Raw genomic sequence first — 71,740 nt, forward strand, 5'->3', positions numbered from 1 at the left:
GGCGGACCACGTAATCGGTCTCTCTCATAACATGACAAAAGATCCGCGTATGAAATGCGTCGATGTGCGCGTCGCCCAGCCAACAATGTCTCGATTGTGTTCATCGAGTACTGCGGCGACTTTGAACATACCCCTAAAGCAACATAGGTAGGCTCCACCTCCTCCATTTTATATGCCACCACAGGTGCAGAAACCCAGCGCTGCGTTCGCAGTCACAGCTTCTGCGAAGGCTGCGCGTCGGGCATTGCAACGGGGGCGGCTCTGAAGAACCCAGCCGAGAATGTGTTACTCAGACGCGTGCGTCCATAAAGCGCCCCGGCTCAACTGTGACTAAAGGAGCACCGCTCGGCTCTGTTATAAGCCACACCGGCCGGCTGCGATGAGCCACGATGGCTCATCTCCGCCGCGGGACTGGATCGGATATTAGCTGTATATGGCTCGAAACAATATTGTAATATTTCCCTGAGGTCTCGAAACAATAGTTTAATATTGCCCGGTAACTTCACTCGGTTGTGTGGTGTTGTCCTTTTCGAAAAGAACTTCGGTGTCAGAAGGGGCGTCGGAAAAATGCGAATATCTCTGTTGTTCGGCTTCCGTAGTAGCAGGCACTGCGTATTTTCAACGGCGGAAGTGACGATGATGTCAAGGACAGATGACGCGACTAATATGGCGACCACTTGGATGTCGAGGGACACTCAATTGCGCAACTTTGTGCATGGATGACGCGCTCTCCGCTCACTTTTTTTTTTCTGTATAGACATTGAAGTGAATACTGTTATATGTATTTTTCATTACAATATCTATTTTAGAATGTTTATAGGGATGACACACGAGCCTTAAGTGTGGCTTGTGAAATTTAATTCACACTTCCCAAATTTGTGGTTAGTAACAGTGACTTTGTGATTTAACATGGCGGGGAAAAGACTTTTTCAGAGAAGGTCAGAAAGGTTTGCATTTGTTTCTGCCTTAATAAATTGAATTGTCATTTGAAAACTGTATTTTTTTCCTTGGGTTGTCTGAGTGGTTTTAAAATTGTTTTGATCATTTGAAACCGGTGGAGCAGTTGCACAGCTGTAGAGTGTTGGCTTCACAGTTCTAGGAACTGGGGTTCAAATCCCGGCCCTGCCTGTGTGTGTTTTGTATGTTCTCCCCGTGCCTGTGTGGGTTTTTTCCGGGCACTCCACTTTCCTCCCACATCCCAAAAACGTGCATTCATTGGAGACTTGAAATTGCCCTTAGGTGGTATTGTGTGACAGTTGTCTGTCTCCACGTGCAATGCAATTGCCTGGGAATCAGTTCAGGGTGTAACTTGCCCCCTGCCTGATGACAGTTGGGATGACTCCAGCACTCCCGCAACCCTCGTAAGGATAAACAGTTCAGAAAATGGATGGATGGATGGAGGGATGGATGGATGGATGGATGGATGGATGGATGGATGGATGGAGGGATGGATGGATGGATGGATGGATGGATGGATGGATGGATGGATGGATGGATGGATGGCTAGATTGTCTCTGACAATGGACATGGACCGAAAATGAACATTTTAGACCCCTCCATGATCTCAAAGTGGGAGAACTTGAAAAATTGCAGGGTGTTCAATTACTTATTTTCTTTACTGTGTTTCCTTCAAAGGGTATTTTCGTACTTAGTGTCTGGAGAATGCTTTGAAAATGTTTTTCTTTCAATATAGGCTGCACCACTATAACTTTGAATCTGCTGCATCCCTCAGCTCACATGCACATCAGTTGACATTCAGTGAGTCAGACAGGGTCTTACAGCAACTTAAATAATATTAGTCTTAAGAAGTGTAGTATTATTATCATTCAAAGAGGGGAAAATGTATTATTTGGAAGGATTTCAGACACATGCAGTCAAGTATTAAGAAAGTACAACTTTGCCTCCAGCCAATTAGTACAGATTAATAGTGTATTCCTAGAAATTATATAGTTAAAGTATAAATATGTGGTGCCTGCAGACTGGTAGAAAATACAGGTTTCCACCAGTTTGTAGACACCAAATAGTTTTTAGCAATACATCCAACAAACAAATTCAATGAGAGCACCAATGTGAACAGTTTTTCCTCCATCAGGCAACATTGTACAGGAGCTGCAGGATTATAAAACATGTCCTTCAAGGTGAATAATTTAAATATAACATGCGATAGTGCTGTACGTTTATAAAGTGGTGCAAGTCTGCTTCCGAGATTCTGGGTTCACATTTTGGTTTCTGCCTTCGTGTGTAAAATTTTCACATTGCCCCAATGTGTCATATCCTGTTTTGTTTTGCCCTCTGCTGGTTGTTTTTATCCTTGTGCTGCAGTTACTTGGAGGCAGTCGTGAACGGAGTCCTCTGGTCCACCTACCAACAATCATGATCAGACGTGGGGGATTTCGAGGCAGGGGAAGCAGGAAAACGTTGCCGAGTTAGTGTTCATTCCTCATCGCCATCATCAGTTGCATACTTTTGGACTACCTCATCCATTTTAAATGATGTTTGTTATTGCCATTAGTACCTGCCCTCTTCTACATTTCCTATCTACTACTGTCTTTTTGTTTTGTTCTTACTCAGCCTTGTGCAGGTTGTTGAGTAATTTGTATTTCTTCTTGCTGCACAAATTCCTCCTATGGAACACTGTCTACCTCTTAATTTGTTGATCTGGTTACTATTGTTTCACACATACACTTCTTGTCACAACACTTTGTGGTATTTGTACTTTTACACTTGCATGAACCTTTTGTTTCATAAATTCTGCTCATTTTGAAGTCTGCTTTGGAGTTAAACTCATTGTGTTTTCACATTGTCATGACACTGTATTTTCATGGGTTTATTCCAGGTACCTTGGCTTCCTCCCTCGTTCTAAAATGTGCAGCCAAGTTAATTTAAGACTAAATTGGCCTATGTGATGTTGTTTTTGTTTGTTTGTTGTTGCTTCTAGAAGAAAAATTGTCAACTATATAGTTAAAATGCAAATTGTATTGTACATCTCTATGTTACAGACATTACTTCAAGAGAAGACTTTTTCCCCCTGTAACCAGACCACATTTCTCAACTTGAGCCAAGATCAAGTTTTCATATCTCCAAGTCTGTAATAAACTGCCTCTATTTTAAATTAATATTATATATGTATTTTTTTGTATTTTTATTTATTTATTTATTTGTTTGTCTTTAAACCTAGTATGAGATGTTGATTTATTTTTTTATTGTCTGGTATCTGTGTATTACAGTGTATGTATTCTCACTTGTTTTGTTTGATTCAGTTCCAGATCTTCTATAGAAGGTAACTCCTTTTTTCTCTCTTATGGAGGTCTTTGTTTGGCAGCTCTTATGCTTATTTTAATTTTTTATGAAAATCTGAAACTCTTTTGGTTAATCGATTCATTGAAGCTTCACATTATTTCATCTATATTAGCTGTATTAGCTTGCACTACAAGCACTACAGTTCTGGTAGCATTATATAAAATCAATCTTGCCTGTGTTGTGTCAAAATTACAAGAAATATTTATCTTTGCTTTACAGTTTTCCAGAGGTTAAAAGTCTGTGTACGAGGCTTTATAGTGGCTTGGTTATTTAATCCCTTCCTAGGAAATAAGAAATATTTGTAATCAATTATAAATCAGTCAAGCCACATTCTAAACGTCCATTCGTCTTCTAACCGCTTTTTGGGGGTTGGGTTGTGTGCGTGGCAGCTTTAGCAGTGATACCCAGACTTGCCTTTCCAAGGTCACTTCATCCTGTCACGTCCCATCTGAACGAGAGGTAGGACCCAAATGCAGGAACTCGGAAGACGCAAGGTAGTTCAAGAAGAGACACGTTTATTGTATGCAGAGTTCGGGGATCGAGCAGGCAGTCCGGTGCACGGGGAAACAACGCAGGCAGAAGTGTCAAGGAGTCAGGCTTACAAGGTTGGTCAGAGAACGGACGGAGGTCGGTACACACAGGTTCAGTCAGGAATACAAGAGTGCTGGAACGGGACATAAAGCTCAACGAACTGGCGGCGGACCAGTCGTCACCGGGTCCTATATATACGGGGGATGATCAGGCCGCATGAGGCACAGGTGTGTGCCTCCCAATCAGCGCAGCCGCACAGCTCGTGCTGAAGCGGCAGGATCATGACAGTACCCCCCCCCCTCAAAGGCACGGCTCCCAGACGTGCCTAAACGAAAAAAAAACAGACACTAATTAACACAGGCAGGGTGGGCGGAAGGGGCTCCGGAGGAGGGCACGCCCCCCCGAACCCCAGACTGGTGGCCATCCAGGCCACCAAACCCGAGGCGTCCGGGCGGACAGGTCAGGAGGACGACCCGGACGCCAAGCACCAGGGTCCCCACGGGGCGATTCGGGCGGACGACCTCTGTGAGGAACCAAACGGCGAGGCAGGAACCAGAACGAGGCAGGCCACTGCTCCGGACGAAAACCTCCCACGCCGTCGTTGCAAGACGACCAGGGATTGGTCGCCAACGAGGCCAGGTCCTGAAGCGGCTGGGCGAACTCAAGGAGCGAAGAAGATGATGGAGAGCAGGACCAGAGCCATGACTGCCACCCCGAAGTCTCTCCAGCTCCTGGGTGGCTCCACAGAACTCCCCAGCGCCTGCTGGACAGGGACGTGAGAAGGCGGTGGCGCCAGTACCGCCCCCTCCTGGACAGGAACGTGAGAAGGCGGCGCCATCGCCGCCCCCTCCTGGACAGGAACGTGAGAAGGCGGCGCCATCGCCGCCCCCTCCTGGACAGCAACGTGAGAAGGCGGCGCCATCGCCGCCCCCTCCTGGACAGCAACTTGAGAAGGCGGCGCCATCGCCGCCCCCTCCTGGACAGCAACTTGAGAAGGCGGCGCCATCGCCGCCCCCTCCTGGACAGCAACTTGAGAAGGCGGCGGCAGCATCACCAACTCCACCTCCTCCTGGACGGGAGCGTGAGGCGGCTGGGGAACTGTCGCCACCTCCTGGACAGGAACGTGAGGGCGTGCCCGTCGCCGACAGAGCAGGAACGGGGAGCGACCGCGGGCCGGTCGCCGACAGAGCAGGAGTGTGGAGCGTCCGCGGACCAGTCGCCACTGCCACTCCAGAGCACGGATGAGAAGCGGCTGTGGAGACGTCGCCACCTCCTGGACAGCAACGTGAGGCGGCGTCGGGTCGGTCCCCACTGCCACGTGAGCTTGCACTGCATCCGTTGAAACGGCAACGTGGGCGTGGCTCGGCGGCGAATCCGTTTCCAGGGCAACGTGAACCTGAGTAGGCGGAGAGTCAGTCGAAACTGACACGTGGGCGTGTCTCGGGAGCGGGTCAGTTCCAACTGCCGCGTGAGCTCTGCTCGGAACCGCCAACACTGCGACGTGCACTTGAGGTGGCGAGTCTGTTCCCACTGTGGCGTGCACTTGACAAGGGGGCGGGTCGGTTTCCACGGCAACGTGAACCTGAGTCAGCAGCGAGTCCGTCGCCGTTGCGACGTCAGCGTAGCTCGGCTGGATCGCCAATCCTTGCCGGACCTGGGCCGTGAGAGCCGCCAATTCGGCGCTCTGCCTCTCTATCTGCGCCCGCATTTCGCGACAGAACGCCTCGTGGTTTGGCGGCTCCTCCTCCCTCTGGGCTGGAAGCCTCGCCACGAGCTGCGGGTCTGCCGGTCTCGCCGTTGCCGGCGAGGAGTGGGAGGGCGGTGTCTTCGTTGCTGCGCAGCGAGAGACACCAGCAAGCGCCCGGCCGGGGCGTCTCCTCTGGCCGCCCCGCTGAGGTCCCGGGTAGATGGCCAATCGGGTTCCCTCGTACCGATTGGTGTACTTTGATCTACCGGGTGAAGACGTTCGGGTGCTGGAAACGCGGGGAGGTGAAACAAACTGACTGGGATGCAAAGCCGGGCAAAGAGATTCGAAATCAAAATCATCGGAGTCGTACTCAGGCAGCCGGTCATACAAATCACGGTCCTCCTCATATTCCGAAAAGTCAGAGTCCAGAAGAATATGAGGAGCCGGACGGGTCGTGTTCGGGACGTATTCATACCTCGCTGGCGGAGAGTAAGACACGGAAGTGGAGGACGTCAGGGAGCCTACCCGGATTGGGCAGGCTTGGTCCTCCGGCAGACGGTCTACCTTGCGTCGGTCCCGGCGACGCCGGGTCTTTCCTGCTGGGTCCTGTATTGGCCAGTTCGTTCTGTCACGTCCCATCTGAACGAGAGGTAGGACCCAAATGCAGGAACTCGGAAGACGCAAGGTAGTTCAAGAAGAGACACGTTTATTGTATGCAGAGTTCGGGGATCGAGCAGGCAGTCCGGTGCACGGGGAAACAACGCAGGCAGAAGTGTCAAGGAGTCAGGCTTACAAGGTTGGTCAGAGAACGGACGGAAGTCGGTACACACAGGTTCAGTCAGGAGTACGAGAGTGCTGGAACGGGACATAAAGCTCAACGAACTGGCGGCGGACCAGTCGTCACCGGGTCCTATATATATGGGGGATGATCAGGCCGCATGAGGCACAGGTGTGTGCCTCCCAATCAGCGCAGCCGCACAGCTCGTGCTGAAGCGGCAGGATCATGACACATCCAGCTCTTCCGGATGGATACCAAGGGATTCCCAGGCCAGCCGAGAGACATAATCTCCGGTCTAACATGGACTGAACAGCCCGTATCAGGGGGTTCGGTAATCCATACTCCCAAAGAACACAACACAGGACTCCCCAAGGAACACGGTCAAATGCCTTCTACATGTCCACAAAACACCCTTGATGATCCTGCCGAGGGTGTAGAGCTGGTCCACTGTTCCACGGTCAGGACAAAAACCACATTGCTCCTCCTGAATGTGTGATTTGACATCCCAACAGAAGCATTATATTAGAAAATGCCGCAAAACATTGTCATTTATGCAAGGATTTATTTACTGGCCATTTTTTGTATTGTTCATATGCATCTGCAATCTTAACAAACAAATCAGTCATTCATTTATGGCTCCACTGTAAAATAGTTCATTGCTACAAAATACTGAATATTGATACAAGCAGATCAAAATACATTATTCATGCAATTTTACGTGATGACCTGACATACATGTTTGGCCTAAACTATGCTGTATATTCTAGCTGATTTGTGTCTCTGACAATGTGAAGACTCACTGGAATCATCATAAGAATATTTCTATTACATGTTATCACCACAAAACATGTCTTTATAGGCAGTGGTACAAACAACAGGTTGGAATCCTGATTAAGACAAATTCATGGACAGTAAGCAAAAGTCCTCCAAGTTTTCCACAACAGTGTGCAGTTATGCTTTGAGTTCTCTCAGTCAACACTGGAACCTCCGCTAGCTGTAAAATGCACATCCTTTATGCTGTAAAATGAACAGTAAATACTATTGAGGTTTTTGACTTTCTTACCTAATGGTACATCCAATTAAGGCTCTGCATTACTTCAAAATTCCCTCCATCTATCCATTTGCTATTGTGCTTATCCTCACAAGGGTCATGGGTGTGCTGGAGTCATCCCAGCTGTCTCTGAACGAGAGTCAGAGTACACCTTGAACTGAATCACCAGCCAATCGCAGGGGCACATACAGTATAAACAAACAACCACCCACACTCACATTCACACAAATGGGCAATTTCACTTCACCTACTATGCATGTTTTTGGAATGTGGGAGGAAACCAGAGTACCCAGGGAAAACCCATGCAGGCACGGAAAGAACGCCCACAAAAGCGAGACCAGATTTGGACCTGGATTTTCAGAACTGTGAGGCAGACGTGCTAACCAGTCATCTACTGTGTCCCCCTCCACGATTTATAGTAACACTAACAAAAACAAATGCTTTTAATCAGCATTTGCTATAATGCACCTACTATTGCCTACTCTTCAAATTATATTTAGTTTGGCAAGAAAGTGGATAGTTGCAAATAGATATTTTACATATTCATGTATCCATCCATCCATTTTCTTTGCCACTTATCCTCACATGGGTCATGGAAGTGTTAGAGCCTATCCCAGCTGTCAACAGGCAGGAGGCAGGGTACACCCTGAACTAGTTGCCAGCCAATCGCAGGGCACATGGAGACAGACAACAGTCACACTCACAATTACACCTTGGGGCAATTTAGATTGTCCAATTAATGTTGGATGTGTTTAGGATGTGGGGGGAAACCAGAGTGTCCGGAGAAAACCCAAGAAGGGTACGGGGAGAACATGCAAACTCCACACAGATTGAACCCGGATCCTCAGAACTCCGAGGCCAACGCTTTACAGCTGCGCTACTGTGCAGCCCATATTCCTGTACATTGTACTAAATGAAAAAAAGGAAATACGATTCAATGAGTTCAGGTGCAACTTGACCCCAAACAACCTTATAATGCATTCCCATCGTGTTTTATGTTCTGGCTCATGCAATATACTATTATGTAAAGGGGACTACCTGAACTGATGAGTGGATTTCTAATGACTTACTGTACCTTGTGGGAGGACATTTTCCCTGAAGTATTGGCCCATGCTGATGTTGCCAGCTGGTCGATACTGCCCAACAACAAACACCTTGTTGCCATCAGTGGCCATACCCACTCCCAGTTGGGTGCTTGCTTTCTATACAACCTGAGTGAAATGACCTGTTAGACCAAACACATGCATAAATGATAAGGATGCTTGTTGTTCTGTACTGAAGGCCTCATGCCAATACTCTCGTCAGGTGTACCTCAACAATTTGGTAGTGTATAGTACAACAAAGTTATCAAATACTGCTTCATTCATCAGAGTCATGCTCAATCAGGATTACTACACAAACATATACAATACAAACAACACATCAAACCTGCTTCTCATGTAAATCAAGGCAACCAAATTATTAAAACAAGCTCTTGGCCTGCATCACTACAAAATACAACATCAGTAAAGAACGTATTGTTCAAGCAATACTTAGATTAAGTATGAGCCCATGTTTGATTAATGCAGCACATGGAATGGATCTCATTTGTCCATGTTGTGATGGTGCTCCATTGTGACATCCATTTTCTGTTGTTCCAAAGTCTTGACCCCCTTTTATAGAACAATAAAAAACATTTTAACAACTGATTTCAACAAAGCCTCGGAAAATAAAAAATATATATATCATTGACAATGGTGAGAGGAGTGTTAATTAGTGATGTTTCCCATAACCGTTGAATACCCGAATGTATTGTGCAACCATGGTCATATAAGTTGTTTTTCACTCACTTGTTTTTCACTCACTTGTTTTTCTGGTCAAGACGTCTTGACCGTTTCACTATCTTGTTCGCATGCATACACTCACTTGTTTTTCGCATCACTCACTTGTTTTTCACTCACTTGTTTTTCTGGTCAAGACGTCTGGACCGTTTCACTATCTTGTTCGCATGCATACCAAAGACGAACATTGTTGTGGGATGTCTTGACAGTTATGGCTGCGTAAGATGTTTTTCAGAGCCTGAAGGACACACTTAGGTGTCAATAGTAAATCAGGAAACAAACGTTGCAGCGCCAGGTGGGACGGGTAGGCCACCCGCCCTTTCTCTCACACGCAACTGAAAAGTATAATAGAGAGATGCAGAGTACAAACAGGTAGAGTCTGCTGCGGGTTTCGTACGGACGCCCAGCTGGTTGACAAGCAGAGCTCTAACTGGGTGATCGGCTCTCCACCTTCTCGGCATAGGTTAGGGGCTCATATGATTGATTTCACGCAATGTCAACTGTATTTTGAGAACTTGCATTTGGTCGAAATAAATATGCCAGTTATTGAGGCTAAATAGCATTTGGGAACGTTGGTCTTTTGTTGAGTGTCGTCTTTGTCTCCTGAGCACCGATCCTTCCAATAAAACAAATGGTATATTTTCAAATAACATTTCAAATGTGTTTGATGTAAAAACAGAAGAATTTTTGCTCGGCATGATGTTGGCTCACCAGAGGCTGCACTGCACTGCATTTGTTTATAAAGAAAACTAGTGGCTAAGGCTTGAGGCAGATAAACCTTGTGTCACTTCTTTAATGTGTTCCATGTGAAAACTCAGTATGCTTCTGTACTGGAGCCCGAAATCTCAAAATAAGCATACATGTAATTTTTTACTAGATGATCCCGACCCAGAATTTGGCAATCACTGCTGTAGTGCATTGAGTGTTGTCGGCATGTGAGTTTAAATGACCCATCTGTTTTTAAGTGATGCTAACATATTTGAATTGTAAATTACTTCTGGCCATCTTTTGGAGCTTTGTGGAAGTATTGTCTTTACTCAATTTGTGTTGCTGTACCTGTGTTGCTTTGAAATCCGGGGCTCCTCCAGTTGTATTGCTGGACTTCACCATACCATGAATCCACAGCTTCTTTTCCAAGATAAGACATACTATCTCACAAAACAATTCCATGAAACATGTACAAATAAAGTAGAGAAATGGATAAACTCATATAAATGACCCAAATACCAAGATTGTGTAACTGTGTGCATTGTACTCTAGGTTAACATGAACACGATATCCACAAAGACAAGTAGTACATGAATGATAAAATCTCACGTATGACCAATTTACTGTGTTCATAAATGGAAATACTGTACACCTGTTAGTTTAATGGGTGCTGAGCTCCATTTGAAATAAATGTTTTCCCTATCATTGCTGTCACTGTGCTCTGCAGCACCCAAAATCAGCAAGTGATCCGCCCATTTCTGAGCCACCGCATTCAGCTCATTGTTGAGACTCATAGGTGGTGTGTTGTGCTGTGCCCTGTAGGCGTTGTGAGCTTCCAGGAACTCCTGTTGAAAGCTTGCATCTGAATATTAAATTACAAGTTACATTTGTGTTGCAAAACAAAGCTATTTTGCAGAGGACGGCAGGCTGCAGGTATTATTCCTGAAAAAAAGAGTGCACTTACCTGCCACTGTGTTTGATGTTACAAAGGGTGAAAAAACTAAAAATAAAAAACTACCACACAACTTTTTTTTTCCACACTTTTGGAGAAGGAATAATGTTTACCATAATCAGGTGACAAGAGCATAACACTTACATATCAGACAGCAGCAAACTCAAATTTCCTTTGCTATATCAGAGTAGTTTGTCTCGATATTTATATGCTTGAGATGTGAAGGCGGAGACAGACACTGCAAGCTTTGCTTGTTATTACCTCAGTGTCATCATGCAGCAACCTCATGCGCATTATGTTTCCGTTTCAGAACTTCCTCTTTTATCACTCAATGCACCTTGCCTCTGTAAAACATAAATTACAATGGACACCCAAATATAGATATGTATACTCTTTTCCTTTTGCTTTAATGAAAAAGGCAGGGGATGGAAAGAAGGTGCAACTCCATTTTGGGTATTTGATTGGTACAACAGCAACCACAGATAACAAGTCTTGCGGTTGTCTGGGTTCCACCCCTCTTTTACAAGCACAACCAAGTTCTGTGACCACAAAATGACTTCTGCTTTAAGTATAGCAAACAATATTGTGCAAATATGCGAGCAGTTTGCTGACATCTTGCAGCAGACACTTCTACCAAAGGGAAAAAAAACTATTCTTCATGTTACCCCGGAGTAATAGCTGAGTGTTTTACGTGAGTTTAACGAGTGAAGACCTGAATGTAACGTGAATATTGAGCATTCCAAGGCACCTGCATTGCAATCACTTCTTTTAAAATACATTCTACTTTATGCTTGTACTGACAATATACCTTTCATACCTCAGATTAATATGGAAGAATGACCATAGGTAGAAATGTATCATTTAAAGTGATTATTAATCTTTGTCACATTTCTTCCTTCAATGCCTCCATCCTTACATCTTTTATAGTGTTTTCCTCACCAAATCTAATTGCAAGGAGTCCATGTTATGTCAGTGCTGTGAAACCCGTACCAGATGAGTATAAGTTGGTTAACCAGATTGCTGCAGGACGGGAATCCATCTTGTTATGAATAACCCCGAATAAAAATGTTGACAGAATCAACTACCTACATTACAATGTACAGAAACTAGGTAACTATACGGAAGCAGGCTTTATTGCCATAAAAGAGCAACTCGCTGCAGCCTCATGGCGTTCCAGAACCGCATAGCAGTCGACATGCTCCTGGCCGAGAAGGGTAGCGTCTGCGCAATGTTCAGTGACCAGTGTTGTGCGTTTATTCCAAATAACACAGCACCTGATGGGTCACTCACAAGGGCCATTCAAGGCCTCCGCACCCTGAACCACAAGATGAAGAAGCACTCTGGCGTGAGCACATCAGCCTGGTCTGAGTGATGGGAAAAAATGTTTGGCAAATATAAAAACTTGGTGTTCTCTCTCCTAGTTTCTATAGCTGTGTTTGCACCTATTCTTACATTGTGTGGATGTTGCTGCATGCCCTGCTTAAGGTCATCACTTAACCGACTTATAACCACTGCTATTGCCCCGAATTTTCAAAATTGGCAGAAATATATCCACTATTGACACAACAGGTTAATGACAGTGATGTTGTTGATCACGATGGTGATGTTATGACTTCTCTTACAGACCTGTTCTCCGATTCAGAACATTACAAGTAATTAGTACTATATTTTCCTCCGAGTGTAACTATGTTTGTTTTCATAAATATGACTCTGTAGAATAAAGCCGAAAGGATGATCTATTAGATGATGTAAGGATTTGAGCACATGTAGGATAAACAGGAGGATAATGTAAAAATAATTGTAAATATAATTAAATGACTGTTTCTGCCTGCAATGAAGAAATGCTTTGCTCTGCTCCAATTCAGTTACTGTTTCTGCCTGCAATAAAGAAATGCCTTGCTCTGCTCCAATTCAGTTACTGTTTCTGCCTGAAATGAAGAAATGCTTTGCTCTTCTTCAATTCAGTTGCTGTCTCTGCCTGCAATGAAGAACACTTTGCTCTGCTCTAGAAAACATGGTAGCAAATGTATGATAAACAGGGGGGAAATGTAGGAATAATTGTGATCATTATTATCATACATCTGCTTCCAATAATGAAATGCTTTGCTCTGCTCCAGATAACGTGGCAGCCTCCTAGCAGGAGATAGCAAGAACAAAAACATCTAATCATCAGAACTGTTAGAACTGCTGCCTGTTAAAGAAATGATGACCACACATGTATTCAGCAATCTTCCACACATGCACATGGACATGAAAAAAACATGTACAGTTTGTTTCCAACTGTTTTGCTTCTCGTCTCCTTTTTGTAACATCCATGTAAATAAGGGGCGTCTTAAAACTAAATAAATAGAGACGCTGAGGAGAGGATAATCAGAGAGTGCAGTGGTGAATTGTATGAGACAGTTCCTCTTCTCTCTCCTCGCGAGACTTGAACTGGTGTCTTTGCTTCCTTTTTGTCCAGATTAATGAATATCTAATTGGTGAACCTGACAAACATAAACACCCTCCACACAAGATAATCCTTCTTTCAGAGACATTTGATTTGCTGCCTTTGCCAATTTAGATTTCAAGGGAAGGTAAAAATTCAAATTTGCCCCACTTCTGACTATGTGTGTACCCCATCTTACTGGAAAGAAAATTGGTTAAGATGTTAAGTCAATGAGTGTCTAATCCACTTAAATGGTCTGTCAAGAATAGTCTGGCCCTACTTCACTCGATTTACCAATGTCTCAGCAGCTATGTTATGAATTTAAACATCTTTTAAACTGTAACCACTTCTTCACAGGTATTGGGTGTAACCGATATTCATAAGACTGTGGCTGGGTGTGAGGTACAGTGCCGTAAAAATGTATTTGCCTCTTTCCTGATTCCTGCTTTTTTTTTTTTTTGCATATCCATCACAGAGAATGGTTTCAAATCATCAAATAATTTTAATATTACTCTAAGACAACCCAAAGAACTACAAAATGCAGTTTTCAAATGACAATTTAATTTATTAAGGCACAAAGAAATCAAAACTTTTTTGACTCTCTGTGAAAAAGTAATTATCCCCTGAACCTAATAACGGGCTGTGTCAGCCTTGGCAGCAAAAACTGAAATCAATTGTTTGCGTTATTTGGTGATGAATCTTTCACATGGCACTGGAGGAATTTCGTCACACTCTTCTCTGCAGAGGTTATTCAAATCCAGCATAATGGAGGGTTTTCTAGCATGAACTGCCCATTTAAGGTCACACCACAGCATCTCAATCGGATTTAAATCCAGACTTTGACTTGGCTACTCCAAAACCTTAATTTAGATTTTTTTTTTTTTTTTTTGGGCCATTCAGAAGTGGATTGCTGGTGTGTTTCAGATCGTTGCCCAACCGCATGATCCAAGAACGCTTGAGTTTGATGGGACGAACTGATGGCTAGACGTTCTAATTCATAATTTTCTGGTACACAGCAGAATTCATTGTTCATCAATCACAGCATGTTGTCCTGGTTCTGAGGAAGCCAACCAGTCCCAGTCCAACACACTGCCACCACCATGTTTCACTGTTGGCATAATATTCTTTTTATCAAATGCTGTGCCATTTTTTATGCCAGATTTAACGGGCCGCACACCTTCCAAAAAGTTTGAGTTTTGACTCATCAGTCCACAAAATGTTTCTCCAAAAGTCTTGAGGATCATAAAGATGTTTTGTAGCAAATGTGAGACAAGCCTTTGTATTCTTTGCTGACAGCATGGGTTTTCACTTGGGAACTCTCCTATTGGATGCCATTTTTGGCCAATGTCTTTCTTATGGTAGAGTCATGAACACTGACTTGGACTGAGGCCAGCGAGGCCCGCAGGTTTTTAGATGTTATTCAAGGTTCTTTTGTGACCTCCTGGATGTGTAGACATGGCACTCGGAATAATTTTAGTTGGCCGTCCACTTCTGGGAAGGTTTGCCATTATTCCCCATTTTCTCTATTTGTGGATAATAGCTCTGACAGTGGCTCACTGGAGCCCCAAAGACTTGTGGCTTTATAACCTTTTGCACACTGATTGACTTTTTTTCTCATTTTTTTCCTTGAATTTCTTTGGATCATAACATGGTAAATAGATTCTTGAGATCTTGTAGCTTACATCCTGTTCTCTGACGGTTTATATTTAAATTATTTTTTGATTCAGCAACTATCATGGTAATCAGGTTTGAGTGTGGCTTGTGAAATTGAACTCACTGTTCCCAAATTTGTGTTAAGTCACAGAAACGTTGTGATTTAACGTGAGAGGGCAATTACCTTTTCACGGAGGGTCAGGAAGGTTTGGATTTTTTTGGTACCTTAATAAATTTAATTCTCATTTGAAAACTGCATTTTGAATTTCCTTGATTTGTCTCTGAGTGATACTAAAATTGGTTTGATGATTTGAAACCTTTGTTTGTGTGATAGATATGCAAAAAAATAATCGGGAGGGGCTGAATACTTTTTCAGGGCACTATATTTATTATATGTTATTCCTTTTGTGATGCACTTTGTGTTGCCATTACATAAGAAAGTTCCATCCATCCATTTTCTTCGCTGCTTATCATCACCGGGGTCGTGGCAGTGCTGGAGCCTATCCCAGCTGTCAACTGGCAGGAGGCAGGCTACACCCTGAACTAGTTGCTAGCCAATCGCAGGGCACATCGAGAAAAACAGCCGCACTCACAATCACACCGAGGGGCAATTTAGAGTGTCCAATTAATGTTGCATGTTTTGGGGATGAGGGAGGAAACCCACGCAGGCACGGGGAGAACATGCAAACTCCACACAGGCGGGTCCGGGATTGAACCCAAGACCTCAGAACTGTGAGGCCAACACTTTCCAGCTGATTCACCGTGCCGCCTCATAAGAAAGTTGCTATATTTAGATTTGATTGTCTGATTTTGACAGTAAAACCGAATTGGGCAATGAGACCTGCAGCATTTTTCTCCAGCATATTTGCGGATATTCAAATTGGGGTTTTTTTTGTCTTGCAAATTGGGCCACTCAAGACAAAAAAAATGGAATTGTGTCATTTAAACAATACACAGTATATTCAACCCTAGATTATATACAAATATATTACGTGACAGTTTTAAAGTATTAGTTGTCATGATCCTGCCGCTCCAGCACGAGCTGTGCGGGTGGGCTGATTGAGGCGCACACCTGCGTCTCATGCGGGCTGATTAGTCTGTGTATTTATATCACCCCGATGACGATTGGTCCCCGCCAGTTCGTTGAGCTTCATGTCCCGTTCCAGCACTCTCGTATCCCCGATCGACAACCTGTGTTTACCGACCTTCGCCTGTTCTCCGACCAACCTTGTAAGCCTGACTCCTTCGTTACTTCTGCCTGCTTTGATTGTTCTCCTGTGTACCGACTCCTGCCTGCCCGCTCACCTGCTCTCTTCGCCCGACGTCCCAACTACTGCTGCTGCACCGGACTGCCTGCTCAATCCCCGACTCCGGCATAAAATAAACATTTCTCTTTGAACTACCTTGCCTCGTCGAGTCCTGCATTTGGGTCCTACCCCCGTTCCGATGGGACGTGACATTAGTAATGTAAACATGAGCTTCACAATAGATGGTAAATGTGACCCTCAGATAGTATCATGTTTGAGTGTCACTTTTTGTAACATGATATCCTGAGCTTCCTGCTTCCAGACTGATTTCACTGTGGACTTCCTCAGCAACAGGCTGATCCTTTTTACCCTGGGACTGTTTCTACAAAGCTTGGTGACTGTCTTAATAATGTAACAACTACCAGACAAAGATTTTAATGGGAGAATATAAATTACACCTGCAGCACCATGAGAGAAAAATAATAAAAGGAAACCACTTTATAATTAATGCCAAATAGCATTTTGGGATGAAAATGCACAATACAGTATATGTACTTTGTGACCAAATAAATTACTACATATATACAGTATATTTATATGTAATGTAATGTTTATCAAGTTTTTTTATACGAATAAACACAAAGAAATACTGTAGATCAATTTGCTTATGCTTATTTGGGTCGGTTCACTGGGGCAACAGGTTTTCTATCTCAGAAAAGTCATATTTTGAGTCGAAGTCACCAGCTCATCATTCCCGCTATACACAGTTTACGACCTAAACTCTAGGTGGTGCACTGCCTCCCAATCCAGCGGCCGCGGATAATGAGATTCAAGTTGTTCTTCAGGGCATCAGTCTTCCCATGTCCAAGTTTGTGCGTCAATGACCATCAAAACTGCATTTAGTTTGTCCTGGCGGTATCCATCACCTGTCTCCGGAGTCTCACAGGCCACAAAGATGGAAACGCTCCATGCAGGTGTCCCCCAGTGGATTTAGTGATTGCTTTCATTGCAGGGTGGACTCGTCTGTATCGGTCACAGTTAAATTCCGCGTAACGAGGCCGGACTCGTCTGTACATTAAAAGGTAAACGAGGGCAAACTCGTGTGCAGTTAAATTCCGTGGACCGTAACGAGGGCGGACTCGACTGGATAGGTTACAGTTAAATTCCGTGTGATGAGGGTTAGGGTTAGGGTTAGCCGAAGTAAAGTTGTTGCTGTTGACTTCTACTGTGCATGGAATGCATCCGTGAAGCGACATGCATGCGCACAAACTGAACTAAACACCCCCATGTTTTTTTCAGGTTCTCAGCAATTTTCTTTTCATCACTGTTTTCCATCCCTGGTTATTTGTTTTGTCACACAATTGTGATCCTCTTATGCATCACTGTTTTCCATCCCTGGTTATTTGTTTTGTCACACAATTGTGATCCTCTTATGCATTTTTTACGCTTAGGTCAGATGAGGGTGAAGGAAGCATCCAGAATGCAGTTGCCTAGGACACATATTCCAAAGGGTTCTTCTATCTACTTCTTCTATCTACCCTTCTATCCAAATACGAAATAGGCCTGGGTGGGATTGGGAAAAACAGAATTGTACTGTTGAATTGGAATGAAAAAAATTGATACATGTCACATGGGGGGGTGGGGGGGGTGGCTCCATTAAACTGCAGTTTGAACCTAGTTTTATTTTTGGGGGGTTTAACTGGAGAAAACTAAAACATGAACTTCATATTTCAACTGTCCCAGCAGAGAAAACAGCATTCTCGAACAAAACTATACCATGCTGAAACACTCATTGCTGTGTTGGTGGCGTAGCTTTGGGCTTATCTGATCACAATTTAATCCACTTAATTCCAACATGCAAGGACACATTTAAATCTGCAAAGCCGGTGGTGAAAACAGTGTGTAAGTGGACCAATGAAACAAAGCTGTTTGAACAGAACTATTTGGAATGCAGATTGCAGTGTCTTTGAAACTTCAACTGGAAGGTTAGATGAATATATATTGTCACACGCTATTTCAGCTTTTATTAAGACATATTTTCCTGACAGAGACTTGCTGCATGTTCAATAACAACAAGATTTCTTTCACTGCCAAACTTTGCCAACCCCGCCACTATGCATTGTCAGAGTGGTCACTTTTTTTCCCAGTAAAGGCAGGCCAGAAACCAGGAATAGTTCTTGTACTCTAGTCCTTTGCTCTTGTTACTTGTTCTTTGTTCTGAATGTCGTACCAGGACAGGACCGACTGCCGGAAAAAAATCCCTTGTGTTTTTACACACTTGGCCAGTAAAGCTGATTCTGGAAAAGAAAAACGCAAGAGGAACTTCAGACAGAAGATAAAAACTGTTTTCTACTAGCGACCCTGCATCCATGTGGAAAGGATTATTTGCATTCACTAACCAACTTCAGGAGACTAAACCCACAAATGGATATTTGGAACATGCCCTTCTGCAGATTTTAGAAACCCATTTTCACAACCCAAACTCTCCCAGTCCAACCACCATGAATGACCTCTGACTATCACACACCTTATTCCCAGTGATGCAACATCAATCTATCTCACCAAGTAGCAAGTACTGTACTAATTTGAAGCTGGTAATTCAAACAAAGAGCCCTATAGCTGTGAAGAAGCATTCAACTGAGACCTCTTTTTTCCACACACTTGTACTTACTATACTTTGTTAACATGTCTAGTCGACACTAAGTTCATGGATTTTCAACTACACTAATATTAAAAGTTATTGGTTCACATTGATGGCAATTTTGTTACTTGTCCGGTGTACATTACCAACTAATGGGTACGATTAAACTAATGTTTTCATGTACTGTGGATAATGGATATTCTCAACACTTGGCAGCTGCTCAAAGTAAGAAGATTTTATCCAGCTTACTTTTGAAATCAAGTAATCACGAAAGAAATTAGGTTACTTTTAAGCTCCAGTTATCGGTAATGTTAGTTTTGAAAACTGTCAACACTGATGACTCACCCTCCTGCCTTAACCATTATTCACAAAAAGGATATGTGAAAGTGCCTTCAAACAAAAGATCAAAAAAGTGTTAAGGCCCATATGCATATCTCCTTCTGGCTAAAAGTCTGTGTTGACCAACTGGCTCTAATTATCAGATTTTCAGTAGAGCTTTAGAACACTGTGAAGTCCCAAGTTTCTTCAAACTCTCCAATATCCCACTCCCCATAAAATCTGAAATTTCAGGACTGTTGTAGCTTCATCAGGCTTTTATTTGCCTGGCTACTGTTCACTATTACGACACCACTGGACACTAAGTGCTAAAGCACTATTTGCACAATTGTATCAGAATTTACCATACGAATGGTCACTTTACTCGAATCTGCTACAGTTGCATGATTGTTATTGTATGAGGCATCCTAAAATTGCTCAATGATTCTTTACCAATGATGTATTTTTGTTAGTGCCTCATTTGCTGCAACTCTGTACTTGTGATTATTTTTGTCAGAGTGGCTCATTTGCTGTAGAACTAGAGGGGACCATAGACAAATTCCTTGTGTTTTCTCAACATACCTGGCCAATAAAGAGATGTCGATTTCTGATATTTTGATACATGCAGGCAAAAGATCTTTGGTATTTCTATTCCCTGGAGTTTCCGACATTATCAATTGATAATGTCATGTTGATTGAAATGTGTTGTAATGGGTTTCTGTTAAAATACTCTCACCCCAAAATCTTTGAAAAAAGAAGTATTTCATTGGTTAAGCTTTGAGTTGCAAAATGGACGAACAAATTGTCTCATGTCAAGCATTTTGATCCTACCTTACAATATTTATCCTTGTACTTTTTTACATACTTTTTCCAGTAAACCTTTTTTCCTGGACAAATCTTGACTTTTCTAATGAAGGAAAGTGTAAGGCATTGTTTGAAAATGTCATTTGATGGATTTTTCTTCATTTTGTTCTCATAATTATTAATTATTCTGAAAATAACAGAGGCCTCATCTTTTTAAGTGGGAAAACTTGCACAATTGGTGGCTGACTAAATACTGTATTTTCTGTATTGTAAAGGTCAGTTTCCTGAAATACTTTCCAAAAAAGATGCCTCTCAAAGTACATCAACAGGCAAAGATTCCTTGGCCTTTGTCATGGCCCGGTCCCTGTCCTGGCTGTGCCGGTCCCCAACGCGGCGCCTCGTCTCACATAGCAAAGATTCCTTGGCCTTTGTCATGGCCCGGTCCCTGTCCTGGTTGTGCCGGTCCCCAATGCGGCGCCTCGTCTCACATAATCACACCCTATGAAAGTGAAATGACAGAAAAAGGGAGGTTCAACATGGCATGTAAGGCCAAGACAGCACCTAAAACCCAGAGCTGTCTCAAGACCATCACAGTAATTGTTGCAAAACATAACGGTGGCGTTGATTACAGGCACATAGCCACGCTTCTGAATGCTCCAGTGAGCACAACAGAAGCCATAATATATCATAATATATAAGTGGAAACCCAAGTCATGCCACAATGAATTTCCTTCGATCAGGTGCTCCTTGCATTATTTCTGACAGAGGAGTACAAATAATAAAAGTTGTACAAGAGCCAAGCCAAAACAATATAACAAATTGTGCTTCACAATTCACTTTCATGGACAAAAAAAAGATAAAACACAAGAACAAAAGACAAAGCACTAACATTTCACACAAAAACACACAAAAGATAAACAAAAGCCAAAACATAAACATTTCACAAAACACAAAAAAAGACAAAACAATAATATTTCACAAAACTTTCTTGGAAATCCCACGGTCTTTCTCAGCAAGATCCACCACGGTTCAACATGATTGGCTCCTGTATTGTAGGTAAGCTAGGCTATACTACAGTTCAGAAATTATATTGAGAAAAACCAGAACAAATTTTAAGTGACACAACCTGGAGAGGTAATGTACCATAGCGTAGCTGGACAGGAAGACACAGGGGGGGGTAGTGATGGAATGATTTACCGCAACATTCTGCTTGAGCTAAGAGTCAAACAGGACCAAAAAAAGAAAGAAAAAAAACATCATTGAATCCAATATGGTGTGTTGCGAATTCAGTGGTTACTTCTGGAGTTCATAATATTTATAAATGTGTGGACCAGTACACTCAGAAGCATCTGTGGCACTGACTTCTGTGCCATTGTAGGCATGAGGACAGCCAACACCACTCATGCCCAATCAAAAGCAGTGCCTCTTATTTCCTTTTAAGTGTGGCGAGAGTGGAGCACTGACATCTTTTGACATGGTGCAAGACGAAACTGATTTAAATTCGGTAGGTCAAAACATGCAGCATATATTTATATGGTACTGCAAATAGACCTTTTCCAGGCACATAATGTAAAGTTGGCTTAGGACAGGATCATAGATCTGCGCTATGAAGTGGGCCCTTGGAGACTGCCTTATCCCCCCTGGTCGCACGGTCTTGATAGCGCCCCTTCTGTTGCATTATATGTGGATAATTGTGGCCCGACTAGCGACTAAGATTTTTGGGGTAAAAGAAAAAATACATCCAAAGGTATGTGCTCACCTCCCATGATACACATGTGAAATTAAGTGACACCCCATTCCTCATCCAAAGGGTTCACAATGACATTGGTCCACCCTTTGCAATTGACCCCTCCGTACAGGGCACTTAACCACGCCTCCTGAAGTGACGTCACGCCATGTGCGCTAACGTCAGACAAACAATTAGCAAAAATGCCGGCGCAGCAAGAAAAGAATAGAGCAAAACTGTCCGATTTACTGGCTGATTTCTCACTCGCATTCTTAGCTAACAGTGAAATATCGTTGAAAAGCAGACAGCAGGGCTTCAAGTATTTCAGCGAGGGGTATTTCAATGGTATTTACATGTATATCGATGGAGAAACCATTGATATTAGCGCAAGATCTTTCCGGAGTCAGAGGAAGACCGAGAAGCCACATAATATATTATAACCCAAAGACGAATTCGTCATTGACAGTTTCCTATTTTCGTGTTACCTATCACACGTGTGCAGAATCTGTATGTGTATCTGTATAGCAGTTTGTGAACCGCCGTATGAAGGCGAGGCTTGATTTACGAGTTGTTTCTCTCGTTTTCTTTGTGTAACGTCACGCGCTCCCCTCAATAATTATTCTTGAATTAGTGCCGAACCTACGTAAGTCCCGACCGAGTACGACAATCACTACTTTAGTGTCCTCAAACATCTTTCCTTCAGTCTTGGTGTCTCGGTGCACGTCGAAGGCTTTTCGGACTGCTAGTCCGGTTTAGCTTAGCTCACCACCAACAAAGCGACACGTTTGTGCAGTCAGATCATCGCAAAATATCGCTCAACACAGATCAAGTGTGTCAATCATTCACACTTAGCAATGTTATACAAGCGAAGAACTGCCAATTCATTTATATGAGACATGTATTGAAAATCAAATATAGGGCTTACCTTCGTGCAAACATATCTGTTCCGGTTGATGGATTCAGTTGATCATGCGGTCTTCCACAAAGTTTGATCCATCGAAGACATTTTTCGCACTCGGTCTTCTGTTCCGGTTGTGTCACGGACGAGACTCGGGGGTGGACCCAAATGCACGACTCAGGTGAGAGGTAAGCAGTGCGGAATAAGCCTTTATTCATTCCAATGTCGGTTACCAGGGAGTCAGTCCAAACAAGCAGCAAGATCAGTAACGGCAGGCTTACGGGGTAGGTCGGGAGACAGGCGTTGTTCGGTACACGGAAGGTAGACGTCAGGAGTACGGTAGTGCGGGAACGAGGCATGAGAGGCAACGATCTAGCAGAGTAATAGTCGTCCCCCGGGTGCTATATGTACTGGGTCTTAATCAAAGGTCATGAGGCGCAGGTGTGCACCTTCAGATTAGCTGGCCACACCCAGCCCTGGCTGGAATCCAGGAGCATGACAGAACCCAACCCCCCCCCCTCAACGGCCGGCTCTGGACGGCCCAGGAGCATCAGGGTGAGCCGCGTGAAAGTCCCTGATGAGGGAGCGGTCCACGACGAAGCGGGAGGGGATCCAAGAGCGCTCCTCCGGGCCATATCCCTCCCAGTCCACCAGGTACTGGACCCGCCTTCCTCTGCGACGGGAAGACAGCAACCGGCGCACAGTGTACACCAACCCACCGTCGACCATGCGGGGGGTCGGGGGGGAATTGAGCGGAGGAGCCAGCGACGATGTGCGATTCGGGCGAAGTCTGCTGACGTGGAACGTCGGGTGCACCCTCATCGACCTGGGCAGTTTCAACGAGACGGCGACCGGGTTAATAACTTTGGAAACCGGGAACGGGCCAACGAACCTGGGAGCAAGTTTGCGGGATTCCGTCCGCAGCGGGAGATCTTTGTTGGAGAGCCACACTCGCTGTCCCACTCTGAGCTCAGGTGCGGCCCTCCTCTTGCGGTCTGCTGCGGCCTTGTAGGCGCTGCTCATGCGCAGCAGTGTCCTCCGAGCTGCTTCCCAGGTCCGTTTGCAGCATCGCACCACGGCCAGGGCCGACGGAACTGTGGATTCTGTGACCAGTGGAGGAAACAGGGACGGAGGATATCCATGCACGACATGGAGTGGAGCCATACCTGTTGAAGCGGAGGGTAGAGAATTGTGGGCATACTCCACCCACTTGATGTGCTGGCTCCACGTGCTCTGGTCCCTGGATGCCAGACATCGAAGACCGGTCTCTAATTCCTGGTTTATCCTCTCAGTCTGGCCGTTAGACTCTGGGTGATGACCCGATGTCCGGCTTGCTGAAGCGCCGATGAGGTTCCAGAACTCCTTCCAGAAACGGGCGCTGAATTGCGGACCCCTGTCCGAAACGATGTCCTGGGGTAGGCCGTGGTAACGGACGACCTCGTCTAATACCAACTGGGCTGTCTGCTTGGCTGACGGGATCTTCGGAAGCGGCACGAAGTGGACCATTTTGGAAAAACGGTCCACTATGGACAGCACCACTGTGTTCCCTTGAGAAGGCGGCAGGCCGGTGACGAAGTCCAGCGCGATGTGTGACCACGGACGAAAGGGGATGGACAGGGGTTGCAACTCACCAACAGGCCGTAGGCGGGAAGTCTTATTGGCAGCACACACCGGGCAGGCGTTGACGAACTCCCTTACGTCCTTGCTGAGGTTAGGCCACCAGAACCTTTGTTCGACCACTGAACGTGTCTTCGCCATACCCGGGTGGCAGACCGTCTTGTTGGTATGGGCCCAGTTGATGACGTCTCACCGCAGAGATGGGATGACGAACAGGCGGCCCGACGGACAATCCGCGGGTGACGGTGTCTCTCCCAGAGCCTCCTTCACCCGCGACTCGATCGCCCAGGTGAAACCGGCCACGAAGCACCCGCTGGCAGGATAGTAGCGGCGTCTGAATCCGTGCGCCCTCCCTCGTGGATCCGCGAGAGTGCATCCGGCTTGCCGTTTTTGGAGCCTGGGCGGAAACACACCTTAAAGTGGAAGCGGGTGAAAAATAGGGCCCACCTGGCCTGACGGGCGTTCAACCTCTTCGCCGACTTCAGGTATTCAAGGTTCTTATGGTCCGTGAAGACAACGAACGGTACTTGCGAGCCCTCCAGCCAGTGCCGCCACTCCTCCAACGCGCTCTTGACCGCCAGCAGTTCCCTATCTCCCACGTCGTAGTTCCTCTCTGCCGGGGTCAACTTTCTAGACAGGAACGCGCACGGGTGGATCCTTCCATCCCTGGGACTCCTCTGCGCCAAGACTGCTCCGATTCCTGAATTCGATGCATCCACCTCCACCACAAACTGGTTATCTGGGTCCGGAATAATGAGAATGGGCGCAGTAGTGAAACTTGCCTTGAGCCTGCTGAAGGCCTCCTGGCAGGTCCCGGACCAGTCGAAGGGGGTATGTGGCGAGGTGAGCGAATGCAGAGGAGCGGCCACGGAACTGAAGTTCCTTATGAATTTCCTATAGAAATTGGCAAATCCCAAAAACCTCTGCATGTCCCTCCTGTTGGTGGGGGTAGGCCACCGCAGCACCGCGTCGACCTTCCCGGGATCCATCCGTATCTCTCCCTCAGCCAGGACGAAGCCCAGGAAGGACACGGATGCCCGATGGAACTCACACTTCTCCATATTCACGTATAATTGGTGCTGCTGCAGACGCCGGAGCACCTCTCTGACTTGTTGAATGTGAGAGGTTAGGTCTGCTGAAAAGATGAGAATATCATCCAGATAAACAAAGACAGATCTGTTCAGGAACTCCCGAAGCACGTCGTTGATGAAGTTCTGAAAGACGGCCGGAGCGTTAGTCAGTCCGAAGGGCATCACCAGATACTCATAGTGCCCTGTGGGGGTGTTGAATGCCGTCTTCCACTCATCCCCTTCCCGAATCCGCACCAGGTGGTAAGCGCTGTGCAGGTCGAGCTTGGTGAAGATCCGGGCTCCCTGGAGGAGTTCGAATGCTGTAGAGATAAGCGGCAAAGGGTACCTGTTCTTGACTGTGATGTCGTTCAGGCCTCGGTAGTCGATGCAGGGTCGCAGCGTGGAGTCCTTCTTCTTGACAAAAAAAAAAACCCGCACCGCTGGTGAGGATGAGGGGCGAATGAGTCCGGCTGCCAGCGAGTCCTCGATGTAGTCCCTCATGGCTTGATGCACTGGTCCGGTTAAAGAGAACAGTTTCCCTCTGGGAGGAGAGGTGCCTGGCAGGAGTTCAATCGCGCAGTCGTATGACCGATGTGGCGGCAGAGACTTTGCTTTAGATTCAGAGAAGACCTCCCGTAGGTCATGGTAGCAGGAGGGCACTGCGGTCAGGTCCAGTATGGTACTAGGTTCTGTTAGCCGAACCGGCGCAACTTGAATACCCCTGTCTCTCCGGACAGCGAAACAGCGACTGAGACAGTCCTCTCCCCAAGTCTTGATCTGACCCGTGGTCCAATCTATGTGCGGATTATGTTCTTTGAGCCACGGGCTGCCCAAGATGATGTCGCTACTACGTGCGTCGAAGAAAGTGGAGATCGCACTGCGCCAGGAAGGGCTTGACGTTACCGGAGTCGCCTGAGAACCGCTCTGGTCGAGAGAGCGGAGTGATGGTGGCACGGGAAGGCACAAGAGCGGCCGCGCTAGCTTGGGAGGCTAGCCACGGTTGCAGCTGGGTGCAGAGCTCCTGGATCTGGTGAGTCATACCCTGGAGAGCAGCCTCTTGCTCACCCAGGCGTTTGCCCTGCACTTGCAGCGCACGGCGAATGGCTTCAGAGTCGGCTGGGTCCATGTTCTTGGCTAGATCGTTCTGTCACGGACGAGTCTCGGGGGTGGACCCAAATGCACGACTCAGGTGAGAGGTAAGCAGTGCGGAATAAGCCTTTATTCGTTCCAATGTCGGTTACCAGGGAGTCAGTCCAAACAAGCAGCAAAATCAGTAACGGCAGGCTTACGGGGTAGGTCGGGAGACAGGCGTTGGTCGGTACACGGGAGGTAGACGTCAGGAGTACGGTAGTGCGGGAACGAGGCATGAGAGGCAACGATCTAGCAGAGTAATAGTCGTCCCCCGGGTCCTATATGTACAGGGTCTTAATCAAAGGTCATGAGGCGCAGGTGTGCACCTTCAGATTAGCTGGCCACGCCCAGCCCTGGCTGGAATCCAGGAGCATGACAGGTTGATTTTAGATGGATTCAGTTGATGATGCGGTCTTCCACAAAGTTTGATCCATCGAAGACATTTTTCGTACTGTGTCTTCGGTTTTGGAAAGGGTACGAATTGAAGTCCACCAACTAGCCTTTCAGGATACCTGTCGTCACTATTATAAAGTCCGTGACTACACCTCTTAACCATATCTATTGTTAAAGAACCCAAATACGCGATAAAACGCTAACAAAAGCTATACTGGACCATGCAACGTTGTCTGAAGGAACTGTGGGTCCAAAAAGGGGCGTGGTTTATGCAGATCTCTGGCCTCTGATTGGTCAGCGACGCGGATGACGCAATTTCTACGGAGGGGTCAATTATAACAGCTTCAACTCTTAAGGGAAGGCTATCCACACAGTGAAAAAGTGAGGTTAGGGGAGTTGTTGACCACTCTTCCAAATGCGTATTTGTAAGGCCACACACTGATGTTGGATGAGAAGGACTGTCTCCCAGTATCTGTTCAAATTAATGACAAAGGTGTTCTAATGGGTTGAAGGACATACCTGTTTCCATTTCAGTGACTAACACAGCTGTAAAACGGCTCAAACATAACAGAAAGGTCATTGTTTTTATTCATCCTCCTGTTCAAACTACTAAAGTATCGGGGTTGAACATCCTCAGAAAGTCTCACATATTTCAGTCTCTCACTCCCAATGTCCTTTTCGTCTCAAGTTACCAGTGACATTGTGCTGGCTAGGCTAAAGGTAGCTCTCTCTTCTTAGCTAGATTCTTCTTGTGTGCACAATTGAAGTAGAATCATCTTCTACGGCTAATTGAGGTAAATTCCTCTTCTATGTCCGCTGTCTAAGTCTCCGTCTCCACATTGGAAGCCTCTGTGCATGCTAAAACCTGAGTCCATTGTAGGGAATGGCCATATTGGAACCATTTCGTTTGAACAAGTTTTTGTTGCACTTTTACTCTCATAGCCACTAGCGACAAAAAAACAAAAACAATACTTAAACCTCATCATTAACTGTCGCAGGGTTCACAGTTCCTGAAAAAAGTAGCGCTTTGTCATCCAGAAAATAGTTTAGTCATCCACCAATTGTGCAAGTTTTCCCATTTAAAAAAGATGAAGCCTCTGTTATTTTCAGAATAATTCATAATTATGAGAACAAAATCAGGGAAAAAATTTTCAAACAAATTCTGGTGGAAATTAAGTATTTGGTCGGTCATTGGTCCAACATTTTCTGTTAAGTCTTCACAAGATTTTCACACAAAGTTATTATTTTGGCCCATTCCTCAATGCAGATCTCCTCTAGAGCAATGCTGTTTTGGAGCCATCACTGGGGAACATAGACTTTCAACAGGATTCATCTGACATATTACCAATCTTCTTCTAGATTGTCCAAATGCTCTGTGGCAAACTTCAGACAGGCCAGGACATGTACTGTCTTAAGTAGGGGAACACATCTGGCACTGCAGGATTTGAGAAACTGGCAGTATAATGTGTTACTGGTGGTAGCCTTTGTTACTTTGGTCTCAGCACTCAGCAGGTCATTCAATAGGTACCCGCATGTGGTTCTGGGATTTTTGCCCACCGTTCTTGTGATTATTGACCCCACGGGTTGCTCTTGCATGGAGCCTCAGATGAAGGGAGATTATTCGTGGTCGTGTATATTTTACATTTTTGTTGATTGCTCGCAGTTGATTTCTCCACACCAAACAGCCTACCTGTTGCATATTCAGTCTTCCCAGCCTGGTGTAGGTCTACATTTTTTTTTTAAATAAGATTGTTTTTAAATTTGTTTAAATTTTATATATATAAAAAAAACACACAATAGTGTTGGCCTCACAGTTCTGAGGACCAGGGCTTGATGACAGACACAGACAGACAGACAGACAGACAGACAGACAGACAGATAGGTTGTTGTTTTGCACAATTACACAAGAACTATTTGACACTCTAAATCAGGGGTGTCAAACTCCCTTTGGTCTGCGGGCCGAATACAGCTTAATTTGAGATCAAGCGGGCCGGACCAGTAAACTCATTGCAAAATTACATAGAACTAACAATAAGCCCACTTTTTTCCTTTATATTAGTCACTAATACTAATAATTAGTGCAAAGAATGAGTAAATTATCAAAATGTTTATTAACAGAATTTTCCTTTTACATTATGAACAATATATTATGAACAAGAGAATAACATAAGAACATAAATAAAGTATGTGCAATTTTAACAACACTTTTACACAGTTAAACATATATTTGAGTGTGTTGTACATAAAACTGATCACAGAAATAGTAACAATGTTCCAAAAACATTTAGTACCAGCCTTGTGGAACTTAAAAACACTGTTTTTCAACATCTGGAAAGCAATTTGAACAAATGAATAACTTTCACAGCAATTATTCGTCTTGCTTGGAATTTGCCCTTGAAACTTGACATCGTTTATCCTGCACAAGTGCATCAATATGAGGCATCATATCTCGAGAAGCACCCAATTTCATAATCTCATTCAAATGCTTTTGTGTGAGCTTTGAGCGCAGCTTTGTTTTATTAATGTTCATTAGTGAGAAAACTTGCTCACAAAGGTAGGTTGTCCCAAACATGGACAATGTTTTAGCAGCTAGTGCTGTCAATGCGGGATAGCCTGGTAGGAGGTACTTGTAAAATGTGTCCAAGCTTACAGAGGCAATCTGTCCTTCAGTTCTACATCACACTGCAAATCAATGATTTCAAGTTGCATGGCAACGGGCAAATCAGAAGCTTTAACTGTGAATGGTGAGCGAAAAACTGCAAAATCTGTTTCGAGTTCGCTAAAAACCTGAAATCTTTTCTCAAACTCCATCAACAGCCCTGAAATCTTCTCTTTGTACCGTTTCACGTCAGAATTAACGCTTGGTGCGCACATATCTTTTAAACAGGAAAAATGAGCAGGGTCACCGCTTGCCACCTGCGTCTCCCATAACCCGAGCTTTAACTTGAATGGATGTATGCTGTCACAATACTGTGTTACGATTTTTTTGCGTCCCTGCAACATTTTGTTAAGAATATTCAAGTGCTCAGTGATGTCAACCATAAACGCAAGGTCCTGCAGCCACAGATGGCACTGTAATTCCTTAACAGGTTTACCTTTTTTCTCCATGAATTGTCCGATTTCATCACGTAAATCAAAGAAGCGCTTTAGCACAGCACCTCTGCTTAACCATCGTACGTTCGTGTGATAAGGCACACCATGGATAATGTTACAGTCACTGAGAAAGCTGTCAAATTGACGATGATTGAGACCTCTGGCTCGGATGAAATTAACAGTTCCGACAACCACCTCCATGACGTGATCCATTCTTAGCGATTTGCTGCATAATGCCTCCTGATGCAAAATGCAATGAAATGTCCAAAAATTACCTCCCCCATTTGCGACTTGTACTTTATCTCTGAACTTTGTCACAACACCTGCCTTTTTACCGATCATTGACGGCGCACCATCAGTAGACAGGCTTACGGCACGTGACCAGTCCGCTCCGACTCTGTCCAGCGCTCTGTCCTCAGCTGTTGTGGTGTCGATCATCGGCACCAGCTCGACAAACTCCTCTGTGACATTCAAAGTCTTGTCAACTCCACGAATGAATATGGCCAGTTGAGCGACGTCCGTGATATCAGTACTCTCATCAATCGCAACAGAAAATGCCACAAATGACCCCACTTTGCGTTTTAGTTGGTGGTCCAAATCTGCAGAGAGTTCCGAAATCCTGTCTGCCACGGTATTTCTTGTCAAGCTTATATTGGCGAAAGCATGTCGCTTCTCAGGACAAATTCAGCAGCCGTCAGCAAGCAGTTTTTGATGAACTCTCCATCACTGTACGGCTTTGATGCCATTGCTATTTGGCTCGCAATTAGGTAGCTGGGTTTCACCGCAGCATCACTGGCTTCTCGGCTCCGGGTGAAAACAGATTGCTGTTTCTTCAGACGCGCCATCATTTCATTTACCTTCTGTTTTCTCAATTCTCCATGCAAACTGTTGTATTTTTCACCATGCTGAGTTTCGTAATGGCGCCGAATATTGTATTCTTTAAGCACCGAAACTTGCTGCTGGCACACCAGGCACACGGGTTTCCCATTCACCCCGTGAACATATAAGAACATGTCCATTTTGTATTTTTCACCATGCTGAGTTTCGTAATGGCGCCGAATATTGTATTCTTTAAGCACCGAAACTTGCTGCTGGCACACCAGGCACACGGGTTTCCCATTCACCCCGTGAACATATAAGAACATGTCCATTTTTCTTGAAAAGTCCGACACTCTGTGTCTACTTTTCTCCTTTTTGACAAAGACATTTTGCTGTTGAGGGTGCGAGGCAAACGGAAAAGTAGATAATCCAATTGTCGCCAATAGACGCTGTACAGACGTTCAATTTTACCAGGTCAAGGTGGTCCTAGTTCCGCCACAGTGTTGCTTTCATGTTGTCTGCACGTACTAAAACACTGCGCCCCCTAGCGGATAGTACAAGAACTACAAATTTTAAAGAAAATTCATATTTTTTACACAATGCAGCTTTCTTCCCCGGGCCGTACCAAACCACCAGACGGCCGGATCCGGCCCGCGGGCCGTATGTTTGACACCCCTGCTCTAAATGATTGTGACATGGCTTCAGTAAGAACTCATTGAATAAAGAGCAAGAGATGCTGTATTTTGATTTTTTTGATTGTTTTTGTAAAGTTTGACTTTGACAGAAGCACTCACGCTTGAATGAAGTCCTGAGCTGAATGCACAATTGTCCAGATTCACATGTAAAATTCAATACTTTCTTACACACATCTCGCTATCTATAGCTCCAACTGGAAAAAATAATACTGTATTAACTTAATTTGAACATGTATTGGATTCACATGATTACAAAATACATCAGAGGTTAATGCAAATTTAGAAGGAAATAAAGAAATCAAACATGTGTACCATAACAGAAAATATCACCTATCTTGTAAAAGTACAGCACAGGCACAATTGTGATTTCTGAATTGGAAAAAAAACATCAACATGATGACATGAGTAATTTTGAGATGTTAAGACTCCAACAAAATCAGATCATTTCTGATCTTGATACACAATACTCACCTGTTATTACATTGAGCATTACTGCCTGTCTCCAAGATCAAAACGGGGTGTGCCATGCCTGGCAGAATGGCGTTTGTTTCCTCTACAGTATTGACCTGACTGCTGGGGAGAGAGGGCTAAATGCTGCAGTGCTCTGAGAGATGCTGAGTCAAAGGAAACACTAGCATACAGTACAACATGGCAGTAGAGAGACATTATGTATTGAAAGTACACTGGCAGATGAACTTCATCCGGAAATTGTTCATTCACTTGGAATGTTTTTATTATTCTAAGAGGAAATGGGCACAAACTTAGCATCCATGCTAAACTGGTTGTTCCAAGGCCAACTCTTACACTGAGCTGTCAATTTGGGGAGAGAAAAAACAATTATAAGTTATGGCTCAAAGATTCCATAATAAACACATCTGTGCTGGATGATAGTACTCCATAACATTTAGCTGATAACCAAGGTCAGATTCTAACATGTGATTTGTTTCTTCTCCACTGAATATTATTTTAACCATCCTTTAGTTTCTGTAGAATACTTCTCGTAAAATCAAGAGTGCAACAGAATTTGAGTATCGCGTCAAAGTAGAATTACACAATTTGCTGACAATGTTGTACAGTTGCTGTAATGCCCTTTGTATTGGAAAAAGAATGAAAAAAAATACACTATTGTTCGTAGATAGTTGTTCAAAGCACAATTAACTTCGATCCAACAGTCATTTAGTATTCAACACAGCAATTGTTATCCTTGCAGGGTTGAAAACTGAATTGAACCAAATGCTCAAAAATTGTTCTACATGTTAGTTGAATACAATATGGTTTTATTTGACAATCTGACCAATCAGGTTAATGAAGCGATTCTATTGATGTCCCTATGCGTAGCGAAAAGGCTTGCTTTAAAATCGCTCAATTTGACATGTTTGTGGTTTCAACTTTTAAAAAGATGCAATCTCATGGGCTGTTAATTCCTCCCTGCTCAGCCTTCACGAATATTTAGACTTTAATAAATAAGGGAGGTCACTGATTTCTACACAAAATAAAGGGGGGGGGGGGGTCACTGATTTCTACACAAACTAGAAGAAATGGTTCCATTCCCGCTATCTTTGGGCAAAAGACAGGGTACACATATAAACAAAACAACCAATTCCACTCACATTCACACCTACGGACAATTTAGATCCTTAAATCTATTTTATCATGGATGTTTTGCAGATTTGGGAGGAAAACAGAGTACCTGGAGAAACCCCAAGTAGGCACAGGGAGAACATGCAAATGCCACACAGGCAGGGCCCAATTTGAACCCAGGTTCTCAGAATTGTGAGGAAGATGTGCTAACCAGTCATTCACTATGCTGCCTATGTTCAGAGTCATAATGCAAAATGTTTATTCCTTAAAAGTATAAACTACGAGTTTATATTAATAACATTTATTTGAATGTAACTTTTATTTCATCCTCTGTGACAAGGTCGTTCATGCAGCAGACAAGAGATCTTGTCACATTTAAAACACCAGGAACAATTTGCCTTACCTTCAAACCATATAGATGGTTATGGTATATGTTGAATGAGTATGATATATATAAAGGAAATGCTTCACAGGAGATCAATCAATTCAATAAGTATTCTTATAAAATGCTGCAAGCATTATTTTAAATATAAAAAGTTATTTTAATGCATCGAATTCTTCCAACTCAATATAGTCATCGTCATGGCGACAACAACCTGGGAGAAATGTACTCCCTTCCCCCCTCAGTCCTTGGGAACAGCATACAGACTAACAAAAGTAAAAGCCACATGCTTTTCCATCTAATCGAATTAACCAATTCAAATGCAATCTCGATTGAAACATTGTTGAACCAAAGTACTGTTTAATATTCTGTTTTCCAGACATTTTGGATTTCCAGTTTTCTTTATTCCCGTTGTCTACATTAGTTTCTTTGTTAACTGATGCGATATCCATAAGACTTCGTGAGCACTAACGTTAAGGAACCCAATGACTTCTTGGTTTTCTTCAATTTCGCCATCTCATCATGGATGAAGTCGCCTGACTTCTCCACGCAGGCTAGTCAAACTTGGAGAGGAATGGTGGCTCGATATCTGACCAATGGCATCAAGCCGAGGTTCAATCCAATTGGTTGGATTTCTTGTCGCTATAGTTTTTGTTCGGGATTGTCCAATAATCCGTCGCGTACGGGTTGCAAGGGCGGGTCAAATTCATATAAGTAAGGGTGTTCCGCCATTGTGCGCGCACTTTCAGCAAGCCAAAGACTGTGAGCCTAATCTTTAACGGCATCTAACAAAATGAGGGAAATCGTGCATCTTCAGGCTGGCCAGTGTGGAAACCAGATTGGCGCTAAGGTTAGTAAACGTTTGCGTTTGGTAAAGATTCAAAGTCATTTATTTAAAGTACCATTAAAATCGCCCCCCCCCCCATTGTGCCTGTTGGTCTCTAAGAAACCACACCCTTGGATTATCAACGTGTCCTACTTAGGAGTAGTTCTGTATAACTACTTGAAAACAAAATGTCCGATGTTTTTAAATGTACTTGTTTACTACATGAGAATGTATTTCGACGTTTTTTTTTTTTGTTTGTTTTTTTTTTAATTTATTAAAGTATCCTCCCCTCATCCGAAAAAACTCTTAAATACGTCAAATTTTACACTTTTTGATGCAGTGTTTATGATTGGGCATTTAATATTGTAATTACGATGTTAACGTTTTCGCGAGATATATTAATCAGGTTTTGTAATACAATGAAAAGCTATATGGTAGTATGTTTAATGTTTTAGATACATTGGTTTGTGGTCTTTGACAATTGAGCATTTCTACTTTTATTTTATTTTTTTAATAAACTCATTGAGGCCTACACCGCATTGCGTCTCGAGTTGAGGCCGGCATTTGCTGGGAGTGGGCCAGAGGCGGTTAATGACGTCACCGAGTTATACAAAATGGGGGCTCAGCCAATAAGGGCTCAGGGCGCGCTCGCTTAATGGTCCATGGCGGGACTTGACCGTTTGAATTCAAAGATGTTTTTTTTTTTTTTTTTTTTTTTTAACAGTGTCAACCATACAAAATGCATAGTATGTTGTATGTAAATAGCTAAAAATGGGTGCAGCATAAAATCTATTACCGGTGGTATATAATGGTATATTGTATTTTGCACAATATGCAATTAACTGAAAATTATCCTTTTGGGTCTTTAGTTCTGGGAGGTTATCAGTGATGAGCATGGCATCGACCCAACTGGCACATACCATGGTGACAGTGACCTGCAGCTGGACAGGATCAATGTCTATTATAATGAAGCATCAGGTAACGATCTGTCTCTCAAACCCCCCCCCCCTTTTTTTTTTTTTTTTTTTAATACTTGACCTGGGGGTTTGTCCTCATTTTCCTCCTAGGTGGAAAATATGTTCCCCGGGCTGTACTTGTTGACCTGGAGCCAGGCACAATGGACTCTGTGAGGTCTGGACCTTTTGGTCAGGTCTTTAGACCAGACAACTTTGTCTTTGGTAAGTTCATTTGTGCAATGGCTCATTGTTAAAGCATTTTCTTCTGGCGCTCATTCTTGATCTTTCTAATAGGCCAGAGTGGTGCTGGTAACAACTGGGCTAAGGGTCATTACACAGAAGGTGCAGAACTGGTGGACTCTGTCTTAGATGTGGTGAGAAAGGAGGCAGAGAGCTGCGACTGCCTCCAGGGTTTCCAGCTCACACACTCTCTGGGTGGTGGTACTGGCTCCGGAATGGGCACTCTCCTCATCAGCAAAATCCGTGAAGAGTACCCAGACCGCATCATGAACACCTTCAGCGTGGTCCCCTCTCCAAAAGTATCTGACACAGTGGTTGAGCCCTACAATGCTACACTGTCTGTCCACCAGCTGGTAGAGAACACTGATGAGACCTATTGCATTGACAACGAGGCGCTGTATGATATCTGCTTCCGCACACTTAAGCTCACCACTCCCTCCTACGGTGACCTCAACCACCTGGTTTCTGCCACTATGAGCGGTGTCACCACATGCCTCAGGTTCCCCGGGCAGCTTAACGCTGACCTGCGGAAACTGGCTGTCAACATGGTGCCCTTCCCCCGTCTGCACTTCTTCATGCCGGGCTTCGCTCCCCTCACAAGCAGAGGCAGCCAGCAGTACAGGTCGCTTACAGTACCTGAGCTCACTCAGCAGATGTTTGATGCCAAAAACATGATGGCTGCCTGCGATCCACGCCACGGGCGCTACTTGACCGTGGCCGCCATCTTCCGTGGCCGCATGTCCATGAAGGAGGTTGATGAACAGATGCTCAACGTGCAGAACAAGAACAGCAGCTACTTTGTCGAATGGATCCCCAACAATGTCAAGACCGCAGTGTGTGACATTCCCCCTCGTGGCCTCAAGATGGCTGCTACCTTCATTGGCAACAGCACAGCCATCCAAGAGCTATTCAAGCGCATCTCAGAGCAGTTTACAGCCATGTTCAGGCGCAAAGCTTTCCTCCACTGGTACACAGGTGAGGGTATGGATGAGATGGAGTTCACTGAGGCAGAGAGCAACATGAATGACCTGGTATCAGAGTACCAGCAGTACCAGGATGCTACTGCTGAGGAGGAGGGAGAATTTGGTGAAGAGGAGGAGGAGGAAATGGCCTAATTTTCCTTTCTCTTCAAAGCTGATTTCCAATTCCTACTGTTAGTCTCCAATTTTTTGTGTTCTGTCTGCTGTTGTCAATAAAATAAAGGTTCCTGTGCGTACTCAAATTGTTGCATATGTTGAAATTTTTCACGTCCATAAAGTGTGGTTGCAATTAAGTTCCATTTTTGTAATGTAAAACACCCTCTAACTACTTGTTAATGACAATCTTATAATAAAGTGTCTAGTCATATAGTAATTGGACAAAAAAAATGTGGAGTAATTTTTGCGGTTAAACACTAGGTTGCAAACGTACAGTGACTGTTGAAGTGGTGGCTTTGGTCACTAGGTAGCAGAGTTGCTGAATTTTGAATCCTGCAGTGCAAAATTTTATTATACAAGACTGATACTGGTAATACAATAGCATTAATTGTTTAACCAGCTTAATGACTATTTGAAACACTCATGTTGGTTTAATTTTGGGCCAGCCATCCAAATTTGATGAAATTTTACACTTGCGATAGTTCAATGATATCTTTTGAAGTTATACATAAGCTTGGGCAGGAGGATTTTTGATTGACAGGGCTGTCTCATGTAGTTCAACACTCGAACTGTGCTTGGAAGTCGGTTCAATTGGACTCGTAATTAAACGAGACCACTGAAAAAAGGATTAAGTACAGTTCTACATCACTGAAAACTAAAGCCGCAATATGAAAAATATTTTGAAATTGTACCTCACCGACAGGGAAGTTATTTGTAGATGTTTCTTTCTTACAGCTCTTGCTTGCAATGTAGACACTGGCTCCTGGCGGTGTCCCTCTTTATACTTTGACAGGCTCTATACCACATAGGGGGGTCCTTTGAGCCTTGATCCTTTATTAAATGGATGTCATAGCTGACCAACTACAATGACACCATAAAAAGGCTTTTGAATGTGGGTTTACATGAAAATACGAACTATATAGGTTGGTTGTTTTTTAGTCAAAATGTGGCATTTCGCAAGAGGTCTGTTTGAATTTAGAATAAAAATGTTCTTTTCCTGTTGGTCCTTTTCCAGTACACCTAAAATGGTTTATTTCCTAGCATCCATCTGTTCATTAGTTTACAAGCTACTTTCTTGATCATAAAAATTCCAAACAGATGGTCACTGCATTAGGAGTCTAACATCAGATGTGGAGTAATTGTTTTTAAACATTTTGCATTACATCAGCAGGATTGATTACAGGTGTGTCAGTATAAAGGATGGAATCTGTCATGTAGCATTAATCTTACTGCTTGAATCAGAATCATCTTTTTGGCCAAGTAGGTCAACAACACACAAGGACTTTGCCTGCGGTAGTTGGAGGTGCCCTAGTACGACATGTTGAGTGGGACAGCAGACGGACAGTCAATTGAGGAGAGAACACTTTTCTTGCCTTTTTAACTCACAGTTGTGGAAAGGATGCAGTCGTCTAGCATTTAGAGCAGTTAGAATGTCCATTAGAGAGACAATTCAGTGAAAAGGTTTCATGGTTAAGTAAAAATCAAGACACTGTACAAAAGAAGGTAGATGGGGGATTACAATCACACAAATGCACATACTTCCTTAAAACCATTAATCCTCATCATTCTGCATAACATTTTCTCTCCATAAAAACACATGGCATCCATAAATCTTTTGAATACTGATATGCTCTATTGAGAGCTCACATGAATCTCATAATGCACTGGATTTGGTAATGTCCAGGGAGAATGTCCCTTTGTGGCAGTTGTCACTTGAAACTCCTTGGAGACAACATCATAGCAACTAGTACACTGACACTGGCCTGTAAGATTTTCCCTTCGTTTAAGATAATGCTCAGTTTTGATATGCACTGTAAGAGACGTGGCCCTTAAGTATTCTGTGTACCGATGACAGTATGTCGTGGATGACTGGCATCGTCCATGATAATTAGTCAGTATATAGTTGAGCATTCTCTTTTCTACCACTATTACCGGAGAGTCCAGTTTCAGTCCAACAACAGAGCCATCCCACTTGATAAATTTGTCCAGCCTAATGGAGCTTTTTTCGTTTCTTATACTAATGCTTTTTCCAATGTGAATCTTTCAAACCATTGTCCCCAGTTATCTCTGTGAGACTAGCTCGTTTCAATATGTCTTTGGATTATTGACATCATTACAAACTATGAGTAGGACTTTTTGCTATTAAATGAAGCATGGTGAACAGAAAGTATCATAACATTTTAAATAAGGCAACACCAGCAAATTTTAATTTTATGAAAACGTGTCCAATAGGGATAAAAGGTGACGCGATTGCTGTTATTTCTAAGTCATTCTTTTAGTATAAAGAAATTATACTGTGATTTTAGCTCTTTTGAATCTCTGCGTTGTTTTTTGTTTGTTTGTTTTTTGTTAAAGGTGGCCAAAATGTTACTGTTTTTGTAATTTATAGACCTCCAAGATACAACAGAAAATTTACAGAGGATTTTTCAGAACTGCTGTTAGTTATTTCTACTGAGTACAACCACTTTGTCATAACGGTAGATTTTAACATTCATGTTGTAGGGATTTGCGAGTTTGGACCCTACGCGTGTTCACGAGTCGAGGAAGATATGACCAATGATTATAAAAAGTTAACAGCAAATGGATTTATTACAAAGCAATGTGCAGTACAAACATCCGGGTCTTATCTAGGTATCTGCCGCACACGAGACGTGTGTCTTCTGGCAGGATAGCCAAAGAAGAAGATAAAAGCTGCCCAGTAACACAAGGTTTTTATATGAATGTGTTCATGTTAGAAGTGGCTGCCCCCCCTCCGCAGTCAGATCCTGGGCCGGGATGGTAACTTTCCGCTCCTATTCTGGTGTCGTTCGTCTCCACGGCAATGCCTGGGAGAGGAGTATGGCGCCAGCCGGTTTTCTGCGTACAAAGACAACTAACCCGCCTTCACAACACATCCTTGTCTGATGAGCAAATGGGCAACACTTTATCCGTTGATTAAATGTATAAGGTCATATTTAAGCAAATAATGAAAGTGCAATAAAAGTCTTCTTTCCCTCTCTTGGTCTATAAAATAGATCACAAAAACAATCGCGAAAATTCCCAAAGTAACCCTTCAATAAATATGGAAAGCATAAAACCCTCTCTAATCGTCCAAGCATACCTTTTAACAAGTGCATAGTTTCATGATTCAGAACACCCATAAGCTTCGCACCTGCAGGACACTAGACAACTCAAATACAGCAAAACATTTCTAAAAAAGTAATATCACGCAAAAAGTATTAGTAGAACAGAAGGGCAATCCAATCACGGGGCATGTCAACATCATGACAATCAGGAAGCGGTGGAAGTTTAGTATCATTTTCAAGGGGAGCGATAGCAACAATAAAATCATCTTGAGGAGCGTGTCGGGGCGGGGGTCTAATGAGGACATAATTACCACAGCCATCAGCTGGGGCACCAGTGGTCTTCTCAATCAGACGGGTTAAAAGAGAACAAATACAAGGAATGCAACAGCATCCACAGAGGGTGAAAATAGAGGTGAAGACCACCCAGAGAGATGAAGATTGATGAAATGACACCCTTTCATTTACCAAACGCATTCATCCAATTATCCCACATCGACGTGTCAACACCAGAATGTGCCTTCATTTTCTTAGCAAGGGTTTTATGTCCATCTATAGCCTTAGTGAGGCGTCTGCCAGGTTGTGATATTTGGCAAACACCTCCTTTATCGGCCAACAGTGCATCCAATGCGATTCTATTTTGGAAAGTCATAATAGATGTAGCCTTAAGTTGCTCATGTACAGTTTCAAGTCCTTCAAGGGTGAAATTGCCCAAACGTTGCACATTATAATGGATGTAATTGATACGGTCGACATTTTCGTTTGGAGTAACGGGGAAAATAGTGGAAATTACATATATATTTTCAAAACCGGCAACTACCTGATCAGTCAGTTTATACTCATCTGGGACACCACGGGGGACGCCAAAAGCGTCAATTAAGGTGGGATCGTCAGCACCAAGCCAGGTAGGTTTGGACCTACGTGAACAGTGTAATCGGCCAAGAGCCACAGACTGTGAATGCTGAGACAGTTGAGGAACCTTTGGACAATTTCACCTTGAAAATCTCAAATACCATGAATGTTGTTGCTCTTGTCAAAACTACGACCATCTTGAGGTGACCTCGGGTTGTGAGCAGAACTTTTCTCCTCTTTCGTATCCAATCAGTTGTACATGTCGTCATATGCCTCTTATTTAGCCTTCGCCACCTCTACCTTTGCCCTGCATCGCATCTCAATGTATTCCTTCCGCCTCGACTCAATCCTCTGCATGTCCCACATCTTCTTCACTAATCTCTTTCCTTCGATGACTTCCGAAATTTTGGGTTCCACCACCAAGTCTCCTTCTCCATTTCCTACCAGAAGGCACCCCAAGTACTCTCCTGCCTGCCTCTCTGAGTACCTTGGCAGTAGTATTCCAGTCTTCCGGGAGCTCTTCCTGTCTATCTAGAGCCTGTATCATCTCTTTCCGAAAGGCCACACAACATTCTTCCTTCCTCAACTTCCACAACCTGATTCTCTGCTCTACCTTTGTCTTCTTAATCTTCCTACCCGTGACCAGAGTCATCCTACACACCAACATCCTATGCTGTCGAGCCACACTCTATCCCGCCACTACTTTACAATCAGTAGCCTCCTTCAGATTACACCGTCTTCACAAAATATAGTCCACCTGCGTGCTCCTACCTCCGCTCTTATAGGTCACTCTATGTTCCTGTCTCTTCTGGAAATAAGTGTCCACCACTGCCAATTCCATCCTTTTTGTGAAGTCCCCCACCATCTCTCCCTCAAAGTTCCTTTGCTGAATGGCGTACTTACCCATCACTTCTTCATTGCCCCTGTTTCCTTCGGCAACATGTCCATTAAAATCTTCACCAATCACAACTCTCTCCCTCTCTGGGATGCTTAGGACTACTTCGTCTAGTTCCTTCCAAAATTTCTCTTTCAACTCAAGGTCACATCCTATTTGTGGGGCATAGCCGCTAATCAAATTATACACAATACCCTCAATTTCAAATTTCAGCCTCATCACTCGATCTGATGCTCTTTTCATCTCCAATACATTCTTAGCCAGCTGTTCTTTTAAAATAACCCCTACTCCATTTCTCTTCCCATCTACTCCATAGTAAAATAATTTAAACCCTGCACCTAAACTTCTAGCCTTACTCCCTTTCCACTTGCTCTCTTGGATACACATTACATCAACCTTTCTCCTTATCATCACGTCAATTAACTCCTGAGCTTTTCCTGTTATAGCCCCAACATTCAAAGTCCCTACACACAGTTGTAGGGACTGTGCATGCCTCTTCTTCTTCTGCTGACTAAGTCGCTTTCCTCCTCTTTTTTGTCTTCGTCCTACATTACATGAATTTCTACCTACACCTTGCAGATTAACAGTGCCGGGGGTGGGCGTAGTTAGCCCGGGCCACAACCTATCCGTTATGGAAGTCATTTGATGAACGCTCATTAATGGTCCAGAAATCACAAACTGGTTTAGGTCCTCAATGAATGGAAGAAATGTTGATGGAATACAAACCCATAGGACAAATTCAGGTCAAATAGTAGCGGAGAGAGTCTAAGTAACACAAACCTCGCCTAATTCAGGTCAGTCAGGATCACCAAAATTATTGTTTTGTTAAATACTACAATACTGAGAGAGAGTGTTTTATATTATCTCTGTGATCAAAAGTTTATATAAACAAAAAGTACTATCTCCTTAAAGGGCCACTGTCATGAAATGGGTCATTTTTAGTATGTTATTCATAAAAAAAAAAAAAAAAAAACGGCAGCCAATATGGGCCAATGTGTTTTTTCACCACAAAACATGATTTTGACGTATACAGCTTTTTGTAACTCCCGCCATGAAAATCCTTTCGAGGGATTTGTTTTCGAGAAGAAGCAGGTAGTGACGTAAAGGACAGAAGTGCCCCCAAGTGGACTTGTTTGTTTCCATTAGTTTGACCTCCGGGAAGGTAGCTCGTTGTTCCTTCGTGTTAGCCAAAATGGTGGGTCGTTGCATTGCTGGACATTGCTTGAACACTCAGGAGAATGGATTTTACCCTTCATAAGTTTGCAAGAGACCCGGTTCGTCGTGAAAAATGGATTGCACGGGTCCAGAGGACGAGATCTTCGTGGGTTCCAAATGACAGGTAGGTGTGTTGTACAGGTACTAAAACAAAATAATAGTTTGGGCCGGACCACGTAATCGGTCTCTCATAACGTAACAAAAGATCCGAGTACAAAATGTGTCGATGTACGCGTCGGACGGCGTCGGGCTGCTGCGTCGCTTCGCCAGTGAAGGCTGCGCTTCGGGTTCACGGACGGCGGCGGCTCTGAAGAACGCAGCCGACAATGCCTCACTCAGCAGCGTGCGACAACAACGCAGTAAAGCGCCCCGGTTTGATGGTGTTGTTCATCGCGTACTGCGGCGGCTATGAACAACCTCCTAAAGCAGCATGGCTTGGCTCCATTATAAGCCACCATGGCGCCGAAAATGAGCCACACCGGTTGAGGCACCGCGTTTGCCGGTCACAGCTTCGGTGAAGGCTGCGCGTCGGGCTTGCGGATGGCGGCGGCTCTGAAGAACGCAGCCGACAATGCCTCACTCAGCCGCCTGCGACGACAACGCAGTAAAGCGCCTTGGTTCGACAGTGTTGTTCATCGCGTACTGCGGCGGCTATGAACAACCCCCTAAAGCAGCACGGCTCGGCTCCGTGATAAGCCACCTCGGCGTCGAAAATGAGCCACTTGCAGCTTATCGCAGCCGCGGAAGTGGATCGGACAGGGAGGCGGTTTGGCCGTGATCACATATCATCTGAATATGGCTCGAAACAATAGTGTAATATTTCCCTGGTAACTTCACTTGGTTGTGTGGTGTTCTCCTTTTCGAAAAGAGTTTCCGTGTCAGAAGGGGCGTGTTCGTCTCCCATAGTAGGGTGCACCGCGTGTTTTTTCATTGGCGACTGTTCGGTTGACGTCCTGGACAAAGGATGCAGCCAATATGGCGAGCACTTGGATGTCGTAGAATGACACTTCTGCAACTTTGCGCATGGATGACGCGCTCTCCGCTCACATTTATTTTTTCGTATGGACATTGAAGTGAATAATGTTATATGTATTTTTCATTACAATATTTATTTTAGAATGTTTGCTGACACTTGACCTTTAAAGAACACGGGGAAACCCATAAGATGATGAGGTCATGGCTTTGGAAGCTCCTCATAGGTTAACTGACATCTGAGTTAATTGACGGCATATCTGGGGATGTATTTAGGGCCGCACCTCAAACATTCTGCTTAATTGTTTGAAAACATGGGAAAATCAAAGAAATCAGCCAGGAAATCACAGAAAGAATCGTGGAGATCCACAAGTCCATCTCATTTTGGGTGCAATTTCTAAATGCTTGAGGGTCCCACATTCATCTGTTAAACAATTATATGCGGGTATAAACATCATGAGAATGAGCCATCACACTCCTTAGGAAGGACACGGGCTCTGTGTCCCCGAGATATTTTGGTCCAAAATGTGCGAATCAACCCCAGAAAGAAAGTTAAACACCTTGTGAAGATGCTGGATGAAGCTGGTAAGAAAGTGTCATTGGCCACAATGAGTCCTGCACTAACATGGGCTGAAAGGCCACTCACAGAGAAAGAAGCCATTATTCCTAGAGAAACATAAAAACAAAAAAAAACATTAGTTTGAAAAAAGACACCACAGCAAATATGTTTAACTTCTGGACATGTCCTGTGGTCTGATTAAATATAAAATGGAGATGTTTGGCCAAAATCACCAATGTTACATCAGGAGGAAAAAGGGGAAAGCTTGTGGAGACCTGAGAACACCATACCAACTGTGTAGTATGGAGGTGGCGGCATCATGTTGTAAGGATGTTTGGCTGCAGCAGGAACTGGAGGTCTTCACAAAATAGTTGGCATCATGAAGAAAGAACATTACATGGAGACATTAAAGTAACTTCTCAAGACATCAGCCTGGAGGTTAAAACCTGGGGGCAAATGGGTCTTCCAAAGCATGCTGTCAAAATGTTATTTCTTTCTTTTTCTTTTATTTTCTTTCCCTGAACACATTTTGGTACATTGAGTACAACATTTAATGAAATGCCCATTTGCGGTGCCATGGGTTGCTCAAACAGACTTGTGGTACGGTGGAGCAGCTTTAAAGCGATGGCCTCCCAGCTCTGAGTACCTGGTTCTAATCCCCCCCCCCCCGTTCCACCCACCACCCGCTTGGAATTTGCTTGCTTTCCCTGTGCCTGCGTGCATTTTCTTCCGACACTCCTGTTTCCTCCGATATCCCAAAAACATGCATTCAATGGAGACTCTAAATTAACCCTAGGTGTGATTGTGAGTGCGACTTATCTGTCTCCGTGTACCCTACAGTTGGCTGGCAACCAGTTCAGGGTGTACCCAATCTCCTGTCCGATGAGAGCTGCATTGGCTCCAGCACTCCCGCGACCCTCGTGAGCATAAGCATCTCAGAAAAAAGAACGAATGGATGGATGTTCACAATTGCAACACTTTATATCAAGAAATATGACAATCAGAAATTTGCGTTCATACACTTTCCCTACGATTAGTGTTTTTGTTTGTTTCATACTTGGCAAACTGTTCCGGATGTACAATACAATTTTGTCGGTGGTTTAAAGAAGCAGAAGAAGAAGAAAAGGAAGAAGAAGAAGAAGCGCAACCAATAACCGAGTAGTTTCGAGAATAAAGGGGCGTGGTGTCCCAGTGAAAACAAAATAAAAACCCACACCGATCAAAGGTTCACAACTATTGTACTCTTGCGTTTGAGTCACGTGAGACAGTCTAATCAACGCAACAGAAAATGAGAGAAATTGTGCATCTTCAGGCTGGTCAGTGTGGAAATCAGATTGGTGCTAAGGTATATCATTATGTCGTCAGTTGTTTATTTAGTTCCTTTTTCCGGACTGCGTTAATGAAACAACGTCTGACGATTGTCTTTTCCATCGCAATTTTTCGTTGGATTACATTTGGATGAGGCTTTTTTTTCTTTTTTTTTTTTTTTTTTAAATTCAAAGTCATAGTTGCTCGATGCGAAGCAAATCCATGCGTTTGTTGTCCTAGTTCCCTGGGAGGAAAAACAAGTTGGCGTGTCCAATTTCACGCCATTTTCCACTCCATTAATGTAGGCAACTTTGTAATAAGTCATTTGATGACTTTATTAGCGAGTTGGCTTTTGTCAAAAAGTAAGGCATGTGACATGCCGTTCTTTGTGTTTGGTAGCTTTGATTCGTTTCTCAACTCTGTCCCTTGTATTATGAAGGGTAGTTAACTTTGAAGATAACTCCATTGTGGTAAATTTCATGTTTGTCGAGTTCTGGGAGGTCATCAGTGACGAGCATGGCATTGACCCAACTGGGACATATCATGGGGACAGTGACCTGCAGTTGGACAGGATCAACGTCTACTACAATGAAGCTTCAGGTAACATCGAATAAACAGTGGAACTTATACCTCTAACCACTATATAAAAAGTAGCAACGTGACAAGTGACCACTGCCTTGGTAGAATTTATTTATTTTTTTAAGAGTGTGGAATGAGGACTTCAGCTGTCTCCAAAATAAATAAATTTAACCCCCACAAACTCCCAAAAAACAATTGACTAATGCCTGGACTGATCTAACGAATAGGGTTTCATTTTTGGTATTTAAGTTGGGTCTTTAAACCGATTCATTTGAAATACCACAAATTTTTAGAATTTGATTTCAAGAACATCTTTGAATTTTGGCCAGTCTGTGCTGTTGGGAGATATTTTTAGCAGGAAAAAGTGCCAATTTCAAAGAAGGGACTCAACGAGTAGCAGGTGAAACTGCAATATAGATTAGTAGGGACATCTCTGCAACTGCTTCGAAGGTGTCAAAATGTAGCTTTTCTGGGTGAGTAAAGGACATTTATGTGCTGGTTTGGTATATTCCCTTAAAGCTCCACTGACATGAAATGCTTTTTTTTTCCCCTCCCCAACCACAAAACATGATTTTGACCTAATATGGCTTTTTGTAACTCCCGCCATGAAAATCCTCTTGAGGGATTTGTTTTGGAGAAGAAGCAGGAGTGCACTCTGGCGGATGAGTGTTTATATTAGTTTTACCTGCTGGAAGGTAGCTCTTTGTTCCTTCGTGTTAGCCAAAATGCCGTCTCGTTATATTGTTGGAACACTTGGTTTACGGCGTTGTCATCTCTCGCGGCATTATTCATTCGTTGGCTTTGTTCATTTCCGACCAATCCAACTTTGTCGACTCAGGATTTACGTAGAAGTTGACACAATTGTTTCTTTACTGTTCAAAAGATTCTTCATGTTTACACATGATATCCAAAAAGAACAGAAGACAATCTTGTAGTGCGGGGTATCGCAACTTCGGGTGTCTATTGCACAGGGTAGAATAAGATTTGTAGCACCAAACTTCATAGTTGTACATAATAGCTATATCAGAAGGTGTGTACCAATTTTCTTCTAAACAATCTAGTAAGTAGTTCTTGAGTTACTGTTGTCATGCCAACCTGTAGTGACATTTTTAAATTAGATTGAGATTTTACATGTCAAAATGTGAATAAAAAAATCTGTCTTTTACTTTATTGGGGGAGAAAGTTCCAAAATGTTTTGGCATATTGTATGCTAATGAAGTCCTTTCAATATGACTATTTTTGTAAGAAATAAGTTCAAAATCGATGTGACAGATACAGAAATGTGTAAAGTTTTGGTGACGTTTGGAAATAGTGACGGTAATTTTCTTTTTTTTTTTTTTAACGTGAAATTCAAGGCTTTCTTTTTGTAAACCATACTGTCTAAAGGTAAGATCACACTAAAGCGTTACCCAGAAGCCCCCCCCCCCAGACCCATTATCTAATTTACAAAATTATGTAGTACTTGGGTTTAAGTACCCATTCTAAACACTTTTTTAAGAAGCCCTGTCATGTTGAGATAGATAGTGGAAAAGTCTGTTTTTCCTCAATGTGTTACATTAAGTTAGGTGAATAAGGAACCAGACTCCTTAAATTATTAAAGCTAAAGGCCAGAATGATGAAATATTTTTTTTTTATGGAATTTCATTACTTGGTATCATAGCTGATAAACTATGATGTGGGTCAAGCATTTTGTAGCTCCTTCCACAGGCTTCTCGCATTAGTTGGCAGAAATTTTTATCCATTTTTCCTGACAGAACAGAAGTAACTGAGCTCTGCTTTTCCATCTGTTTTGCTTGCACATACCTTTTCAGGTCTGGCCTTAAAATTTCAATAGATTTGAGAGCATGGCTTTCACATGTTATCCTAGAGCAACTTTGATCAGTTTGGCAGACTGCTTCATGTCATTGTCTATTAATAAGACTCCTTTATACCCAGTTTATTTGCTGAACTCTTGATGTTCCTTCAGTAGTTCTCCTTACTCATGATTTAATTTTTTTTTTTTTTCCTCCCCCCCAAGGGATTTGTACCTGTCCCTCCACTAACAAAGCAATCCCACAACATGTTGCTGTTTGTTGTGGGGGTGGTGATATCTTCCTGGCAGACTAATCTATCAACCTTCTTCCACATGTTTGGTCTATTCCCCAGGTGGCTTGTGGCAAACTTCAAATGAGGCTTATTATGGATATCTTTTGAGAAATGTATTCTTGCCACTCTTCAATAAAGGCCAGATTTGTGCATTGTATGACTGATTGCTGTCCTATGGACAGTCTCCCCCACCTCAGCTGTAGATCTCTGCAGTTCATTCAGAGTAATCATGAGCCTCTTGGCTGGATCTCTGATCAGTCTTCTCTTGTTCGAGGTGAAAGTTTAGAAGGCTGGCCCGGTCTTGGTAGATTTGCAGTGGTCTGATACTCCTTCCATTTCAATGTAATTGCTTGAAAAGTGCTCTTTGAGATGTTTTAAAGCTTGGGAAACTTTTGTATCGAAATCCGACTTTAAACTTCTCCACAACCATATCTTGGACCTGTCTGGTGTTTCTTGGTCTTCATGATGCTCTCTGCACTTTAAACAGAACCCTGAGACTATCACAGCAGGTGCATTTATATGGAGACTTGATTACACACAGGTGGATTCTATTTATCATAATCATCAGTCAACATTGGATCATTGAGATCCGCACTGAAAGTAAGAGGGCCGAATAATATTGCAAAGCTCCACTTTTAAGGCTATTTGTTGAAAAAGTATAACATATCCAATAAATTTAGTTCCACTTCATTTTGTCGTGTTTGTTGATTCTTGACAAAAAATGTAATTTAATATCTTTACGTTTGAAGCCTTAAATGTGGTGAAGTTCAAAGGGGGGTGGGTGAATACTTTCACAAAGGTATGTGTGTGTCTTTGAAGTAGTGTGTGGTTAAATATCTATTCACCCGATGTACTGCTCTTAGGTGGTAAATATGTTCCCCGCGCTGTATTAGTGGATCTGGAGCCTGGGACAATGGATTCAGTGCGGTCTGGGCCTTTTGGTCAGGTCTTCAGACCAGATAACTTTGTCTTTGGTGAGTCATTCTGATGAGTAAATGTATTTATACATCAGAAAATTAACAAAACAGTTTATGCTTTTTTTTTATAAGAGATCATTCTATGTAGTGTTACTGTTGTCAATTAATGTAGTGTTAATGAGCTTGATCTTTCTTACAGGCCAGAGTGGTGCTGGTAACAACTGGGCTAAGGGTCATTACACAGAAGGTGCAGAACTGGTGGACTCTGTCTTAGATGTGGTGAGAAAGGAGGCAGAGAGCTGCGACTGCCTCCAGGGTTTCCAGCTCACACACTCTCTGGGTGGTGGTACTGGCTCTGGAATGGGCACTCTCCTCATCAGCAAAATCCGTGAAGAGTACCCAGACCGCATCATGAACACCTTCAGCGTGGTCCCCTCTCCAAAAGTATCTGACACAGTGGTTGAGCCCTACAATGCTACACTGTCTGTCCACCAGCTGGTAGAGAACACTGATGAGACCTATTGCATTGACAACGAGGCGCTGTATGATATCTGCTTCCGCACACTTAAGCTCACCACTCCCTCCTACGGTGACCTCAACCACCTGGTCTCTGCCACCATGAGCGGTGTCACCACATGCCTCAGGTTCCCCGGGCAGCTTAACGCTGACCTGCGGAAACTGGCTGTCAACATGGTGCCCTTCCCCCGTCTGCACTTCTTCATGCCGGGCTTCGCTCCCCTCACAAGCAGAGGCAGCCAGCAGTACAGGTCCCTCACAGTACCTGAGCTCACTCAGCAGATGTTTGATGCCAAAAACATGATGGCTGCCTGCGACCCACGCCAAGGACGTTACCTGACAGTGGCCGCCATCTTTCGTGGTCGCATGTCCATGAAGGAGGTCGATGAGCAGATGCTCAACGTGCAGAACAAGAACAGCAGCTACTTTGTCGAATGGATCCCCAACAATGTCAAGACCGCAGTGTGTGATATTGCTCCCCGGGGCCTCAAGATGGCTGCCACCTTCATTGGCAACAGCACAGCCATCCAAGAGCTATTCAAGCGCATCTCAGAGCAGTTTACAGCCATGTTCAGGCGCAAAGCTTTTCTCCACTGGTACACGGGCGAGGGTATGGATGAGATGGAGTTCACTGAGGCAGAGAGCAACATGAATGACCTGGTATCAGAGTACCAGCAGTACCAGGATGCTACTGCTGAGGATGATGGAGAATTTGGTGAAGATGATGAGGAAGATATGGCTTAACTCGTTCCCCACAGCTGTTCATTATTTAATGTGAAATATGTTCCAGGTTTCTGTTTTCACAACTGTCTGTTCACTAAGTTTAATGCATAGTGAAAGTTGAGTTAAAGTATTTAATTTTTAAACAAAACCTGACTGTACATGCTGTGGTACCTCTAGAGATGGTCAGCTTTTCCACAAAACGAACATTTGGATTAGGTATGTAACTGTTTTTCAATTAAAACTGGTAAAATATGTGTAAAACTTTTTTTTTCTTTTTTTTTTTATAAATATCAGCAAATTCACTTAAGTTGGTTTGTACTTATTCATTAGGATAAAAGGAAGACTGTCAAAAATAATAGGAATGGGAGAACACGTTAAAGCTCAGTAGATGAGACTTCAGTGTTTCTTTTAATACCAATATTCTCCACAGATTTAATATAGAAATATCTCTAAATTGGAAAAGTATTAAAGAAATTCGGCTCTTGCTCAGACATTCCAATGACTCCAGCTGGTAAACTGACAGCCAATCTGCGTTTGCCACATCTGCAGTGTTTCCTGTGCTGAACTCGTTGCTTGTGGATATGGTTCACTGAACAGAAAACCTCCACTGTCTGGAATTGTGTGGCTGATTTTTGTGGAAAAATAATTACAAGTGACTACAATGAGCAAACCTACACGTTTGAGCCAGAATACACACAGGTGGAACTTTATGTGTTGGAGAGGGGGGGGTGTTGCTAACAAAAGAGCACAACAATCACCAAACATGGACCTTTGTAATCTTTGAGACGGGCTCATTTCAAAAGACTTTGTGTTCTTTGTGACCTAATGCCATGGGGCAGAATGCCAGGGTTGTCCAGTAACCCTTAGTACGTAACATGGACTAAGAAATAATTATAACATAAATAATTGGATTGGCTGTGTGGTAGACGGTGAATTTTTAAAACAGCAAATTGGAGCCAGTTGAATCTCAGGTATTGCGTTTTGAATTTTAAAGTAATTTTTTTTTATATATGGCAAATTTGTTAACATTGAAAAGTTAAACTGAAATGCAATCTTATTTTCTGAGTACGGCATAGGACTAATGGTTTATTTATACCTGGAATATAAAATGCAAAAAAATTGGGACTTCTATAAAGTGATTACATGTATATATAACCATCCATCCATTTTCATATTACCTGCATGAGGGATGTGGGAGTGCTGGAGCCTATCCCAGCTGGCAGGAGGGAGGGTAAACACACACAGACAACATGCAAACTCCACACACGAAGGTCCGGGATTGAAAGCGGTTCCTCATAACTGTGAGGCCAATACTTTACAGCTGCGTCACCGTTCCTCCATGATGCATTTTACGAAACATCTTGTTCCTTACACCGGCACACTGTGAGGCCAGCGTCTTATGCTACGCCACCATGCCTCCTCACAAAGTATGTTGTTTATACAGTACCGGTATGAGAGGTTCTAGCTAGGTGGCTAATAACCAGTAATGCTTAGATGCGTGCAAATTTCCCCGGCTGATGGGCGAGTCAACTGTGACACCCACGGATTTATCTTATCAGGTTGACCCCATGGGAGGTTAAAGAATGACGAATTTGGGTTGGTTTTCTCAGTTTTGTTGTAGTTTGTTGCACAACACATCAGCATCTTGGCCTAGCTAGAACGAATGGTCTCTAATGCTAAGCAGGGTTAAGGATGTTTTTTCTGGGTCTCACTGTGAAAATTGGCACATATCCAGGTTTTGCTTTGATTTAAAAAAAATGTTCTTTTAATTTTTTTCAATTAATGTCCAAAATATATGTAATATCACTTCAAATTGAGGGTTTATTGTTCATATGAATTTTGGACAAAGGCCTCATTTAAAACTGGATCAAATGACCTTCAAAGGAACCTATCCCAGCTGACTCTGGGTGAGAGGCGGGGTACACCCTTGAGTAGTTACCACCCAGTCATAGGGCACATTTTGACTGCCATTCGTGGACAGGCTCTATGGCCAATTTAGTTTGCAATAACCTAATGTGCATGTTTTGGGGATGTGGGCGGAAAGTGCATGGAGTACCCAGCGAAAACCCACGCAGGCACAGGGGAGAACAAGAAATTCCACTCGGATGAAGGAGAATTTGAAACCTGGTCCTCAGAACTTTGAGGCAGACATACACGATGCTGGCCAATACAAGGCAATCACTCAAAAAAAAAAAAAAAAAGTCTAGTAAAAGTAAAGGCTTGGCCATTGTAATTCTGGCTTTGATCAATAGATGGCAATGTAGGCTAAATCCTTTTTTTCCCCACCAGACATACCTAAGGTGGCCAGCAGGGTCCAGAGCAGCACACTTCACCTTACCTCCAGGTTCAGTTTGACCCCAAATCGTGACAAAAGCCATCTTGGCAGAAAACAAATTGTCCAATTTTTTTTTTAAATGTAATTTGCATGTCAAGTGTAATTAAATATTCAACTATAATGTGTCATTCCGATGTTTGCCGTATTGGATGATGACGCATTGATCTCTTGAATATTGTGCATTTTAAGCCTGGTTGTTTTGAAAATGGTATTCACATATTTGGAGTTGCCCCTACACCGCTTGAACATCATGTTGTGGGAGGTTTCTTTCAAATGGCCTCTATTTACAGTGATTATGATTTTAAGATGTTGCTCTACTGTGCTAAAATTCTGTAACTTTTGTCTCCAGTGCTGGGGTCCTCAGGTCCACAAATTGTATTTTGGACAGTGATAGTGGTTTTGGATATGCTACCTTTTATTAATGACTGTAATGAGTTTGACAAGAAGCAACCTGGATGGGTTTGAAGTGTAGCTGTTTTGGTTTTATTTTTGGCAATTCACAAAACATGCTATTTACCATTTTGGAATTGCAGCCATTAGTCCTTAGATTTTCAGGGGCTGAATGAATAGCATTTGAAAGGGATGTTATTGTTTGTCTATCCATCCATTTTCTAAACCGCATGTATTCACAAAGGTTGTGGGATTTGAAAGAGACCATATTTTGTACTTTTATGGAAATCACTTGCAGTCATTGGCTGCGTGTAATATGCTGCCAATTAACATAACTAGAGGTCTTTTGCCAGGCTTTTTAACTAAAAAGCATTCACTATCCATCCATCCATCCATCCATCCATCCATCCATCCATCCATCCATCCATCCATCCATCATCCATCCATCCATCCATCCATCCATCCATCCATCCATCCATTATCTACCGCTTTTCCAGGTCAAGTCGCAGGAGAAGTAGCTTCAGCAGGGATACCCAGACTTCCCTTTCCCCAGCCACTTCTTCCAGCTCTTCCGGAGGTATCCTGATGCGTTCCCAAGCCAGCCGAGAGACAGAGTCTCTCCAGCGTGTCCTGGGTCGGCCCCAGGGTCTCTTTCCGGTGGGACATGCCTGGAACACCACACCAGCGAGGCGTCCAGGAGGCATCCGAATCAGATGCCCCAGCCACCTCTTCTGGCTCCTCTCAATGCGGAGGAGTAGCGGCTCGACACTGAGCCCCACCTGGATGACCGATCTTCTCACCCTATCTCTAAGGGAGAGCCCAGACACCCTGCGGAGGGATCTCATTTTGGCTGCTTGTATACGGGATCTTGTTCTTTCGGTCACAACCCACAGCTCATGCCCATAGGTGAGGATAGGAATGTAGATCAACTGGTAAATTGAGAGCTTCGCCTTTCGACTTAGCTCCCTCTTTACCACATTGGACCGATCCGTCTGTCGATCCCCCAGTCCATTATTCCCACACTCAAGAACAAGACCCCAAGATACTTGAACTCCTCCATGAGCTGGAGAGGGCATGCCACCCTTTTCTGACTGAGGACCATAGTCTCGGATTTGGAGGTGCTGATTCTCATCCCAGCCGCTTCACACTCAGCTGGGAATCGGTCCAGTGAGAGCTGGAGATCACGGCTTGACAGAACAGAACAACAGAACCACATCATCCACTAAGAGCAGAGATGCAATGGTGAGGCCACCAAACTGGACACCCTCTACGCCTCGGCTGCGCCTACAAATTCTGTCCATAAAAGTTATGAACAAAATCTGTGACAAAAGGCTGCCTTGACGGAGCCAACTCTCACCGGAAATGAGTCCGTCTTATTGGGGGCAATGCGGACCAAACTCTGATAGCGGTCGTACAGGGACCAAACAGCTCGTATCAGGGGATTCGTACCCCATACTCCCGAAGAACCCCCCACAGGACTCCCCGAGGGATACGGTCGAATGCCTTCTCCACAAAACACATGTTGACTGGTTGGACGAACTCCCATGCATGCTCGAGAATCCTGCCGAGGGTGTAGAGCTGGTCCACTGTTCTACGGCCAGGGCGAAAACCACATTGCTCCTCCTGAATCCGAGACTCGACTTCCCAACGGAACCTCCTCTCCAGTACCCCTAAGTAGACCTTACCAGGGAGGCTGAGGAGTGTGAGCCCACTATAGTTGGGACACACCCTGTGGTCACCCTTCTTGAAAGGGACCACCACACAAATCTGCCAATCCAGGGGCACTGTCCCCAATGTCCATGCGATGTTGCAGAGGCGTGTCAACCAGGACAGCACCACAACATCCAGAGCCTTTAGGAACTCCGGGTGAATCTCATCCACCCCCAGGGCCCTGGCACCAAGGAGCTTTTTAATCACCTCAGTGACCTCAACCCCAGAGATATAAGAGCCCGTCTCAGACTACCCAGACTCAGCTTCCTCGTGGAAAGGCATGCTGGTGGAATTGAGTATTCACCCTACCGACTCACAACATCCCGAGTTGAGGTCAGCAGTGCCCCACCCCCACTATAAACAGTGTTGACGGTGTACTGCTTCCCGCTCCTGAGACGCCGGACGGTGGACCAGAATTTCCTTGAATCGTCCTGAAGTCATTCTCCATGGCCTCACCGAACTCCTCCCACACCCGGGTTTTTGCCTCAGTGACCACCAAAGCTGCATTCCACTTGGCCAGCCGATACTTATCTGCTGCCTCGGGAGTCCCCCAGGCCAGAAATGCCCGATAAGACTCCTTCTTCAGCTTGACAGCATCCCTCACTGTTGGTGTCCACCAGCGTGTTAGTGGGTTGCTGCCATGACAGGCACCGACCACCTTATGGCTACAGCTCCAGTCGCCCACCTCACCAATGGAGCCGCGGAACATCGTCCACTCAGATTCAATGTACCCCGCATCCTCTGTGACGTGAGCAAAGTTCTTTCGGGGGTGGGAGTAGAAATCCCTTCTGACAGGGGAATCTGACAGCCGTTCCCAGCAGACCCTCACAATATGTTTGGGCCTGCTACGTCGTACTGGCATCTTCCCCCACCATCGGAGCCAACTCACCACCAGGTGGTGATCAGTTGACAGCTCCGCCCCTCTCTTCACCTGAGTGTCCAAGACATGCGGTTGCAAGTCCAATGACACGACCACAAAGCCGATCATCGAACTGTGCCCTAGGGTGTCCTGGTGAAAAGTAGACATGTGAACACCCTTAAGCCTGAACATTGTGTTTGTTATGGACAATCCGTGATGAGCACAGAAGTCCTGTAACAGAACACCACTCGAGTTCTGATCGGGGGGGCATTCTTCCCAATCATGCCCTTCCAGCTCTTACTGTCATTGCCCACGTGAGCATTGAAGTCCCCTAGCAGAATGATGGAGTCGCCTTTTTGGAGTTCTTAGAGGGGGCGCTCTCCAGCACTCCCACTAAGGACACCAAAAAGGGTGGGTACTCTGCACTGCTGTTTGGTGCATAAGCACAAACAACAATCAGGACTCGTCCCCCTACCTGCAGGCGGAAGGAGGCTACCCTCTCATCCACTGGGGTAAACCCCAACATACAGGCCCCGAGCCGGAGGGCAACAAGTATTCCCACACCTGCTCGGCGTCTCTCCCCGCAAGCAACTCCAGAGTGGAAAAGAGTCCAACCCATCTCAAAAGGAGTGGTGCCAGAGCCCAAGTAGTGCGTAGAGGCGAGTCTGACTATATCTAGTAGGAACTTCTCGACCTCACGCACCAACTCAGGCTCCTTCCCTGCCAAAGAGGTGACATTCCATGTCCCGAGAGCTAGTTTCTGTAGCCGGGGATCGGATCGCCAAGGTCCCCGCCTTTGGCCACTGCGCACCTCACATTGCACCCGACCCCTATGTCCCTTCTCATAGGTGGTGAGCCCATGGGAAGGGGGACCCAGGTTACCCTTTCAGGCTATGCCTGGCCAAGCCCCATGGGTGCAGACCCGGCCACCAGGCGCTTGCTTTCGAGCCCCACCACCAGGCCTGGCTCCAGAGGGGGGCCCCGGTGACCCGTGTCCGAGCAAGGGAAACCAAAATCCAATTTTTTTTAGTCATCATAGGGGGTTTGGAGTTGTACATTGTCTGGTCCCTCACCTAGGACCTGTTTGCCATGGGTGACACCACCAGGGGCATGAAGCCCCAGATAACTTAGCTCTTAGGATCATCGAGAAACACAAACCCCTCCACCACGATAAGGTGATGGCTCAAGGAGTGGAGCATTCACTCGTGGATTAAAATTTGATCACTGAGTTGACCTTTGGAGTATTCCATTCATTTGCTCTTTTCCACATCCCCTTCATTAGGGTCCAGGTGAGCTAGACCTCAACCCAGATGACCTGAGATGAGGCGTGTTATCCACTTATTTGGGCGTGAGGAATTTTAGGCCACATACTTTATAATGTACTATCACAACCAAACTTGTCTAACACTTGGTTTGATGATTTGAAACCTTTACGTGTGATAGATATGCAAAATAAACTAGGAAGGGGGTGAATACTTTTCATGGCACAGTATGTTTGAAGATGTTAAAAAAATTGCAATTGTTGTGATGTCACGTTAAACTGTTTTTCACATCATTATTTACGTGAGTTAAGTTCCCGCAAATAAAAATCCGTGAATAATGGATGCAGTATTATATACACACTGGCTACACTGTCAGTATTATGCATGCCAGCACGTGGTTTAATGCGTATATACAGTAAACTACCATATGGTGACGCTCACGAGGCAGTGAGGAATGATTGCATTTTACATTTGTAAGCAGAAGCAGCTTACATTACTCCACCAGGGGTGGTCAACCCACGGCCTCTCGAGCCACATGCTGCTCTTTGCCTCCTTTTGTGCGGCTCTCATGAAGGCCCGAAAGCATATCAAAGTTCTCTTTATGTGTGTGCGCACTATGCTTGAGTTCATTGCAGTAGTTGCAGGCGAGCATTGCTTGTGTTTATTATGATATTTGCATGTGCGCTTTGCTCAAGTTTATTACGGTTGTTACGGGTATTGTGACAACAAGCTCAGTGTTTGTTTGCGTTTTGTGTCACTATGTGAGCGAGACAGGATTGCTTAACGGGAGGGTGAGAAGAGGAAAATAAAAGCGCAATGGCGACCGGGGAAGAGTAGCTTTACTGTTCCCATCACCCAGCTTAGCTATGCAACGCGAGAAGGAAAACGTAACCCTGAGCAGGACAAACTCGGCACAGGAAGAGCGCTGCGTCTCCTGACCATGGTCACATGACCGCAGCAGGAAAGGTTAGCTCAGTACAGTATTTTCGCAAAACTGGCATTCACAATGAATGAAAATAGCTCGAAGTTTCCCAGTTGGATGGTGATCTTTGGAGAAAATAATTTGTCCATTTCGCTCTCAAAATGCCAGGGAAAAATGCACAGTTTAAGTGCCACTGTCATGAAATGCCTGATTTTTAGTGTTAAATAATGAAAAAACGGCAGCCGACATGGACCCATGTGTTTTTTCACCACAAAACATGATTTTGACGTATACAGCTTTTTGTAACTCCCGCCATGAAAATCCTCTCGAGGGATTTGTTTTCGAGAAGAAGCAGGAAGTGACATAAATGGCAGGACCGCCCTCAAGTGGACTCGTTTGTTTCTATTAGTTTTACCTCCGGGATGGTAGCTCGTTGTTCTTTCGTGTGAGCCAAAATGCCGGCTCGTTGCATTGCTGGACATTGCTTGAACACTTGGGAGGATGGATTTACCCTTTATAAGTTTGCAAGAGACCCAGTTTGTCGTGAAAAATGGATTGCATGGGTGCAAAGGACAGAGCTTTGTGGGTTCCAAATGGTAGGTGTGTTGTACAGTTACTAAAAATAGTTGGGGGGGGAGGGGGCGTAATCCATAAATCAGGGTTGCTAAATGTGTCGATATGCGCATCGGAAGGCTTCCATGCAGAACCCGCTGAAGGACGGCCTCCGCAGGCCTTGTGGATCGCTACCGGCCTTGCCGACAAGGCCAAGCCTGCCGCCGGCCTTGTTGACCTTGTTCATCAAAATATGGCTCGAAACAATAAGGTAATATTGCCCCAGACACTATACTCAGTTGTGAGATGTTTTCTTCGAAAAGAGCTTCCGTGTCTGAAGGGGCGTGTCCTACAGTAGGGGCCACAGCGTGTTTTCAATGGCGAATGTCCGGGGTGACGTCACGGACAGTAGATTCAGCCAATGTGGCGACCATTTGGATGTCGAATGAGACTTCTGTAACTTTGAGCATGGATGATGTGCGCTCCGCTAATATTTATTTTTTCGTGTGGACGTTAAAGTGAATAATCTTATATGTATTTTTCATTTCAATATCTATTTTAGAATGTTTTTAGGGATGAGAGTAGACCTTTAAAAAAAAATATGTGGATGAACATAGGAGGATTTTACCAGAGCGGGTGAGCACTTTTTTGTGTGTGTGTGTGTGTGTGTGTGTGTGTGTGGGGGGGGGGTGATTGGACGCAACCTCCAGCCACTCTGCCTTTTGTTTCAGACATTTATTGCATTTCACAACTTCAAATCTTTCCTTGTGCTCACACATTAACATCAACCTGGAATTTCCAAAAAGGGCTCAAACTTCCCAGTTAGTTGCTGTACCTGGTACTGTAGTTAGCCATCAAACTTTGTCCACAACCTAGCGCACGGAGAGAGGTGATGGGAAATCGGATTGCTCCAATGAAAATTGGCCCTTTAAAACAGCTTTGTCAGCCCTGTTTTGGAATAGTGCATAAGAAAAACAGAGTCGTCACTTTGATATGAAGTAGGCCTTACATAGAACTTCCCCCCAAGCTGTGTCATTTGACATTTTTATTCTGTTTTGAAGGTCAGCTGGTTGGGAACAAAGATGGGTAGTTTCAAAGAGGTAAGTAATCTATGATTGTTTTCTGTGACAGTAATGCTTCATTAGGTTTTTACAAACAGGAGACATTTCCCAGGAAAAATGCATTATTTGTGGTCTGTCGATTACGCACTTCATTCCTGTAGTGTAGGAATATAACCAGTTAACGGGAAATATAAAAGATAAACTCCTAAAAAAATGCAGTAAGACCTTCGAGGAGCTGATGAGTCTTAATAAGCATTGTGTCATCTCATCTAGTAGTGGCTTGAGTGATAATGGGATTTTTGTTAATTCACTACTTTAGTGACGTTTACGGACAATTGAAGTACCTAGTTCCTAAAATGTAAATGTGTATTTTTTAATCAAACTGATTACTCAAAGTAAAGTTTTCACTTCAATCAGGTCATTGTTGCGTCATTTCAAATCTTCTGGAGATGGTTTAAAAGAAACAAATCATGGAGACAGCCCATGTTGGATGTCAGCGCATGATCAGATACTCCCAATGTGCTCTATGAGTGAGAATATATCCAGATTGGGAATACATATCCATCCTCCCCTGTCTCTGATCTTGGTCCAATGACCCTCTCTACATAAGCACCCACATACTCCATCAGCTGAGGCAATAACCACTGCCATGCCATTCTTGTGCCGATGCAAGGCCATCTGGCCAGGTAAAAAATAGAGACTGACAATTCTGTGCTCCATGTCAGGCCCGGTCCCCCCCACCCATAGCCACAGTGGGAAAGAAGTGTTAATGTATGATCCTCATGTGTGTAGGGCAGGCGGTCTTCTCTGTCACATTCAGGAAGACACGTGGCCAGTGTCTGAAAAAGATGGGGAAGCATGTAAGGAGCACATCCTGAGTGTAGCGGAGGGCTGCAGCGGAGGTAGTGGGGGCAGGATCCATTGTGCTGTCTGTGATCACACAGTCTATGGAATCATGGGCCATCGGGAAGGCCTCTCTCACCAGTGGGTCAGGACTGCTTTGGCCAGGTCTGGCCTCTGGTTACTCTGACAGGCACATAGTTTCCTTGAACAGTCCCTTCACTAATCACCAAGCTCAATGTCTTATTTGGAAAAAGATGACAGACCCAAGCAGGACAGACATTTTCTAAATCACTTTGATCTGTCGTGCCTGCTTGGGAATCCTCCTCCTTTGAGTGGTATAGAACACACAACTAGGATCATCCAGCTGTTGAAAATGCATAAGGTCTAGTAGGGTGTGTGTGTTGTAGTCATACAGTTACCTCGTCTCCCAAGCAGCTAAATATAGAGAGCTCTTACAGATGGGCGTCTCAAATGTCATGTGCACACTAATACCTATGTTTCACGTCTCCATTCTAACAGATGCAGATGTACTAAGAGCAGACAGTTTGATCGTTATTCACCTACACAGTTGTTCATTTTGACAAATAGATACAAATGCTCCATCATTTGACTGCCAAACTGTTCGGGTGCCAGGATCCAACTCATTAGCCTGCACGGGATAGGTTGTATTAACTTTTGATTGATGAAAACCGTATACATAATTTTTATTTTACTCTTGTGAACACATTTTTGTATTCAAGTGAGACATTTAATTTGTCAGATACATCCAGTGCTGTACTCCTCAAAATAATTGTTTAGAGAAGTTGAATAATAGATGTGTAGAATTCCAGGGTTTTTAATTAATTGTCCATACACCTTAGTTTCAGGTCAAATCTCATATAGTCTTCTTCCAGAGTTTGATGAACCAATAAGATAGGCTTCAGTTTACACTGGCTTCTATCGATGTATCCATGCCCCTTGAACCTTGATATTTTGTAATGTGACACCCACAAAAAAAAAAACAAAGCCACATAATTTTGAACGGAAAGTGGTACATAGTTTTCATTTTTTTCATATAGTCAAATATTTGTGAGCTTTAAATGTATTCAGAGTGCCTTTAAGTCAGTTGGTCAATTCCTAAAATGAATTTTATTTTGGAATGGTAAAACAGAAGGATGACTTGACACAGCCAACTTCAAGCTTGCTAATTACAGTCCCTCATCCACATCCAATTACTGAACAATAATTTTGGCTAGAACTAGATAGACTGCAATTGTCTCGGTCTATGTTTTGGTTTGAATTGCTTTTTGTTCTGTTTCATGTTTTCCCTGTGTTCCATGTTTTTTATGTCTTGTCTGCTCATTTAGTCATTGTGTCCACTTGCTGTCATCTACCTTGTGTCGACCAATCAGCTCAGTCCAGCCACTAGTGTTATGTCCGTGTGTTCTTTGTTGTCTCGTCAATTTGTGTGTATTTAGTTCACTGGTAGGCGCCACGGTGGTATGACTGGTAAGAACCTCACAGTTTTGAGGACCAGGGGTTCAAATCCGTCTGAATGGGATTTCTCTGGGCACTCCGATTTCCTCCCACAGCCCCAAAACATGCATTAATTAGAGAATCTAAATTGCCTTTAGGTGTGATTGTGAGTGTGAATGGTTGTTTGTTTCTATGTACCCTACAATTGGCTAGCAACCAGCTCAGGGTTTACCCTTCCTCCTGCCCGAAGATACATTGTAGAAAATAAGTATTTGAACACCTTGCTATATTGCAAGTTCTCCTACTTACAAATCATGCAGGGGTCTGAAATTTTCATCGTAGGTGCATGTCCACTGTGAGAGAGATAATCAAAAAGAAAAATCCAGAAATCACAATGTACGATTTAACGATTTATTTGTGTGATACAGCTGATGTTAATATTTGGTAGAGTAGCCTTTGTTTGCAGTTACAGAGGTCAAACGTTTCCTGTAGTTGTTCAACCAGGTTTGTACACACTACAGGAGAGATTTTGGCCTACTTCTCCACACAGCTCTTTTCTAGATCAGACAGGTTTCTGGGCTGTCACTGAGAAACACAGAGTTTCAGCTGCCTCCAAAGATTTTCTCTTGGGTTTAGGTCTGGAGACTGGCTAGGCCACGACAGAACCTTGATATGCTTCTTACGGAGCCACTCCTTGGTTTTCCTGGCTGTGTGCTTCGGGTAATTGTCACATTGAAAGACCCAGCCACGACCCATCTTCAATGCTCTGATTGAGGGAAAGAGGTTGTTCCCCAAAATCTCACAATACATGGCCACGGTTATCCTCTCCTTAATACAGTGCAGTCGTCCTGTCCCATGTGCAGAAAAACACCTGCAGAGCATGATGCTACCATCCCCATGCTTCACAGTAGGAATGGCGTTGTTGGGATGGAGCTCATCATTCGTCTTCCTCCAAACATGGTAAGTGGAATTATGACCAAAAAGTAAAATTTTGGTCTCATCTGACCAAAAAACCTTCTCCCATGACTCCTCTTTATAATCCAAATGGTCATTGGCAAACTTAAAATGGACCTTGACATGTGCTGGTTTAAGCAGGGGAACCTTCCGTGCTATGCATGATTTCAAACCATGACGTCTTTGTGTATCACCAAGAGTTATCTTGGAAATGGTGGTCCCAGCTCTTTTCAGGTCATTGATCATGTCCTGTCATCTAGTCGTTGGCTGATTCCTCACCTTTCTAAGGATCATTGAGACCCCACGATGGGATATCTTGCATGGTGCTCCACTCCGATTGTGATTGACCGTCATGTTTAGCTTCTTCCATTTTCTAATGATTGCTCCAATAGTGGACCTTTTTTCAACAAGCTGCTTGGCAATTTTTCCATAGCCCTTTCCAGCCATGTGGAGATGTACAATTTTGTCTCTGGTGTCTTTGGACAGCTCTTTGGTCTTGGCCATGTTACAAGTTTGAGTCTTGCTGATTGTATGGGGTGGACAGGTGTCTTTATAGAGCTAACGACCTCACACAGGTGCATGTGATCCAGGATAATATATGGAGTGGAGGTGGACTTTTAAAGGTGGACTAACAGGTCTTTGAGGATCAGAATTGTAGCTGATAGACAGGTGTTCAAATTCTTATTTGCAGCTGTATCGCACAAATAAATAGTTAAAAAATCATACATTGTGATTTTTCTTTTTAAATTCTCAGCAGGAAGTGACATAAAGGACAGCGGCGCCCCCAAGAGGACTTATTTGTTTCCATTAGTTTTACCTCCAGGAAGGTAGCTTGTTGTTTCTTCGTGTTAGCCAAAATGCCGGCTCATTGAATTACTGGACGTTGCTTGAACACCGGGAGAATGGATTTACCCTTCATAATTTTGCAAGAGACCCGGTTCGTTGTGAAAAATGGATTGCACAGGTGCAGAGGACGAGAGCTTCGTGGGTTCCAAATAACAGGTAGGTGTGTACACAGCTACTAAAAAATATAATAGTTTGGAGCGGACCACCTAATTGGTCTGTCATAACGTAACAAACGATCCGCGTACGAAATATGTCGATCTGAGCGTCAGACGGAAATGGGCTGCCGCGCGGACAGCGGCGAATCTGAAGAACCCAGCCAAGAATGCCTCACTCAGCCGCGTGCACGCAGTAATGCGCCCCGCCTCGACAGTGTTCATCGAGTACTGCGGCGTCTATGAACAACCCCCTAAAGCAGCAGGCTCGGCTCCATTATATGGCACCATGGCGCCGAAAATCAGTCACACCGGCTGAGGCACCGCGTTCGCCAGTCACAGCTTCGGCAAAGGCTGCGCGTCTGGCTTTGCGGATGGGTACGGCTCTGAAGAACCCAGCCAAGAATGCCTCACTCAACCACGTGCCCGCAGTAAAGCGCCCCTGCTTGACTGTGTTGTTCATCGCCTACTGCGGTGTCTCTTAACAACCCCCTAAAGCAGCACCGCTCGGCTCCGTCATAAGCCACACACCGGCCGGCTCCGATGAGCCGCGATGGTTCATCTCCACCGCGGAAGTGGATCGGACGGGGATGCAGTTTGGGTGTGATGGCATATCATCTGAATATGGCTCAAAACAATCGTGTAATATTGCCCAGAGGGCTCGAAACAATCGTGTAATAATGCCCCGGTAACTTCATTCGGTTGTGTGGTGTTCTCCTTTTCGAAAAATGCTCCCGTGTCAAAAGGGGCGCGTTTGTTTCCCATTGTTGTTTTCATTGGCAAATGTCTGGGTGACGTCATGGACAGAGGATGCAGCCAATATGGCAACCACTTGGATATCATAGAATGACACTTCTGCAACTTTGCGTATGGATGACGCGCACTCCGCTCACATTTATTTTTTCGTATAGACGTTGAAGTGAATAATGTTATATGTATTTTTCATTACAATATCTATTTTACAATGTTTATTGGAATGACACCCGGGCTTTAAGTATATCATTGTTGCAGCCCAGAACACCTCACTAGAGAGGCATCCGGGAGGCATCAGATGCCCCAGCCACCTCATTTGGCTCTTCTCAATGCAGAAGAGCAGCAGGTCTCCCCTGAGGCCTTTCCAGATGACCGACTTTCTCACCCAATCTCTCAGGGAGAGTCCGGACACCTTGTGGTGGAAACTCATTTTGGCTGCTTGTATCCAGAATCTTCTTCTTTCAGTTATTACCCACAGTTTGTGACACTAGATGAGGGTAGGAACGTGGATCGACTGGTAACACTGATAAATGAAAAAGTGAACATCCATCTGTCTATTTTCCGTACCGCTTATCCTCACCGGGTTCACGGCCGTACTGGGCCCTATCCCAGCTGATTCTAAGCGAGACATGGAGTCCATTATGAATTGGTTGCCAGGCAATCGCAGGGCACATTTAACAAACAACACCTCACTATAATTAATTAATCTACAATTAACCTAATATGCATCTTTTTTAAATGTGAGAGGGAAACGGAGTACCCAGAGGAAACCCATGCAGGCACACAAAGAATATGCAATTTCCACACAGGTGAGGCCATGTTTGAACCTGGGTGCTAAGAACTCTAAAGTAAATGTGCTAATCAGTCATTAACCGTGGTGCCGGGGAAAAAATGTTGAGCATCTAAAATGCAATGGCATGTTCATTATTTTAATTTTGGTTCTTGTTGAAATCAGATTTTTTTTTAAAGAAATGTTCACAAATAGTTGCACTATAAAAGGGCATTGTAGTCGTGGTTTGTGCCTGTCTTCTCTGTCAAATTGCTCACTCTCATCAGAGCTCATAACCAATTGTTTCCAGAGATTTTACCAATGAAAGCCGCTTTACAGTACAGACCAATTAAGTCTCCCCACGTGGACAGGAGCAATGCGATCTCTTGATGAACAAAGGATATAGATATGCAAACATGAGAGCTATCATAAATTGAGGATAATGCTTGTGAGATCTCTCCTGTCAACTATCAATCAGACACGCATGGGTTAATCTACAAGGTCCTCTGAGTGTTTCCTCTCCTTTCATTAAATGGCTTTATGTGTCACACGGGGATCAATCAAACTATATGTATGACGTGTTTATTGTTAATATACTGATTTATAGCACAACCCAGACATGATCAAGTGGTGCTATTAGCTGCTATGTGCTCTGTGGCCATCTGGTGCAGCATACATTGTGAGTGTGCATAACGATAAGACGACCCATCCAGAAAGAAGCCCATCCCCACTTGACTTGAACACATGGATGCACATACACACAGTCATGCATATGTGACTTATTTTTAATTTGTATAGCTTTACCTCCAGCAGAACCCCAATGTCAGTTCTTACACTAATTTTTCGCTCACATACCTCCTTTGTTTTTCCAAAAGCACCTTTTACAGTTTATCATGGATGGTATATTATCAAAGCAAAATAATTCCAAGATGCAGATTTGCACGATATGCATAAAAATACATGCTTATTTGGGACTCTTAACTATTGATGTTGACATTACAGCAATTACAATACTTCAAATTTTCAGCAAACATCTTTTTCCAGCATGACTGTGCCCCAGTGTGCAAAGTAAGGCCTAAAAAGTCATAGTTGGATGAGTATGGGAAGGAAGAACTACCTTAACCCATACAGAGAGCTTCAAAATGTAATCGCTGTAAACTGCAAAAAAAAAAAAAACTCAACGCATGATTGAGAATGACAGACACGGATACACACCAATACTGGAGGAGAATGAGGATCTTCTGTTTAAGCAAATTGCTGTTTGGCAGAGTAGGAAACATTGTATTTTTGACTGTGGGAAATGAGGAAATTGACTGTTGCAGCAAAGAAATGGAGGCTAGGGTTGAAAAATGGGAAAAAATAGCGATAAGACAGTACCTCATAATATCTGGTTTTCCCAGTGCAAAACTATCAAAGTTGGTGGAGAGTTGTGTCAAGCCAAGTGGGTTCCATGCGGTGGGAAAAGCTTTTGGGTTTTGCATTTTTGGGGTTCCCACAAGCACAGTGAGGCTTCTACTTCTTTTCGTAGACAACTGTGGCGGAGCACAAAAATAGATACACAGTAAATAGGTATACAGTATCATGATATTAGTGCAAGCGGAAGGGTCGCTGCATGTTTGCCAATTTGACAGGCTGGTCTGCATCTAGCTGGGCATTTGGTTGCAACAAGGGTATGTCCTGGAAGATTGTCCCAGCGGTGTGACAATTTGGTTGCAGATTGTAGCTATAAACGTAGGCTTGGTCAGACCACGTCCAAATCGTGATGCAAGGCAGGCTGCTGGTTTAATGTAATTTTGGTGGATTTGATCAGGCCCAGGCAGATAGTGGGGTCCATGGACATATTTAAAGCCCGGGTGTCATCCCTATAAACATTCTAAAATAGTTATTGTAATGAAAAATACATATAAGATTATTCACTTCAATGTCTATACGAAAAAATAAATGTGAGCGGAGAGCGCGTCATCCATGCACAAAGTTTCAGAAGTGTCATTCTACGATAACCAAGTGGTCGCCATATTAGCTGCGTCCTCTGTCCGTGACGTCACCCGGACATTCGCAAATGAAAGCACACGGTGCATCTTAAGGAGACAAACGCGACCCGTCTGACACGGAAGGTCTTTTCGAAAAGGAAAACACCACACAACTGAGTGAAGTTACCGGGGCAATATTACACTATTGTTTTGAGCCCTCGGGGCAATATTACACTCTTGTTTCGAGCCATATTCAGATGATATGCGATCACGGCCAAACCTCATCCCCGTCGCCCAGCCTTCGCAGAACGCAGCGCCTCAGCCTGTGTGGCTGGAGTGGTAGCATATAAGGAGCAGGTGGAGCCGACCCATGCTGCCTTTAGGGGTATGTTCAAAGCCGCCGCAGTACTTGTTGAACACCGTCGAGCTGGGGCGCATTACTGCGTACCTGTTATTTGGAACCCACGAAGCTCTCGTCCTCTGCACCCGTGCAATCCATTTTTCACAACAAAATGGGTCTCTTGCAAACTTATGAAGGCTAAATCCATTCTCCCGAGTGTTCAAGCAATGTCCAGCAATGGAATGAGCCGGCATTTTGGCTAACACGAAGGAACAACAAGCTACCTTCCCAGAGGTAAAACTAATGGAAACAAACGAGTCCACTAGGGGGCGCCTCTGTCCTGTACGTCACTTCCTGCTTCTTCTCAAAAGCAAATCCCTCGAGACGATTTTCATGGCAGGAGTTACGAAAAGCTGTATACGTCAAAATAATGTTTTGTGGTGAAAAAAACACATGGCACCATATTGGCTGTGGGTTTTTCATTAATAATATACCAAAAATCATCCATTTCATGACACTTGACCTTTAAATTATCAGAAGCAGAGGTGAGGGACTCGAGTCATATGACTTAGACTGGAGTGACTTGAGTCGCTGATTTTGACTTGCTCGGCTAAAATTAACTCAAACTAAGACTCAACTTCATTTTAGACTTGGAATTCATAAGACAAACAATTGACTTAAGAATTGAACTTCATGACTTGTGAAGTCATACTGTGTTTCCATTTGAAAATTTACATTGTCATCATAGTGTGCCTTTTGTTTTTGAAGGAAAAGTATCTTCCTCCATAAACCTGGCAACCTCGCCATCAGTTGGCTACATTATGAGACGAGGGCCGAGGCTGCTTCATTGAACGAGTATTCCTGGAGGGAGTTCCCAATATGATTACATTTGGATTTAAGGAGCTGTCAACAGGCAGGAGGCGGGGTACACTCTGAACTGGTTGCCAGCCAATCACAAGGCACATAGAGACAAGCAGCCGCACTCACAATCACACCTAGGGGCAATTTAGAGTGTCCAATTAATATTGCATGTTTTTGGAATGTGGGAGGAAACTGGAGTGCCCGGAGAAAACCCACGCAGGCACAGGGAGAACATGCAAACTCAAGGATTATCATTTTGATGAAATCAGGAAAAAGGCAATAAATTTAATTTTCAAAGATAGAAAAAAAAACTTCTACGAGATCTATTGCTTCATCTGCCTGATGCAGGTAAGCTAACTAAGTTACTTATACAGTTGAGCTCCCCAATACTCGATTCAATATTAACTAAACTCCAAGTCATTTATGTATCAAATTGAGAAGACAATTCTGTGCAGTGATAGATATGATGGAGACTGGAATCTAGAAACTGCTGTTTACTGTTAAAAACTGCAATTACCATTTTAGCATAGACAAATACCTGGACAAAGACTTCACTTTAATTGGGTTTTCACATAGCTGCACGTCTGCCATATGTGATGTGGCAGATCTATCCATAGACTAATGCAAGTAAATTGAATTCACACAGTGACAACCTACAAAATTAATACTTTTCAATCACCTGTTGTCTCAGCCACACACTCATAGACAAGTCCAGTCCAGGTCTAACTCTTGCGTAGTTTGGTGCACTTTGCCGAAAATATCCTCCACCGTTGTAGTCCCTTTGAAACTTTGGAGGGTTGCCAGCTCCTCGCACAGCTCAAAGTTCACGATAATATCACAAATAAAAATTTGCAGTTGCGCTGTGTACTCCATGTCCATGCTCCCATCCAGTGCTAAAAATTCAAATTCTTTCATCTTCTGCCGCAGCTGGGTAAATACATTATCCCTAAGTAAGTTTCTTTCGGCTTGTCCCTTTCGGGGTCGCCACAGCATCGGTTTCACTTATGGGAGATAATTCTACCCCAAGGCCTGTTACTATTATGAGGGACTCTGGAGTTCTGCATTCTCTGATTTTGAAGGATGTTTTGCCTCTTTCTGCAGCGTCTTCAGCTAACTCAGATATTATTATTAAGGCTGTTCTCTTGCTCCTTGGTATTTTGTGAATTTGATTTCAGATCTGGTTTTCAACACCATCGAGGTTGGTGTTCTTGACTCTCTTCCAGTTCCGGGTGTTGATTTGTTGATCGTCAATGATCTTATGGGGGCACAAGTTGGCGCTGATCCTATTGTCACTGTTTCTCCGGAGTGTTCGCCCAATACAGAGCAATTAGAGTACGACGTTCCGGGTATTCTTCCGTCTTATGAAGTGACTCCTTTGATTTCAAAAGACATTTTTCCAAGACTTCAAACTTGGCCTCCAATAGATCCCTTCTCGCCATATCACAATGTTACTAGGTTGCTAAAGTAGAATTACCATTATTGTAGTCATTTCACCACAAAGCGGTCCCTGATTTCTTCAATACAGCTGGTGATTATACTTGCGGATAAACTCGCGGTATTAAATACGTCTTCTCGGGACGCACCTCCTCCACAACACCATTCATTCATAAGTGAAAGGTTTACTGCTGCTTGCAATCATTTGAGCAACCTGAAAGCTAGCCTGAACAGATGACTGGTTTAGCCGAGTTTGGCATACAAATGTGTTTTGCTGAGCTAACATTCCACTTTTTAGCTTTGACGGTTTGTCTGCTTGCATTTGGCCTTGCAAACTATTGTACTTGTCTTTGTGATGGGATTCATTGTGTCTCCGCAGATTGAATACCGCCACCGCCTCTTGACAGATGAGACAGACAGCCTTTTCTTTGCATTGAACAAACAAATAATCGTTTGTCCACTTTGGGTGAAATACACTTATTGTCGCTTATCCTCACAAGGGTCGGGGAAGTGCTGGAGCCCATCTCACCTAACTTTGGGGAGGAGGCTGGGTACAACCTAAACTGGTTTCCAGTCAATCGCAGGGCACATAGAAACAAATCCATTCGCACTCACACCTAAGGGCAATTTAGAGTCTCCAATCAATGCATATTCTTGGAATGTGGAAGGAAACCGGAGTGCCCGGAAAAAATCCACGCAAGCATGGGGAGAACATGCAGACAGGTAGGGCCGGGATTTGAACCCCTCAGCACTGTAAGGCAGACCCTTTAACCAGTCAACAACAAAGCTGCCCTTCTTCTTCTTTTCCTTTCAGCTTGTCCAATTAGGGGTCCCCACAGCATGTCATCTTTTTCCATCTAAACCTATCTCCTGCATCTTTCTCACACCAACTGTGCTCATGCCTTCCCTCCCAACATCCATCAACCTTCTCTTTGGTCTTCCTCTCGCTCTTTTGCCTGGCAGCTCCATCCTCAGCACCCTTCTACCAATATAGTCACTCTCTCGCATCTGGACATGTCCAAAACACCGAAGTCTGCTCTTTCGAACCTCGTCTCCAAAACATCCAACTTGAGTTCATTTCTAATCCTACCCAACCTGCTCACTCCTAGCGAGGACCTCAACATCTTAATTTCTGCTACCTCAAGTTCTGCTTCCTATTGTTTCTTCAGAGCCGCCGTCTCTAATTTGTATAGCATGGCCGGCCTCACCACTGTTTTATAAACATTGCCCTTCATCCTAGCAGAGACTCTCGCGTCACATAACACACCAGACACCTTCTGCCAGCTGTTCCAACCTGCTTGGATCCATTTCTTCACTTCCTTACCACACTCACCATTGCTGTGGATTATTGACCCAGGTATTGGAAGTCATTTGCCCTCGCCATCTCTTCTCCCTGGAGCCTCACTCTTCCCCCTCCGCCCCTCTCATTCACGAACATATATTCCGTTTTACTTCGGCTAATCTTCATTCCTCTCCTTTCCAATGCATGCCTCCAACTTTCCAATTGTTCCTCCACCTAATCCCTGCTTTCAGTGCATACCACAATGTCATCTGCAAACATCATGGTCAAAGGGGATTCCAGTCTCACCTTATCTGTCAGCCTAACCTTTACCACAGCAAACAAGAAGGGCCTCAGAGCTGATCCCTGATGCAGTCTCACCTCCACCTTAAATGTTTCTGTCACACCTACAAGACACCTCATCATTGTTTTGCTGCCCTCATACATGTCCTATACTATTCTGACACATTTCTCTGTCACAACAGACTTACGCATGCAGTACCACCGTTCCTCTCTTGGTATTCTGTCGTAGCCTTTCTCTAGATCCACAAAGACACAATGTAGCTCCTTCCAACCTTCTCTGTACTTTTCCATTAGCATCCTCAAGGCAAATAATGCATCAGTGGTACTCTTTCTAGGCATGAAACCATACTCTTGCTCGCAGATACTTACTTCTGTGCTGAGTCGAGCTTTCACTTCTCTTTCCCATAACTTCATCAAGTGACTTATCGACTTTATTTCTCTATATTTCCCACAGATCTGCAAATCGCCTTTGTTCTTAATAATGGGAACTTGCACACTTTTCCTCCATTCTTCAGGCATCTTGTCGCCC

At 44.0% G+C, this 71,740-nt stretch overlaps 3 protein-coding genes and 1 long non-coding RNA gene across 9 annotated transcripts; 2 read left to right on the plus strand and 2 right to left on the minus strand.

Moving 5' to 3' along the window:
- Positions 1 to 4,136: 4,136 nt before the first annotated feature.
- Positions 4,137 to 14,033, minus strand: LOC133499944 (calphotin-like). Of its 6 annotated transcripts, none has more exons than XM_061818400.1 (4): positions 11,089 to 14,033; positions 10,224 to 10,292; positions 8,423 to 8,572; positions 4,137 to 6,780 (listed from the first exon to the last, which is right to left on the minus strand). In XM_061818400.1, exon 4 carries the CDS (start codon positions 6,155 to 6,157, stop codon positions 4,493 to 4,495), a length of 1,665 nt encoding a protein of 554 aa, XP_061674384.1. In that variant the 5' UTR covers positions 6,158 to 6,780; positions 8,423 to 8,572; positions 10,224 to 10,292; positions 11,089 to 14,033; the 3' UTR covers positions 4,137 to 4,492. The 6 variants fall into 6 exon arrangements, 4 of the variants coding, with proteins under 4 accessions (XP_061674384.1, XP_061674383.1, XP_061674380.1 ...); XM_061818399.1 differs by having other exon boundaries at positions 10,224 to 10,295; XM_061818396.1 differs by lacking the exon at positions 11,089 to 14,033 and having other exon boundaries at positions 10,224 to 10,475.
- Positions 14,034 to 34,013: 19,980 nt separating this feature from the next.
- Positions 34,014 to 36,564, plus strand: LOC133499980 (tubulin beta-1 chain). Its single transcript, XM_061818474.1, has 4 exons — positions 34,014 to 34,170; positions 35,016 to 35,124; positions 35,214 to 35,324; positions 35,397 to 36,564. The coding sequence occupies exons 1-4, from the start codon at positions 34,114 to 34,116 to the stop codon at positions 36,455 to 36,457; spliced, it is 1,338 nt and encodes a 445-aa protein (XP_061674458.1). The 5' UTR covers positions 34,014 to 34,113; the 3' UTR covers positions 36,458 to 36,564.
- A 2,522-nt stretch (positions 36,565 to 39,086) lies between these two features.
- LOC133499344 (uncharacterized) lies at positions 39,087 to 45,125 on the minus strand. The gene is made up of 3 exons (XR_009794632.1): positions 44,324 to 45,125; positions 44,035 to 44,140; positions 39,087 to 39,334 (listed from the first exon to the last, which is right to left on the minus strand). It is a non-coding gene; the product is annotated as an uncharacterized LOC133499344 (long non-coding RNA).
- A 94-nt stretch (positions 45,126 to 45,219) lies between these two features.
- On the plus strand, positions 45,220 to 50,433 carry LOC133499340 (tubulin beta-1 chain-like). Its single transcript, XM_061817263.1, has 4 exons — positions 45,220 to 45,378; positions 45,833 to 45,941; positions 48,869 to 48,979; positions 49,122 to 50,433. The coding sequence occupies exons 1-4, from the start codon at positions 45,322 to 45,324 to the stop codon at positions 50,180 to 50,182; spliced, it is 1,338 nt and encodes a 445-aa protein (XP_061673247.1). The 5' UTR covers positions 45,220 to 45,321; the 3' UTR covers positions 50,183 to 50,433.
- Positions 50,434 to 71,740: the final 21,307 nt, after the last annotated feature.

This window comes from Syngnathoides biaculeatus, chromosome 4 (genome assembly GCF_019802595.1).
Source record: "Syngnathoides biaculeatus isolate LvHL_M chromosome 4, ASM1980259v1, whole genome shotgun sequence".
Taxonomy (NCBI): domain Eukaryota; kingdom Metazoa; phylum Chordata; class Actinopteri; order Syngnathiformes; family Syngnathidae; genus Syngnathoides; species Syngnathoides biaculeatus.

Excerpts from the sequence above, each read along its gene's own strand:
- LOC133499944 (XM_061818400.1), bottom strand. The coding sequence starts at position 6,157 with ATGGGACGTGACAGAACGAACTGGCCAATACAGGACCCAGCAGGAAAG.
- LOC133499980 (XM_061818474.1), top strand. The coding sequence starts at position 34,114 with ATGAGGGAAATCGTGCATCTTCAGGCTGGCCAGTGTGGAAACCAGATT. Across the intron at positions 35,125-35,213 it reads CTATTATAATGAAGCATCAG|GTGGAAAATATGTTCCCCGG; the intron begins GTAACGATCTGT and ends TTTTCCTCCTAG. Across the intron at positions 35,325-35,396 it reads ACCAGACAACTTTGTCTTTG|GCCAGAGTGGTGCTGGTAAC; the intron begins GTAAGTTCATTT and ends TCTTTCTAATAG.
- LOC133499340 (XM_061817263.1), top strand. The coding sequence starts at position 45,322 with ATGAGAGAAATTGTGCATCTTCAGGCTGGTCAGTGTGGAAATCAGATT. Across the intron at positions 45,379-45,832 it reads GAAATCAGATTGGTGCTAAG|TTCTGGGAGGTCATCAGTGA; the intron begins GTATATCATTAT and ends ATGTTTGTCGAG. Across the intron at positions 45,942-48,868 it reads CTACTACAATGAAGCTTCAG|GTGGTAAATATGTTCCCCGC; the intron begins GTAACATCGAAT and ends TACTGCTCTTAG.